Consider the following 72089-nt stretch of genomic DNA (forward strand, 5'->3'; position numbering starts at 1 on the left):
ATTATGTATTCTTTTGCTGCACTTATTTATATCTTTTCTCTGATAGGTGTTGTTTAATCGAATGGTTTCGTAACATTATGCACCAGCGATTATTTTCGATCTGCTGGTGACTGTAGGGCATGTTACTGATTTGTCTATACAATCGCTCATACAAACACAAACGAGATGCAGGGGGATAAAATTAACCTCCCACTAAATATCACCTCCCTAATGCAGGAGGAAGTGCAGAGCAGGCTAAAAGAAAAAGATTAAAATCGACAAATTGCTGGGCCCAGATGGAATACACCTGAGGGTCATAAGTGACGTGATAGATAGGCTGCCATTTCCAATATTTAGGGACTCTATTGAGACCGGGGTTGTACCATTGGATTGGTGCATTGTTACTGTGATTCCAATATACAAAAAGGGGTCTAAAAGAGAGCCTGGTAACTACAGGCCAGTAAGTCTCACTTCAATAATTGGAAAAATATTCCAGGGGTTTCTAAGAGATGCCATCCTGGAATACCTCAAAGAAAATGGCATAACTCCTCATCAGTATGAGTTCAGGAGAGGTCAATCATGTCAAACCGACTTCATCAGCTTCAAGTTCTAGGCTGGATCTGGGCGTCTATTGAGCTCGTATATCTGGATTTTTCTGGAGCATTTGACACTGTGCCGCATAATAGGCTGATATATAAAATGAAACAGCTCGGACTGGGTGAAATCGTGTGTATCTGGGTAAAGAACTGGCTCGGAGATAGAAAGCAAAGGGTAGTAATAAATGGTTCATACTCTGATTGGGCCACCATCGCTAGCGGGGCGCCACAGGGTTCAGCATTAGGCGCCATGCTGTTCAATATATTTATCAATGACCTGATAGAGGGGCTGCACAGCAAAATATCAATATTTGCAGATGATACAAAATTATACAAAACAATTAATACAACGGAGGACAATGTACGGATGCAAATGAACTTCGATAAGCTGGGGGCTTGGGCAGAAAAATGGCAAATGAAGTTCGAAATTGATAAATGTAAGGTTATGCACATGGGCAGGAGAAACGGATGTCACCAATATACACTAAATGGGGCTTGCTAGGGAAAAGTGATATGGAGAAAGACCTAAGGGTCCTAGTTGACTGTAGACTTAACTGGGGCAATCAATGCCAATCAGCTGCTGCAAAGGCAAATAAAGTCTTGGGGTGCATTAAGAAAGAGGTATAGGAGCGAGGGACGAGAACATTATCCTCCCACTATATAAGGCACTTGTCAGGCCCCACATGGAATACTGGACAGTTCTGGACAACGGTGCTCAGGAAAGATGTAGCAGTGCTGGAGGGGGTTCAAAGAAGGGCAACTAAATTAATAAATGAATGAGAGGACTGGAATACCCAGAGAATCAAAAATGGAGATTATTCACCCTAAAAAAAAAAAAAAAAAGACGGCTAAGGGGCGACCAAGTAACTATGTATAAATATATCAGGGATTTATAGAGAGATCTGTCCTATGATCAAACTACTAACGACCACATGTCTGTAAGTATGCAAGGGAGTCTGATAGCCCCGCCCCCTGGCGCTGTTATGGCAGATCCTAACAGACTGAAAATACAACTAAGCAGGTATTATGTCAGACACAACTCAGCGGTCCTGACAGAAGACACTGACCTACCGTCACCAGAGAGATCCAGTGGTCTAAAAGACCTGTGATGACGTCACTGCTGTGGGAGGAGCCATTCTAGAGTTTGGAAGTACTGGATAAGCCAACTGAAAATACCAGAACCTGTGATGATGTCACCGTCATGTGATCACGTGTGGGTGCAGTTAGGGATCACATGACCAGGGGCTCATCACTGTATCCAAGAGCTGTGTGTGTCATGTGTGCAGTCAGTATAAATGTAGCTGAGCTGCAAGTGGCTGTTTGTCTAATGTGCTGTGTGCGTGTAATGTGTATAGTCAGCATGGATGTATGTAGAGATGAGCGAGCGTACACGTTAAGGCAAATTACTCGAGTGAGCATCGCCATTTTCGAGTACATGCCTGCTCGTCCGAAAAGATTCGGGGGGCCGGCAGGGGTGAGCGTCGAGTTGAGGGAGTGAGCAGGGGGGAGAGATCTCACCCCCCCCCCCATCCCCTGAATCTTTTCGGCAAGCGAGCATGTACTCGAAAATGGCGATACTCGCTCAAGTAATTTGCCTAAGCGAGTACGCTCGCTCATCTCTAGATGTATGTCATGTAGCACAACTGTTTGTGACGCGCATTTCATGTAGGAGAGCAGTTTGCAATATGTGCATGTACTGTGGCACAGCTGTAGCTGTCACGCGCATATAATGTAGCAGAGCTGTGTTTGTACCATGCGCATGTCATGTCTGTCAGGCACATGTCATGTACCGAAGCGGTGTCTGTGATGGGCATGTCATGTAGCAGAGCTTTGTCTGTCGGCGCATGACATGTAGCACAGCTGTGTGTCTGTCACACACCCATGTAAAACAGCTTGGTGTGTGACATGCATGTAGCAAAGCTGTGTGGTGCATTGCGCCACCAGCAACACTGGTACTATAATTTCCTAATAATTACTAGTCAGTTTATACCCCGGACTGCAACTGTAACAATAGGGCATCCTCTACGTCTAGAGGAAAGGTTTCAGCACCAACATAGAAGGGGGTTCTTTACTGTAAGAGCAGTGAGACTGTGAAACTCTTTGCCTGAGAACATGGTGATGACAAAAAAAAAAATCAATAGAGGAGTTTAAGAGGCCTTTCTAGAGCGCTATGATATTACAGAATATAGACATTAAATAACCAGCGGGGTTGTGGATCCGAGTCTTGGAGTCAGGTAGGAATTTTCAAATGTTGATCAAGGGATTAATCTGACTGCCATTATGGAGCCGAGAAGGAATTTTTCCTCCAAATGGGCTAAATTGGCTTCTGCATCATTGGGTTTCTTTTTGCCATCCTCTGGATCAACAAAGGGGGTGGGGGTGGAAACAGGCTGAACTGGATGGACCTTGTCTTCTTTCAGCCATACGTTACTTATATGAATATTCTAATATCTTGTGCTCAGAAGAATTTCCTTGTTTTGTGAGCTCTATTGGCACGCACCTGTGACACACGATCGCAAACTTGTGTGATTCTTATTTCCTGCGCACTTAAAAAAGTCTGGGTGTGCATGATGAGATAGAGGTGTTTCTCATTATAATGTAAAGGTCCTTTTACACTCAACGATTATCGCTCAAAATTCGTCCAAATGGACAAAAAAGAACAATAATCGTTACATGTAAATGCGAGCATTGTGCAGTTTTCTTTGAATGATGCATTTCAGTTCATTTAAAAACCATTGTTCACACCTCTGAAAGACTGAGCAAATACATTCTATTTAAATGTACTTTGCTCAGACTTTCAATAGACTGCAGGATGTTCTCCCTGTGGCATGTTTATACGAGCTTGGAGAACAATGCAGCTCCTTACACAGGTGGGAGTGTATTTAAATGCACGCTGGGCTCTACAAACAGTTCCTGAAGGTCCTTTTACATGCAAATGAAGATGATAAAGTGTTAATGGCCATTAACACTTTATGCAAATAGATCACTAAAGGCCCATTACCACCAGCTGATAATCTCTAAAAGATCGCTCAAACGACAGTTTGAGCGATCATTTTGCATAAACTATTAAGTAGCTACTCAGCTACTTAATAGCAATTAACTGTGCAAATAAAGCCTTCACTGAATACAGTTAATAGCCCGAGGGCTATTATCTGCGCTCAGATCCTTTGTTCTCCACAGGGTAACAATGCTATCAGCACTCCCCGTGGAGAACTTCTGATAAGACTGAATGCCGATTTTTAGGTTGGACTGAATTTAACGAACACCTAGCAGTGCCTGAAAAGCGATGGGCGCACATTTAGACACTGCGATTATCGCTAAAACGATCGTCGATTAGCAATTTTTTAGCGATCATCTGCTGGTGTAAATGGGCCTTAAATCTTTCAGTCGTTTGAAAGGTTATCTCTATGTGTAAAAGGGCCTTAAATTTATTGGCTCACTACTCTGACAATAGCTTGTCTCTGATATTGCAGCTCAGTCCTACTCACCTGAGAGGTGTTGCACTGCAATACCATATAGAGAACTTGGATAGAACTTGCACCGGGTCTGAAAAAGGCATAAAAACACACAAGTGACCCAACAAGTGGATTTATGCAGATCCCTGAAACAGCCCACATACAAAAGGAAGGAGATGATCGCTTGTTTCCGTTTATGTGATTAAAATTCTCACTTTTATTCTTCACAGGGATTTTATACCTTTGTCTGGTTAAGGTAACAGTCACAGTCTTTCCATCAGCGTGATCGATCACAATTGTCCTAGAAAGGGGTTAATTATATACAGCTGGGGTAAAACAAAAAGGGGGTTAAAGAGGCAGGCAGATAAAATGACAGATGGGAGATCTGAAGCTGGTTTCGGTGGTGAAACACTCTATCCGGTGAACATCCCCTCGTCTTGTAGTCTCCATCAGAAAATGATGCGTCTGATATATTAGTACGTGTTGACAGCTGTAAACTCTCAGTGGACACATTGAATGACCAGTGAAAGTTGGAAAGCCGCAAAACCATGCCGAATTTCCCAAAAATGGATACTTAAAACACGGCTTTGAAATTTCATGGTGCGACAATCTGAACCCCATCTAAAAAACAAACAAACAAAAAAATCCCCAAACAGTCCAGCTCTTAAACCGCTCCTCCTCGGACTCAGTATTGGCTGTTTCATGAAGACACGGACACTCTATTAAATACACACGACAGACAGTGTACCATAGCAGCAAATAAGGTTAAAAAAAGAAAGAAAAACCTTGCATATTAATGCATGAGAAATGTACAAGGTCCTGAATTTGTGTGACGGGATCAGGGGCTCCACTTTTGGCAGATTACTAAGAAACATAACAAGATGGCGGCCACAGCGCCCCCGTCCTGCTGCTTCTTACTGTACAGAATTAAATCAAAGGTAACGGTGGTGGGAGGTCTAGAGCGTGATCTCTAGCGTGTGCTCCAGGCCGTGGGGCGCAGGGTCACTAAAGTCTGGCAATGGTCCGTTTCGATGGTGGCCATACTCAAATTTAATGCGCAGCTCTCCAATCTTAGACAGAGGCAGAATATCTGGGATCCACTCGATAGTGAATGGGGTCGGCTCCTTCTGGTCTGGGGAAGTGTTACCTGCAAAGAGTAGAAAATGTATATTAAAAAACATCACCCAGCCTGATTGGGCCATATAGATATCGTTTAAGTAATTTTAAAATATAATTAATAAAGAATTATCATTTTAGATTTGTCTAAACTGTGAAAGGGCTTTATTACTAATAATTTAGACGTTAATCTGCTTCTGTGACGGCGAATTTATTGTTATGGCAGGCTTTCTTTCAACCAATTTGAACACTAATGAATGGCTCTCAGAAGCAAGCTCTGTCTTCTCTGAGGACTCATATATCCCTTCCAATCCCCATCTTACTTTGAATTCTTGCTTTAAAAATCTTACTAAAGAGTATAAAGAGTATACTCGCTGTTGGTGGGAGGTCCAAGGCCTCCAGAGATATGTGGAACAGAAGATAGTACCCAGAGGACTGCGAAACCAAATATTGCCCTCTCCCCGCTTGAGAACACCAGAGTTTATGAAAAAGTGGGAAGAAACGTCAACCGAGTCATCTATAAAATTAATTCAACTCCTATTAGAAGAAGAGAGTAAAAATCTCACTAAAGACCAGAAAGCAGTAGAGGAAAGTATAGAACAGGCAAAAAGGTTCTCTGCTGACCCTGAATTTCCACAGAAAGAGAAAATATTACAGAGCCAAATCGAAAAATATACTCAGCACGTTAAGGAACGGAAGCATTCCCTCTTTACAAGGGACCTTCAGGACTTCAGGGATCAAAAAGCTTATTCTAACGCTATTCCATTATCAGAAACTGAAGCGAGTTCTTCAGATATAGAACCGTCAGACAACGAAACTGCAAGTAATAGGAGAACGTATCTCCCCCCTCGCCACAATAGAGGCCGTCGCCCCTACCGAGGTAGAGGTAGATCAAGAGAAACCTCTAGTAATTTTCTCGATCAGCCAATATCGAGATATTTTTTACGGGGGAGCAGGGACACATACACTCAGCGGTAAATACAGAGTTACGCAGTACAGGCCTGTCATCTGCTGATCGACCACAAAGCAACACTATGCAGATAATTAACGTGTCCAAACATAAACTTACCAGCATTGAGTGCTCTGTGTTGGAGAGGGGGTTGTCCTTCGTCCCGACGACCAAATACGATTCATTCGTCTGGACGAAGGACATCTCCCTCTTCACCAGAAAGTTAAGGTGGAGAAAATATTTCATTCAAAAAGACAAAATAAGAGCGCAAGAATTAGGTCTCGAACCAGGCGACATGCATGCTATAGATACCCTAGAGTCTCTAGAGAATGAGACCTTAGGCACTGGTCCATTCACAGACCTTAGATTGCCAAACAAGACTACACCTCCAGCGGTCCACTGTCCGGAATTGGACATGTTTGAAAGACTTGTCACCAGAGACCTAAAAACTCTGCGACCTAGGGCCCAAAAATTCCCAAATATGACCAAACAGGAATTCGAAGCACTCAATGCCTTGAAAGAGAACGACAGCATAATTATAAAACCCTCTGATAAGGGTGGCAATGTCGTTGTGATGGACACTGAACAATATGTTCAAATGTGTGGCCGACTGCTGAATGACAGGGACACATATACTAAATTAAGGTCTGACCCCACCCAGACATATTGGATTGAGCTAAAAAGAATACTATCGGAAGCAAAGGAAAGCCAACTGATTAACGAGTCAGAATATCGGTATATGCTCAATGACACCCCACGGATATCAAGCTTTTACTCCCTTCCCAAGGTGCATAAAGGGCTGGAACCCTTAAAAGGAAGACCAATCATATCTGGTGTCAATAATTTGACACAGAATCCAAGCCAATATGTAGACAGGATCCTGAGGCCATTTGTGTCTTCCCTTCCATCGTATGCAAGAGACACGATGGACCTCCTTAGACAATTACAACATCTTCATGTCGATCCTGGCACCTTGATTGCCACCCTGGATGTGGAAGCGCTGTATAGTTCGATTCCGCACCAGGGTGGCCTGAAGGCTATACAGCACTTCCTTTCGCAAAGGGGAGTATATATGTCCTCGCATACCGATTTTGTTCTCTCTTTACTCAACTTTATACTAACCCACAACTTTTTCATCTTTGATTCGAAGTACTTCCACCAGCTCAGGGGCACCGCGATGGGGACGCCTTGTGCCCCATCGTATGCCAACCTGTACCTGGGCTGGTGGGAGGAAAAGATTGTCTTCGTCGAGAATAATAACCATTGGTCCAAAAATGTTCTCTTTTGGACGAGATATATTGACGACATCCTTATCCTCTGGTCTGGCGAAGAGATGGAATTTAAGAACTTTGTTGACTCCTTAAACAGTAATGATCTCAATCTACACTTTACATCATCAATTAGCAAGAATAAAATCGAATTCCTAGATGTAACTATCGAGATTAAACAAGACGGGTCACTTTCTTCAAGTCTTTACCGTAAACCCACTGCTACAAATAATCTCCTGAGATGGGACAGTTTCCATCCCCATTCCCTTAAAAAGGGAATACCAAAAGGACAATTTCTCCGGGTAAGGAGAAACTGCTCGGAGACAGTGACTTTTGAAGATGAGAGTAAAAAACTGCATGAGAGATTCACACAAAGAAGATATCCCCCAGCACTCTTAATAGATTCATACAAACATGCTCTTGAAAAAAACAGAGATGAACTACTAAACCCACGTGAGAGGAAAGAAATCCCCACTGTGAGAGTGCTTGGTACCTTTGACACAGGACATCAACAAGTCAAGGAAGTACTAGATAGATACTGGGAAATACTGGTGCATGATAAGGACATCAAAGACATAATCCCAGAAAATCCCAGGATAACATACCGCAGGGGCAGAAATATTAAGGATCACCTTATTTATAGCCACTTTGATCAACCAAAACACAATGACAATTGGTTAACCAGAAATGTCCCAAACGGAACATTTCCGTGCTCGAGATGCGTTTCATGCAGCTATGTAGAGAGAAGCAATACTTTCTCCTCAACGGCCACTGGAAGAATCTATAAGACCCGTAATTTCTTTAACTGTACTACTCGAAATATGATCTATCTCGTAACGTGCAAATGTAGAAAACAGTATATTGGAAAGACAAGACAGGAATTTCGAAGAAGAATTCAAGGACATATCGGGAATATAAGAAGAAAAGAAAAGACCCCCATCTCGAACCACATCTGGGAAGAACATGAGGGAAATTCCGAATGTGTAAAATTTCAAGGAATTGAACTCATCAGGACAGATGTAAGGGGGGGAGATATCGACAAATTCCTCCTCCAGAAAGAAGCAAGATGGATCTTCAGAATGGATACTGTATACCCAAAAGGGTTAAATGAGCAATTAATTTTCAATTGCTTTATATGAGTCACAGAGAAGTACACAACTACTCCAGATGTCTGGTCAATCAGAGATCATACTTATAATCACTAAACATAGACCTAGTAGTTAATACACTGATATATAGTAACTAACCACCTAAAAAGTTAATCCATCTCCTCGTCATCTTTAGTACAGCGTATTTACAATACGTCTGTTTGACACTATGGACTGGTTATCATGGCATTACAATACCATAGCATTGTGGCATTCTGAATAATAATGCTACTGTTCCAAAAATTTAAGGGCAACTATATCCTTCTTATACTTACCAAGTCCTGTCTCGAGGTTGATTTACACCCTATATACTATTATACTAGGTCAGCTAGGGGAGCTGTCTAATAAATCCACTCTATTAGATTTTATAATACAACAATGTACACTACCTATGTTGAAGACACACTGTCATAGTGAATAACGGGTATATTAGTTATACCACGTGATCAAAAGACACTGTGTACTATTGTACTAATAGTAATCATAGCGCCGCCATGCCGATTCCATACATGTATAACTGGTGCATAGCCTCCTTCCACATAAAATACTGAGATTATATCAGCATTGCCAGTAAGCAATATGGCGGAGACTGTCATAGCGTCATCCGCGTCATTACGTCATGACGCGGCGACGCAGACAGCGCCGGCCCTCATCGCTTTTACAACTACATTCTAGCATGAGAGACCCTGACGTTGCGGCGTCATGACGTCACCACGTAGTGCGGCAGCCAGCGCCCCCCCACTAAACATATCAGCGGCATAAAACCTAATGTTGGAGGCTCCACAATACAAAGCAATGCAGCCAGGGCCCCCCTCTTTAACCAATCAGTGGTGTTGAACATAGAGGGGGAGGCTCTGCAGTGTACAGTCCGGTCTCTCTCCTTTATAACAACCTGGAGTGATCGGCTAACTATACGGGTAATCGGCAATCAGAGTAAACAACTCTGATAAAACATACAGGCGCTTATGATTTCAGATATTGACAGTCACTCCCCCAAAGCTACTATATCACTATAACAAGACAGACAACAAAGTCAAGATGATCTCCACCCACCCTGAGACCAGCTGATTGGTGGATTGAAACAGACACACACACCCTGGGAGGAGCTAAGTGTGCTTTATAAGGGCAGACACTTCTCTATAGCTCAGATAGCCCTGACCTACCACCAAGGCCAGAGGCGCTGCTCTATTCATGCTATACTCTATACCACTATATCTCAGATAGAGACCTATTTAGGGACATGGAGACTCTGCTACAGTGACCCCACTGTGCATATATCTAGCTACTAGATCAGACTCAGGTTTTGCCTATACCATCTTTATTGGAAAACCTGAGCCTTGCACTACTTGACAGGGGTCACTTTTATCTATTTGTTGGCATAAGAGGGCTTATTCTCTAATTTAAAAAGAGGCTTCCTCTAATATAACTGCCGCTATAGGCAGTATTTGCTCTATTTTGCCCGTTCACAGGCACAGTTAAAGAATTGCTACTGTGCACGCTTTATCCATGTTGGCATAAGAGGGCTTATTCTCTAAAGAGGGCTTATTCTCTAAAGAGGTCTCCTCTAATACAACTGCCGCTACAGACATTATCTGCTCTATATTGCCCGTTCTCAGGCACAGTCAAAGAGTTGCTACTGTGCATGCTGAGATACTGAATCAGACCTAGCTGTTATATAGACTATCTTGGACAACAGTCTCGGTCTGGTCAGGGGGCATCCTTTGGCAAAAAGGTCCTTCAAGACCCACTATTAGCCCACATCTCTAATGCCACTTTCATTCTAATACCTCAAAGAGTCTCCCTCTATATAAACACGAGATATTACCGTTACTTGGCAGTATATGCTTGATATTGGTTCGGAGTAAACTCGGAAATACATTATGAACAAGCACCAATGATTCGTGCTTTGTGTACTAATAAACATATAAAATTGATCCTTTAGTACTAAACTCATTGATCTCCTGATGACCCGCCATTATTAGCGGAGAAACGCGTTGAGAATAAATGGAAAGAGATTATACAGTACTGAGAGAGCTAACTATGAGTGCATCAATGCCGATATTAGTAATCTGAATGAATTAAGAATCCAGGACTACTAAACAGGCCCTGGAAGGAGAAGAAGTGTGCTCACTGACATTTATACTGGGCCCACAACTTGTCCTTATATCCTTTCTCTTTTGCTCGCATGAATTCAAGCATAAGAGGGTTTCTAGAGAGGCATATAGGTTTCTGAATAATGATATGAAGATCCGCACTACTGCATGATACATTTCAATCAACCTTTATTACAACACAGCTCTCTAGAAACTTATTTTCCCTCTGTTTAAAACTATACTATGCTTCATTGCTGAGTCTATCTAGTGATGGTAGCTGAGTTGTTCTGATAGTGAACCAAGAGCACAAGAGAGGGACACTAGTATAGAATTTGGTCCGAGTTCTTTTTAATTGTTCGTTGATTAAAGCCACTGTACGTTGCCAACTTCCCATAACATGCTCTTCCTCTCTGCTATGATTGTATACAGAGGGAAGCAGTATTAGGATGTGGCACCTAGGTCCTTGAATAGACTCTCATATCTCCATCAACCCAGTGGCTTCTGTGTTGTGCCCCGTGTTCGTTCAAGTAATTTTTAAATATAATTAATAAAGAATTATCATTTTAGATTTGTCTAAACTGTGAAAGGGCTTTATTACTAATAATTTAGACGTTAATCTGCTTCTGTGACGGCGATATAGATATCCCACAAAGCATGCAAGCTTTCGGTACAAGTTATCAATGGGTACCTAAAACTCATTAGCTGTTATTCATTGCTATTGGAAAGGGGGAGGAAGAAAAACTATTCCGACAACTTTTCATGGTTATATTTCTGCACTTTTTTTACAGTAAGGTATGAATTCTATTTTATTCTACAGCTTGTTTTGTTTTATTTACATCACTGCCAGATATTTTTAATATATTGGTTGTATTATTTTTGTACTATTTGCACCATAAAAGCATTTTTTCATTATTTTTTTTTTACAGTGGCAAATTCAGAAAGCCATAACTCTATCTCTTCAATGTAGCTGGTTTTTGTGGTCCGAGTAATATTTTTGTTTTACACGACTCATAGATTGGCTTATTATTAATTCTTTTTATAGGGTAGGGTAGTAAAGCAGTTGTCTCCGAACCGTGTTTTATCAGCTTTTCACATGCTAATTATCCAGCAGATTATAAACGAGTGTAATATAGGGGTCCAGCGTCCCCCTCTCCTCTGCACCGTGCCATCTGTAGTGAGGAGCAGCTTGATAGGGCGGTTGCAAAGCATGCTTGGTGCTATTCCATTCATTTCAATGGACTGCTGTCAGTCTTTGGCAGTCCCGTTGAATGGAGCGGCACAGCGCAGGGTTTGGCAACCACCCTATTCAAGCTCCTCCTCACTGAGGTGGCACGGTGCGGAGGAGAGGGGGCATGGGCAGCCGCTGTCAAGAGCGATGGAGCTCTCAGCAGTAAAATCTCCTCAAGTTAAGAGTTTTATCACCTATCCTGTTTTATCACCACCGCTTTAGCTGGAAAAAGCTGCCACTCCTTTTTGTGATCTTTTTTACAGTGGGAAGAAATAACATTTTAAAGAATACCTGCACTGTCAGTCTGCAGGACTTGTGCTCGGTCCGCTGTTTTCGGCTCCTCCAAGCAGCTGAAGGCAGCCCCATATAATGCTTATATAGCCCAAAACAGCAGACTGAGAACAAGCGCTGCAGACTAAAAGTTTAGTTACTCTAAGGCAGGGGTGTCAAACTCATTTTCACCGGGGGCCACATCAGGTTTTTGGTGAACTTCAAAGGGCCGATTGTAAGACAGTACAGTAAGGGCTCGTTCACACCAGCGTATTTGCGTACATAATATGCAGAGAACAGAAGCCATTGATGTCAATGATTTCATTCACATGATGTATATTCTCACACAGCATGACCTATATTGTTTCAAACTACGCACCCCGATAGGCCATTGAAGTGAATGGGCCGCGCAAATACGTGGTGAATGCGCAGGAAGCCTATGTATTCAATGCATATTTGCGCACCATCTCAGGGGCCAATCTGCGTTCTTTTCTGCGTGCCCAAATACGCAGGCATAAGCGATTTTCGATTGCGCAAATACGTAGCGTATTTGTGCGACCGAAATGCAATTACGCCCGTGTGAACGAGCCCTAATAGTGACCCCCATAGTGGTCGCAGTAGTAATAGTGACTCTGATAGTGGCCTCAGTAAAAATAGTGACCCCTATAGTGGTCGCAGTAATAATAGTGACTCTCATAGTTGCTCTAGTAAAAATATTGACCCCCACAGTAGACCAGTTAGTAATAGCGATCCCCACAGTGGCCCCAGTAGTAATAGCGACCCCTACAGTAATATTACCCCCTCCCAGCAGCAATATTACCCCCTCCCAGCAGCAATATTAACCCCCACCAGCAATATTACCACCCCACCCGACCCCCGCAGCAATATTAACCCCCTGCCAGCAACAATTTAATATTAACTCCCTCAGCCCCGGCAGCAATCAGCATTATTAACCTTCTCCCAGCAACAACAATATTAACCCTCACCCCCCAGCAGCAATATTAACTTCCCCCTTCCCCAGCCATATGCTTACCTCCTCCTTGCTGTCAGCACCGTTCCTCCTCGGATTGTGCTGAGCCCGGGTGGCATATGAACTTTTCCCACAAGACTTCTGCACTATTGAGCAATTCCAGCAACCTGATTGGTTGTTTGGTTCTCTGGGTTGGCTGATTCCCCAATCAGATTGCTGGAATTGCTGACAAGTGCAGAAGTCTTGTGGAAAAAGTTCATATGCGTCCGGGTGTGCACTGACATCAGTGAGCAGCACGGCACGCTTCCTCCCTGAGTCCTCTCCTGCGGAACTGAAGAGCAGGGGACTAAGGGGAGAAGGGATCAGCGCTGTCAGTGTGATTACCAGCGGGGAGCTGCGGCACCCCAGCTGGTAATCACTACAGTGGTGAGCGGCCGTCAGCATGCCGCGGGCCACATAACGCAAGGCAGCGGGCCGGATTCGGCCCGCGGGCCTTGTGTTTGACACATGTGCTCTAAGGCCTCATGTCCATGGGCGGATCGGATTCCGCATGCGGGAGCCCACAGCGGAATCGGACCCTGCAGGATTCTACTTACCTGTCCAGGTCTTCTGCAGGTCTTTTCTCCTCTTCACTGTGGAGGGGTGCGTGCCGCTGCACATGCGCAGTGGAGTTTTTTTTTTAATCTCCTGCTTTTCTGCGGATCAGACAGCTTCCATTGACTTCAACTAAAAGGTCCGCAAATCAAATCCGCATGCTTTATTTCACTTGCGGACGCCTAGGTATCCCTATGGGTGGCATTATTTCTGGATCTTCCGCAAATCAGATCCGCCTACGGACATTGCGCCTAACTTTATTATGTTGTGGTTACAAATGCAGAAATACCAAATACCTTTTAATTTTTGCTTAGATTTTTTATTATATCCTTGCTTTACATTGGGATTTTTAATGGGAAAAAAAGGCGATTTAAAAAGACAAAAAACACTTAAAGGGAATCTGTCACTATATTTTTGCAGCCCTCACTTAGAGCACCATACATTAGTGCCCGTCACCCTGATTCAATGATATGTCTGCTGTATGTATCTTTGCAGTAGTCTGACTTTGTATTTTATTATCCGACAGACACAGAACTAGTTCTGAATATTCATGAGCTGCTGGCTGGCCACACCCACCCTGCCCTCCAGCCAATGACTGGCAGCTCTCTGTCTATGCACAGACATAAGCCAATCAATGACTTGAGCGCAGGGTGGGTATGGCCAGCCTGCAGCTCATGAATATCCGGGAGCCCTTGGGTCGCTCTCACACAGCCCGCTTTTTACAGCATTTAGCATGGTGTCTCAAACGCTGTTAAATGCATCAATTGATTTCAAGGGGGCTCCTAAGACTAGCGTTCTAATGCCACGTTTTTCGAGTGCTGCCTGTTCTATTTTCCGGTGTTTAAGCATTTTTTAAAAATGATGCGTCGCCCATTGCAATCAACGGGGGAGCATTTTCAACACGGTCAAAAAAAATGTAGTAGAAAGCGTTTTTGAACGCAGTGCTCTATGCCACCGGGAGCGAAAGTGGTGAATCATAAGCTTGCTAAAAGTGCAGTATCAACGCAGGCAAATGCTCACACTGAACACTGTACAAAGCAGCCCGGCCCTTGTAATGACGCTGCATTTGGAAACACAGCGTTTTTACTAGCGCCTGTGAGAGTGGCCTTAAAGTAGTCCTCTATACATGTGCTGTCCACTGCTAAAATGCAAGTTTCTATAAAAGTACTGCACAGACCCACACAGCAGATGTGGCATATTGTCATTACCCTGTGCTACTCTCAGGAAGATGTAGACAGGAACGGTTAAAGAATCGAGGAATGTTTAGCTTGCAAAAAAAAAGGCTGAGAGGAGACTTAATAGCTTGGATACAAGATCTAAATAGCGAAAAGGTAGGGATTGGCATTAGCTTCGCTCCCAGCTGTTTATTAAACAGAGAATGAGCAATATGTTACATTTTAAACCCGCTTTGGATGGCAAGGGCACAACTGCTGAGCTGGCGACTTGTATTGTACGCTGAAGTTACTTAGTTACATCGCTTTGCCAGAAGGTGTTAATAACTGGCAAGAAAATGTCAGAGAACATTTGTGTCCTTACAGGTTTCATTTCCATCTCTAATAACCATCAACATAGATTTCCAGTTTTCCACTTATTTTCTTAAAATGTCAGCACACCAGAAACCTCACATCTTTATTCATTAAGCAAGAATTCCCACAACGTACCAACTTTCAGGAAGGTTTTCAGTTCAAGAGGCCGGATCGGCTGCTTCTCCAGTCTGCCGTAAGTTTCTGCAATGTTCTCCACTTCCACTTTTGGGCATTTAAATAGATCGAAGGTTCCATCTCTGTTCTGGACAAAACTTCGGGTAATTTCTAGTGGCATCTGGGAAGGTGATAAAACACACCAGTCATTCATACTCTGCGTTACTGTTACTGCAAATGTATGGCGATGTACACCCTTTTGGCATAGGTCTTGGTAATGAAAGTTGATGAGCATGTTGTCGGAGGTCAGCAGATTTACCAAGTGTTCACTAAAAATGTAAATCGAGTCTAACCTGTGAAGACACCAAGAGAATTCCGAAATTACTTAATATTAAAAAGTTAATAAAAAAGAGGACTTAATAAAGCCCTATAGTTGCAGACTGTAGTGTGAAATGCTATATAAAACGGTAATTGGCAGCTTCTACAGCATAATAAGGAAACCCTTTTCCTAAATGTCCAGAAATGTCTTCGGTCACTAAAAAGCTTATCTGTAGTAACACAGCAAATAGTGGCCAAGGAGGGTGGGGGATGCAGCTACAGTTACAATCAGTGTGTCTGTGAGGCTGCATGCTGTTAGGCTTCAAACGAGCGGATTTTGGCTGCGGAATCCATGGTGAGCGTCCGCAGCAAATCCCTTTCAAAGCATGCTATGTACTTTCGCTTTTGCCTTTATACTCGTGGAAACGAATTGCGGAGAAAATAAAAAAATTCTAAAAAATAATCGCAGCATGCTCTATTTTTCAGTCAATGGAAGCCGTCCGGCCCGCAGTCCATCAGCAATTGACATTGCAGATGACGCGGGTACCCGCAGCCTGTCTAGCAGCAGCACGGAAAAAACAAATATTTGTTTTTTTCTTGAGCAGGGGGTTGGACCCGATGACCCTGGAGGTCCTTTCCAACTGTACCATTCTAGGATTAAAAATCTGTACTTTGCATGACCAACGGCCAGTGTCTGCGGTCATCTGCAGTACACCAAAAGGAGGTACACAGGGTGGCCGGCCGAGGTCAGAGCTGGAATCCAGCAAGAAGCCACACAGCAGGTCTGTTTCAGCAACTCAAAAAGGAACAACTAAGCGACTTTTCGCCAAGTGCCCTATTGGGGGCAGTGTGTATGCGGGTCAACAGGTAGCTGTAAAGAGTGGTTATTTCTTACCTCTGGTGTGTCGAAGATCTGTTTAACATGTAAAATATTAGTGATGTGCCAGGTATACTTAGAGAAAGTCCCCAAAGGAAGAGCATCCTTTCTTACAAAGGCTGAAATACAGACATTCAATTGAAACCGTGTTAAGACAACAATTCTGCACCAGCCCAAATCATTCTTACAATAGCAAATGCTGCAAATTTACTCTTTATTAACCCTTTCACCGCCAGGGTATATAAGGCAATCTTCACACTTTTGACGTACACAAATAAAGCATGAAATTATATTATTTTTAAAAAATCATTTTATACCCCCATACCCATATATTTTTTGAACATAGACATCTGGTACATTATGGAAATGCCAGCCAGCACTTTGCACTCATAGTACCTTCATATCAAATTCATGTTGAGGCTAAAAGTCTACCCCAAGAAGAGCCTGAGATGTACAGTAGATCATAGTTAAGTGTAGAGTTTATATCCGCCATGTATGCCTATTTCAATATGCATATAGCTACACTAGGTCACTAAATAAGCATAAAAAGTAATTAGACACATCTTCTAAACTTTAGTAGAAAACGTATAAGACCCCCTACATTGAAAATCAGCACATATAATTTGGCAGGAGTGCGGCGATAAAGTGAAGAAAAGTTCCTGCGTGTCACCCAAGGGAGTTGTTGGAGGGTAGTCAAGGGGGCAGATGACAGTAACAGGCTGTGATCTTTCTTCCTCCTGTCACATACACCTCCATTACAAACACACTGAACCAATTACAACCACACTTGTAAGCTATAATGTGATTCCAGCACACCTGAGTGCTATCCCTTATATTCTAGTCCAGGAAATTTTTTGCATTGTGAGTGAAGTCAGCATGAATCTGTAATATTAAGCTGAATGATATAACCCTATGCACATATGGCTACATGCTGCCGCTGCTGTGTGATGGCTGCCCAGGTTGTTGTGGTACCTGTGGTACAGTTGGGAAGGCGCATCCTTGCATTACCCATGGACAGCCTCTGTGACAGAGCATCAAAAAAAGACTGGGGAATGTGAAATACCAATGGCTCCGGTTTACCTAGGAAAATAAAAAGCGAAGATGTTAGAGAGTGTACAAACAGAAATCCCCTTCACAAAACATATCTGGTTTCACACAGGCGAGAATCTCCGTGAGTTTTGTGTGTTGCAAGACGCACAAAACTGGCGTGGATATGAACTCAATTCTTTTGAACGGAGTCCTACACATGAGCGATGGTTTCCCTCACAGCAACGCTGCAAGGAAAAAAGAAAATAGCTGCATGTCCTACTTTTTCGTGTTCCTCGGAACGTATCACACATTGTTTTCAATGGGGCTTTAAATACATCGCACGGCTCAGCTCTCACATGCTGTGCGATATGCATGCAAGGCTTCCCATTGAAAGCAAGGGGAAACACTTCCGACCCTCTAATGCGCATAAAACTCGCACGAGAGGATCGGAATTCCACAGAAGCGATACATGAAGTTTTTACCTTGAGAGTTGCCCCGCGTGTAAAACGTACGTTGCTGAGTGCGACATCACGCCGTGTTTCTCAGGCGGAAATCACGCCGCCCCCCCCACCCGTGCACTTAGCAGTCTCTGGCTCGGTTAGCACTAGCGTCCTCAATTCTGTTGAACGTGATGGAAACCTGATGGGACCCACGTCAGAGGCTCGTATTGTATATGTGAACAGAGCCGTACACCATTTCACAGGTTTTTTTTTATATAAAACTATATACATAAGTGGAGTGACTCTAGATATAATTGCATTTTATATCCTGAACAGATCCTTAAAAGGGGTTTCCAACAGTCAGAAAAAAAAGTTGAAATGGGCTGAGGATGGCACAAAATAACAAACTTAGCATTACTCACTGGTCACATGTCTTCCCTGCCCAGCTCAGCCACTCTGATCCTCGCCATCCTGATCCAGGAAGTTGTAGTAGAGGTCATGTGCCATCCACCATTCACATAGCTGCTACAGTCAATCACTGGCCTAGGCAGTGAAGTGCCAGTAATTCACTGCAGTAGTCACATGAATAGTGAATGCAATGTAACCTCTGAAACAACTTTATGCTGTGTTGCACTAGGTGGGGTGGAAGAGGATAACATGAGGGGTGAGTAGTGCTTAATTATTTTGTTCCATCCCCAGACACTTTTTTATGATTTTTGGAAAAACGTTTAAAAGGGAATGTACAGGGATAAAAAAACATGGCTGCTTTCTTCGAGAAACAGCGCCCCACCCATCCATGGGTTGTCTGGCATTATAGCTCCACTGAAATGAATTGTTCCAAGTTGCAGTACCACACTCAACCTGTGGACCCGCATGGCACTGTTTTTGGAAGAAAACAGACATGTTTTTCTCTTCTTGTGCAACCCATTTCATTAGAGCCGCATACACAATTCTGCTGGCTTCCACTGGAAACATGTGACAGTTGAGCTTCTACAATGCAGTTTGCTTTTTCAGAGTACTGTACAGTATCTGGTATAAAGACTACACATAATGAAAGTCACCGACAAGCTCTGTGCAAACATTGAGCAAGTAAAGAAGGCTGGAAGATTTTCAAGTGCAGCTCTGGACTATAATAAAACTCTGTAAAGTGGCACCATGTAATGAAATTTATTTCCAAAGTTAGCCATCTTTTTATGGAGTTTATATCTGTATATAAACAAGAGACGTGGCTTAAAGCTTCTGGGCCCTAAAATTTGTGACAGTTCTGCCGTGTTTCCCCCAAAATAAGCCCTAGTTACAGTTAAAAAAAAAGTCAACAGAAATGCATTGGTGTGCGAAAAGGGCCATAAAAAACAATTGCTGCATTTTTACAGCGCTTTTCCGGGTCAGCCGAGTCACTAACCCAACAGGCTCGATCTAGGTCCTTCCCGCTGCTTTCCAGAGCCCCGACGCGGTTACCGGAGTCCTCGCCTGCCCACACAGGATCACTTCTGCGGCTCAGCCAATTCATAAATTCCGCCTCTACGACGGCTTTGATTGGTTCTTCGTGCACCATGGCTCAGCCAATCAATGCAGCGCTAGAAGGAATCAATCACAGCCATCACTTCGTGGAGGCAGGATTTAAGAATCCAGTAACCAGGAAGGGATCCTGTGTGGGTGGCTGAAGACTGTGGGAACTGCGTCGGGGCTCTGGAAAGCAGCGGGAAGGACCAGGCCTGCTGGGTAAGTAAAATACAACATTCCCCTAAAATAAGTCCCTTTTTAGGGCAAACATTTATATTTCGGGGAAACAGGATAGTAATTGAATCTTCTTAGGTGACAGAGGCTATGTTGGGCCCCCTCAGACACCAGTGCCCAGGTACAAATCCAACCTGTGGGACCGTTATGGTGATGCCCCCAATATAATCCGTAAAACAGTGTTCAAAAGTGACCATGTATGTTAATTATATACGGGTGGTACATTTCCACTCACATGTATACAGCTACTTACCATCAAACTGAAAATGCATGGTCTGATGGATCCTCTCAGTCACACTGGCCAACCAGTCCACAAAGGTCAAGGATACCTGACTCTCATTCATCAGCTGACTTGGCACTGAGAAAAGGACGTGAACAACCATTATAATCATGGGATGAGAGAAGACGACTAATATTAAGATTGGAACAAACAACACTGAGCTGGAAAGTACCTTAGGACAGGCTATCAATTGTTTTAGTCTAAGAAAACCTTACCAAAGGAAATACCATCAATACCAGACCATGCAAAACAATAGAGTCCAAAAGCAAACAAACCAGCTTTCAAATCAGCCAGTCGTATTTCCCAGTTATTTGTACAGTGACATAGTAAAGACGATGATCATCAGTTTTAAAAAAAACCTCTCCTAGGCGGTGTTAGACTGAAGATTAACCCTTTCCAATCCACTGTCTGACGTCTGAAGACATTCTGATTGAAGCCTGTGCAGCTCCAATGTCAGAAGACGTCCGGCAGGCTATTCTCACTGTATATTACTGGCCGCTCTGTTGTCAGAGACCTCTCCAGCAAGTCCCATACCGCAGTACTGGCTCTAGCCAGCAGATGGCGCCATTGTATAATGACGGAAAGAGAAAACCCCCTAGGAAACCCCGAATTCAAAATTGGATTGCAAAGGGTTAATGCTATTACTACTAGTACGCTGAGCTCTCTCACTGGCTACAGCGGCTGGTTTACGGGACATCACAGGCTAATTGTAGCCCGTCAACAATAAGTCACCAGGAAACCCTGGAGCTGCCAGCGAGGGACCTGCTGGGAGAGAGGAGAGTACGAGCCATTTGTTATGTTGTGGCTATGAGGGAGCTGCTTTTAGACAAAACTTTGAAAGTTGGGCTCACACAAGCGGGTCAGATTCCGCATACAGATATCCGCAGCGGATGACCCGCGAATGATCACGGAAACAAATCACGTATGGTCTTGTATGTGAGAGGTTTCCCACGTATTGTCCGCACGGAAGAAAAATCGCAAGCAGAAAATGACATCAGAAAGTTGCCCAACCCATTCTCTTGTGCTGTCGTGGCGAGAGCGGTTCTGAGAGCCTTCAGAATGGGATACTGCTCTCTAGGCTTGACTGGTTTATACTACTTATTTTGGAAGTAGTATAAACCATTTAAAGAAAAAAAAAACCCACTTATTCTTGTGGAGGAAGAGCCCAGCAGAATAAGCGAAGGTTGCAGACCATGTGTATGGGTGTGCTGCTCTCCCCAGACTCTGTCCTGCATTGTCTGCCCACAAGTTCCTGCTTTCTTTATGCCATTTGGTAACTGGTCTCCCAGCAGCATGTGTATGAATCCGCGTCCATACACAATGTTATTCAAACACATCCATAGAGATCAATGGAGCTCATACGCATGGAATCCACAGTAAAATAAAGCATGCTGAGATTTTTCTTCTGCTTGCGGAATCCGCAATTCAGATCCGCTCGTGTGAAACCCCCTTACTCAGATAACCCCTTTTCAAGGGGTTTCTTAGACTAAGCTATAAGACAGTCAAAGCTGCTTTGTAGTGTTTCGCTAACCGTTCTTCCACTATCCTCCCTGCTTATTATTTGTAGTCAGCGATGGAGGTCCACAGGTTGCCATGTCATCACAGCAGCCAATCCCTGCCATATAAAGGGCCATCAGCATAGACAGTACGTCAGAGTGGCAGGGCACAAGTGGATGCCCCGAACACAAGACAAGTCTGGATTGTTCCACGGTTTTAGCCACATCAAAATTTTGTTAAAGTCTTTGAAAAAAAATATATAGTTTTTTTAACTTCATTTCCAAGTTTGATACAATTAGAATACAGAATGTACCTGGTCTCTTTGTAGCAGAGTTGATCACTGGCTTTTTCGGGGTTGTTTTCTTCACAGTGGGAATTACAGCATCCTGGACTAAGGAGTTGGCGCCTGACACAGAAAGAAAGAGTCATACAAGTGCTAAAACTTCATTGCCCTAAGGGGTTCTGTCAAACAAAAAAATTCTATACTTACCTATCCCTCCCTAGGCAGACTCCTTACTAGATCTTCACCTCCCCGATCTTTTCCTGGCTCCTCGAGTCACCGGGTCACCTCACCTTCAGCCGGCCGGATCCTCTTCTTCCTGTGACATTACGTCTAGTCTCGGCATTCTGCTTCCTGCAGGTCCATATACCAGTAACGTAGCGTTCACTGCCTAGCAGGAAATGCAGAATCCTATGCCGGACTATTGCCGAGACTGTGCATGCGGGCTGTCTCGAGGAAATGGTATATGAACACTCACGGCGAGACAGTGCACATGCGCAGTCTCGGCAGTAGCCCGTCATTGGATTCAGCATTCCCAATAGGTAAGTATTGAATTTTTTCTTCTAATGACAAAACCCCTTTAAATCATGGAGAACTACTACCAGCTCTACATATTATGTGGCGTTTGGGATGGTCATACATTGGAGGTGGCAGGTTAAGGGCACTGCAAATTTTTGTTCCTACCGGATATCAACTTTCAACATGAGAACTGACCTGGCCGGTTGTTTAATTCTGTCCTTACTTCCGTTACTCTGCTCCACAAAGAGAACAGTGAAATGGAAATCGTTAATGGGGCTAACGCTGTGTGACACGAGCCCTAATATAGAAGTTTCTTTACTCCCCGTTATTTGATAAATTACATGGTTAAGACCCAAGACAGATTCCAATGCACCCCAATATGTGACCCGTGTGGTATTTTTACCTGGAGATTCCTCGCTTCTTGGTTTCTTGGGCTTCAGCATTGGGGAGGAGTCTTCATGAATCTGCACCACAGTCTCTACAGTATCCATCTTGCTGTCCGTCTCTAACACAGTAATCTCTTTAACGCCTGTAGATTTGCAAGCATGGAAAAGTAAACAGTAAAATTACATTTGTCTACCGCTACACTGCCGCTTTTTAGGAGACTTCCTAGTAATAGCTGCAGTTTCTAAGAATGCACCGAGTTGCATGCACCCAAAGTGGAGCCTTCCAACACCGCACCACAGGAGAAGTTCCCCCAGTGTGTACCATATGCTAATACCACTTAGGCATCGGGAGTACATGAAGCAATAGATACCTGTACTAGCACAACTTTAAACATTTTTTTCCAAAGTATCAGTTTTTGCCATGGATGTGCAGCATTTGTTTCGGTGGATCTGAACAAGGATTAGTTTCCTTCAATGGGGCTAACTGCTTATGACTGGTGTAGGAAATACTCCAAATTGTTTGCATGGGGAAATTTAGCAAATTTGATTAGAATTTCCGCAGAGTTCATAACTATGTGAACGGACGTTTAGGATTCCGCCAAGACTGAAATAATCTCAGGGAGCTTACGAGAAGGAGGGTCCTCACCGATCACGAGAATGAGGGTCCTCAACGATCACGAGAATGAGGGTCTTGAGTGACCCCAAATGAATGAAGCAGTGGTCACTTGTACGCATTACTATGAAACTGCCATAGATAGCTGAGTGCTTGTGACCGCCGCTCCATTCATTCGGAGACAATCGAGACTCCTGTTTTCGTGATCAGACACTTACAGGGGTTCTCTGGGTGTGAATGATTTTTTTTTTTCCTCAACACAAGAACATCATGTGACCATTGAGCCTCTAATTAGCTGCAGCAGTCAGTAAACAAAGATCAGGAGAACCGCAGGAGCCGTAGAACTTGATCGCCAGGGTATCAATCAGGTGAGTACAGCTGCTATTGTTTTAACACATTTTCACCCATGTTTAAAAAAAAAAAAAAAAAAAACACGCCCGGACAACCCCTTTAAGACTTATTCAATGGCTAAGTGAAAAAGTTAGCTTTGTGTGACAACCCCTTTAAATGCAGATGTAACAATCACACTCCTGTTCTTCTAGCACCTTGTACGGACTGTTATTTGCTCACCTTCCGACATGACAAAGAAATATTCAGTGAATTCCTCCGTAAGGCCATCATCGCTGGCAAAAGCCCCCAGGCAAGTATAGAAGTGCACACACCTCTCCTCGTTCTCACCCTTTGACGAAGTAGCTTTGGACGTTTTCTGGGCTTCGCAGGAACACTGAAAAAGGTGGTTGGATCCTTTTTGCATGCTGGCTTTTTGTGTAAAGTAGACATGGATGTAGCCCAGGCTGTTCTGTGCGCTAGGTTTGCACCGCACTACTAGGACAGATTTGTTCACCCTCTGAACCAACGGTCCCATGCACTCGCTAGCTAGTACCCAGATATCCTGCTTGATGTCTGTTGGGATCTGCATGGCATTCAGCACTGAGCTTTTAAGTGGCAGCGGCTCAGCTTCAATATGGGAGCTCATTGCCTGCTTAATGTGTTGGCATTGGTTTTCTACTACCCCTCGAACTGCTGCTTTAAGACAAGAAGGAGCGAAGCAGCGTCCGGAGCTAATCTGAGTGATGATTGTCCCTTCTGCAGTCTCTATGGTGGTCTCAGAAATGCCCAGGACGACGAGACATCTGTGATCTGGACCTCTGTCCCTCTGCCTCACTGAGAATATCTGCATATCGGATCCGGTAAGAAGCTTCACGGCATCTCGAGGTGGAGGCTTGTTGTTTCGACATCGGAACACGGTGCCACAGCTCTTGTTTTTGCAGCTCAGGCCGCGGGTTCCATTGTAAGTACCGCAGTGCGGGCATTTCCGAACACCTCGCAGGGTAGGTTTTCCCAAATTAGAGAGGAAATCAGGGACCTTTGGCTTCCCAGGAATTGGATCCATACTGATCTAAACCATAAAATGACAATTAAAAAAATCATAATTAGTGCAAAGAAGAATGAAGTGCATACCGAGAAAGGTACTAGACTTAGCAATTATTAAAAGGGTTTTTTGAGGAAAAAACATTAGCAACCAGAAATGATGAGCCATTAGTGTACATTACCCCCAAAAATCCTCTAATTTATAATATGTACAAAACTACACATATTTCTTCCAAGCACCAAGAATTAAAGAAGCTGTCCAGTTGTACACTACTGATGGCCTATCCCCAGGAAAGGCCCGTAAATTTTCGGGGGTCTGCTGCCAGGCATCGCCACCAATCATTTGTTTGCCGGGTTGGTGTGCTCCGGCACCGAGCTGATTTCTGCAGGAATCATAAAATAGCACAGTTGGAAGGGACCTCCAGGGTCATCAGGTCCAACGCCCTGCTCAGTGCAGGATTCACTTAAAAGGGTTGTCCCGCGAAAGCAAGTGGGGGTTATACACTTCTGTATGGCCATATTAATGCACTTTGTAATGTACATTGTGCATTAATTATGAGCCATACAGAAGTTATTCACTTACCTGTTCCGTTGCTAGCGTCCTCGTTTCCATGGTGCCGTCTAATTTCAGCGTCTAATCTCCCGATTAGACGCGCTTGCGCAGTCCGCTTTTCTCCCTTCTGAATGGGGCCGCTCGTGCCGGAGAGCTGGTCCTCGTAGCTCCGCCCCGTCACATGTGCCGATTCCAGCCAATCAGGAGGCTGGAATCGGCAATGGACCGCACAGAACCCACGGTGCACCATGGGAGAAGATCTGCGGTCCACCGTGGGTGAAGATCCCGGCGGCCATCTTAGCAAGGTAAGTAAGAAGTCACCGGAGCGCGGGGATTCGGGTAAATACTATCCGGTTATTTTTTTTTACCCCTGCATCAGGTTTGTCTCGCGCCGAATGGGGGGCCTATTGAAAAAAAAAAAAAACGTTTCGGCGCGGGACAACCCCTTTAAGGGCCATTTATATGAGACGATTATCGCTCAAAATCCGTTCACAAAAACAAATTTGAGAGATAATGGTTCAGTGAAAATACAAAAACATTGTTTACTATTCACTTACTATTGGTTATCGCTGACTTTCAGTCAGCATAAAAACCATCCCTGCATCGCAGGCTTCTCGTTCCGTGTAAACACTCCCTGCTGCACATAGAAGGTGAAGCGCTGAACAAGAAGCCCGTGATCCAGTGGTGAAGTCTGCCTGTGTAAACTCTATGCACGAGCGCTAACGACCTTAACGATGATGTAAGCGCTCGTGCTGTCATTTAGATGACTGTCGTCGCATCTAAACGGGACATTAATCATCCCAGACAGATATTTGTCCAGCCCGTTTGAAGACTTCCATTGAAGGAGAACTCACCACCTCCCGTGGTAACCTGTTCCACTCATTGATCACCCTTGCTGTCTAATATCTAATCTGTGTCTCCTCCCTTTCAGTTTCATCCCATTGCTTCTAGTCTTTCCTTGTACAAATGAGAATAGGGCTGATCCCTCTGCACTGTGACAACCCTTCAGATATTTGTAGACGGCTATTAAGTCTCCTCTCAGCCTTCTTTTTTGCTAGTTAAACATTCCCAGATCCTTTAACCGTTCCTTATAGGACATGATTTGCAGACCGCTCACCATCTTGGTGTACGCTTTTCTAAATTTGCTCCAGTTTGTCAAGGTCTTTTTTTTATTTGGGGTGCCCAGAACTGGACAGAGTATTCCAGAGGAGACCTGAACAAGGAACGGTAGAGGGGGATAATTACCTCACGTGATCTAGACTCTATGCTTCTCTTAATACATCTCAGAATGGTATTCCTTTTTTGTTGCTGCATCACACTGTTAACTCATGTTCAGTCTGTGATCTTTTTCACATGTGCTGCTTAGCCCAATTCCTCCTCCCATTCTGCATGTGCCTTTTCAATTTTTTTTGCCCAATTGTAGGATTTTGCATTTCTCCTTGTTAAATACCATTCAGTTAGCTGCCACTCACTGTTCAAGCTTGTCTAGATTTGTTTGAATCTCTCTCAGGAGATCAGGATAAGGGTTTGGACAACACTGGGCCCAGGACAGAGTCTTGTGGTACCTCACTTGAGACAATCTTCCAATTGGATGTGCAGTCATTTATGACCACTCTTTAAAGTACGATCACTCAGCCAGCTGTGAATCCACCTAACAGTTGCCTAGTCAATCCCATATTTGGTCATTTTTTCAATAAGGATGGTATGAGATACTTTATCAAATGCTTTACTAAAATCAAGATATAGTAATATCTACCGCATTTTCCTGATCAACCCAGCATGCGATTCTGTCATAGAAGGAAATTAGATTCGTCTGGCATGACTTGTTTGTTACAAACCCATGCTGGCTCTGGTTAATTACTCCATTCTCATCTAAGTACTTGCATACATGCTGTTTAATAATTTGTTCAAAAATCTTTCCCGGTATAGAAGTCAGGCTCACAGGCCTGTAGTTTCCTGGGTGTACCTTCTTCCCTTTTTTGAAGATAGGGACATTTGCCCTTTTCCAATATTTTGGGACTACTCCTGTTTTCGGGGAATTTTCAAAGATTATAGCGAGGGTATTGCGGCGGTTCTGGGATTGCTGCCATGCTGATAGTCTGGTGCAGGTTTTGGAGGTTGTTCTCCATCTTTTGGCTCTGGCGAGTGTGGTATTACGTGAGACATGCTTAGCAGCACCTGTGGGTAATTGTCAGGGTTATTTAGTCTGAGAGAAAACAGATACAAAATAGGAATGTCAAAGTTCGGCCTTCTCAACAATCATTTTGATCAATTCAATATTTTCATCCTGTAAGCATTGTTGACTCTTCTTTTGCTTTTGACATACCCCCAAATTCTTTTTTATTGCTTTTGGCCTCTCTTGTAAGCCTCAATTCATTATTATTTCTGACACTTGCCCTACAGTTACTGCAAACTGCATTAAAATCTTCTTTAGATTTCCATTTGCTAAACATATTTTTCTTCCTTTTTAACATGTTTGTACGTTCTCCGTTCATCCATCCTGGCTCCTTTAAATGCTTCCCATTCTTCCTTTTAGGGATTGTTAACGATTGAGCTTTGAAAATCTCATTTCGCAATATTTTCCAACCCTCTTGGACATTTCTGTCCTTAAGAACATTCAACCATTGGCTCCTTCCTACCCCCTTTCTGAGTCTATTAACCCCTTCCCACTTCAGGGCGTACATTTAAGTCTTGTAGTGTCGGGGTATGTATGAAGAGAGATGGCAGCGTGACCTCTCTTCATACAGCGTGGGCGTCAGCTGTTTATTACAGCTGACACCCGTGGGCAATAGCTGCAGGTCTTCCTACCTGTGTTATCCAAAAATTCAAGAACAGCATGATCGCTGCCTCCTAAGGTCCCAGCCACCCGTACTTCCTCAACCATTTCCTCCCTGTTGGTAAGGATTAGGTCCAAGACCTCAGACTCCCTTGCTTTCTCTTCTACCTTTTGAAAGATAAAGTTGTCAGCAAGAGCGGATAAGAATTTGTTGGATCCATTTCTTTTACCTGAGAGAGATTCCCAACAAATGTCTGGATAGTTATAATCTCCCATGATCACTATGTCATGCTTTTTTGACAGCTTGGCCATCCGATGTAGAAAGAGTTCATCTATATCTTCTGCTTGTCCAGGTGGCCTATAGTAAATGCCTACAATGGTGTCCTTTCTGTTGTTCTCTCCTTGTATTCTTACCCAGACAGTTTCTACAGAACTCCCATGCTCTGAAGCTTGAATCTCTGTGGAGATGAATGCTTTCCTAACATACAACACAATACTCCCTCCCCTTTTTTTAGGTCTGTTTCTTATAAATAAGTTGTATCCTTCAAGCCTTGTATTCCAATCATGTGTATAATTCCACCAAGTTTTCGTGATGCCTATGACATCATATTTCTCTTCCTTTGTTAGGAGCTCCAATTCCCCTTGTTTGCTTCCCATGCTCTGTGCATTTGTGTAGAAACATTTTAGTTTGTGATCGGTGTTTCTTGCTCCTCTACTTTCCTTCTGAACTTCTTCTCTTTGGGCTTTCTTTTCACATTTAATAGGAAGGTCCTGAAATGTATTAATTAGCTGTATATTTTTGCCTAGCCCTTCACTTTCTTCCCATATTGTTCTAGTTTAAAGCTCACCTGACAGCTCCATTCCCACTGCAGTGGCCAGACTTGGTATTACAGACCAAGTTGCCATTCATTTCAATGGGAAATTTGCTGGTCCACTGCAGTGGTAACTGAGCTTTCTGCCTCCTGCCGAAATCAGCTCTATGCATGAGGGTGCCAGCCAGGTGAACAGCTAATCAGTGTGGTTCCCGTGCAATGGACTCCCACCAATCTACTACTGATGATAGGCCATTATTTGTTTATAGATTAACCCTTTTCAATCCACTGTCTGACGTCTGAAGACATTCTGATTGAAGGCTGTACACAGCTCCAATGTTGAAAGACATCCGGTAGGGTATTCTTACTGTATATTACTGGCCGCTCTGTTGTAGGGGGCCTCTCCAGCATGTCCTATACCACAGTACTGGCTCTTGCCAGCAGATGGTGCCATTGTATAAATGGCAGAAAGGGAAAGCCTCCTAGGAAACCCTGAATCCAAAATTGGATTGCAAAGGGTTAACCCCTTTAACTCTATGTTTCCTTAACCAATCCGCCAAGGACATGGGCAGTAAATGTAAGCATGTAACAATATATGTAATAAGGTGATTAAAGGGGTATTCCCATCTCACAAAGCAATGGTATATCGCTAACATTTACCATCACTTTATAATCGGTTGGTGGAAACAGACCTCTGAGACCCCCACCGATACTAAGAATGAAGGGGCTTCAGCACCAGATTAAAGCAGTGTGCCCATCTAAGAACAGCAGCACTGCCCCATTACTTATATAGAGCTATGCTGTAGTTCTCTACACTGTCAGTGGAGACGCTGTGCTGTGAAGGAGCCACATTACTAAAGGAGCATCAAAGCATTTCATTCTCAGGAATAGTGGGGGTCACGGCAGTCAAAATCCCACTGACCACAAATTGATGGCATATTCCAGCAACATGCCATCGATTTGTGAGATGAGAATATCCCCTTATTAAACTGAAGAACCCCAATTTTGATGTCCTCTCTGGGTATTGTAGTCCGCCCATCCCATTTATTACTTTAGTTGCCTGACTTTAAACCTGATCAAGCTCTGATATGTCCTTCTTGAGTACAAGTGCCGAAGCTGTACAGAATATTCCATGTGTGGTCTGACCAGTGACTTGTAAAGTGGAAGAACAATGTTCTCACCATCTGCCCCTAGACCTCTTTTGATGCACTCTACGATCCTATTTGCCTTGGCAGCAGCTCCCTGACACTGGTTGCTCCAGTTAAGCTTGCAGTTAACCACAATCCCCAAGTCCTTTTCCATGTCAGTGCTACCCACACTGGCGTAAGCACATATACGCTCACAATAGCATGCCGTATATGCGCTATACAAAGCACGAGGTTGTGTGTTATTGCGCCCGTATCGGTAATTTTTGCTGTAGTTTTTTGCGCTGCCAGGATTCGCAGCACCCTGTATGAGTAGGAGGGGCAGCTGACTTAGTAGGCCTAGGTGTTCGGGTTTAACCCGGCGAAATCGTGTAGTTCAGTGCACAATTTCAGGCAGAAGGGGAGGCTTTGGTGCGCAATCAAGCACCAAGACAGAGCATGTTGTATTTTTTCCCCGCGCTCGAAAAGCGTGAGAAAAGAATCACGTGTGAAGTAACTCATTGGCATTGATAGGTTCTATTTGCCGTGCAATCAACTCACAGAATTTGCGGACGCAAATGCGCATGTGTGCGGCAGCCCTTAAGGTTGGTCTGCACTTCTTCCTGTGTTAGATTGGTGACATTTAGTGGAGAGTTTACTTTATAACTCTGCATTTCACCTGACATTTCATTTTCTGTGAATATACTGACGAAAAAAAACTATTTAATAGATGTGCTTTCTCCTCATCACCCTCTCCACTTTCTTCTATATTACTTATTAAAGGGCCAACACTTTCAGTATTAATCTTTTTACACTTTATACAGTTGAATAACAGTTTAGGGCTAGTTTTGCTATCTTTGGCAATGTCTCTCTGTATCCAACTTTGCTGCTTCATACATAATTTACTTTTTTCCTTATAAGTTCTTAGTGCTTCTTCATTGCCTTCTTGCTTTAGTAAATGCTCACTTTTTGTTGTAAGCGTTTACACTACTAAAAAACTCCCATCCCCTGTATATTACACTAGCATATAAGGTGAAGCCCTCTATGTATTACACTAGTATATACTGATAAGAGGCAGACCCTTGCATATTACTCTAGTGCATAAGGTGCAGCCAACCCTGTTTATATCAAACTAGTATGTACTGATACAGTGCACCCCTCCCTTCCCCTGTACATTGTGCTTGTATATACTGATAAGGTGCAGCTCCCTGTATATTACACAAGTTACAGCCCCTTCCATGATTATTACACTAGTATTTAGGAAGCAATCCCCTTCCCTCATGTATATTACACTAGTATATACTGTACAGCCCTCTCCCAGTAAATTACACTAGTATATAAAGGTGCACCCCGCCCCTTTAGATTGCACTAGTATATACTGATAATGTGCAGTTCACTGTATATTACTCTGTTATATAAGGTGCAGCCCCCTCCCTGTATATTACACTAGTATATAAGTGCAGACCCCTGTATATTACACTAATATATAAGGTGCACACACGCCCCTGTATATTGCACTAGTATATACTGATGAGGTGCAGCCCCCTGTATATAACACTAGAATATAAGATGCAGGGTCCTCCCCCGATCCCCATATATTATACTAGTGTCTATTGATAAGGTGCAGCCCCACTTCCCTCTGTACATTATACTAGTTTATAAGGTGCAGCCTCCCCCTGTATATTACATTAGTATATAAGGTCCAGCCCCCCTGTATATTACACTAGTATATACAATCAAAGATAGTCAATTTGCCACAGCACTCACACCACCTTAACTTGAAAGGAAGGATGATCTCAAATATAAGGTGCACGCTCAACACGATCCTGGACCCTGGATCAGATGTACATCAGCCAAACAGAATAGAGAAGAGCAGCACTCCAGGGAATTAAATTAAAGCGATGTCTTACACTAGTATATACGGTGCAGCCCCACTCCCTGTATATTACACTAGTATACAGTGATATGGTCAGCCCCCCTGTATATAACACTAGTATATACTGATACGGTCTGGTCACCATGAAGGTGATTACCAGTCGGAGTGGTGTGGCTCTCCGACTGGTAATCACTCAGTGGCACTGTTACAGGTGCACTTACTGACGTCAGTGTGTGCACCCGGGACCTTCCTTCTCTGAACTCTCCTCCTTTGTTCCGCAGGAGGAGGTGCCGGGGTGCACACACTTCAGTCCGCAGCAGCCCTGAGCAGAGGCGCTGGTAACTATATCTGTCTTAGGAGGGGTGCTATTACTACTGGGGCTACTTTGAGGGTCACTATTATTACTGGGGCAGATATAGGGGGCAGCATTAATAACAATGTCCCCACCATCAGCCCCAATAGTAACAGTATTACTACTGAGGCCACTATTGCTTCTAGGGCTGATATAGGGGTCACTATTACTACTGGGGACAATAAAGGGATCACTACTACTTCTGATGCCACTGTGGGGGGTCACTATTACTACTGGAGACAATATAGGGGACACTTACTTCTGAAGCCACTATTACTACTGGGGCCGATATAGGGGACATAGTTAATTCTGAGGCCACTGTGAAAGTCAATATTACTACTGGAGCAAATATACGGGACACTATTACTGCTGAGGCTCCTGGGGGGTGGGGGATGGGGTCACCATTACTACTTGGGCCGATATAGGCGACGCTATTACTACAAGGTCACTAATACTACTGGGGACAATATAGGGGTCACTATTAATACTGAGGCCACTGTGGAGGTCACTATTACTACTCAGGACAATATAGAGGACACTTACTTCTGAGACCACTGTGAGTGTAACTATTACTACTGGGGCTAAAATAGGGGACTCTATTACTACTGTGGTCGATATAGGGTGACAATATTACTACTGAGGTCACTGTGGGGGACACTATTACTACTGGGGCCACTCTGCACTTGGCAGCTTACCTTAATCACACATATACAATATAGGCAATGCTGCGTGCAGGTGCAACTGATTGACCTGGACTGGCCATTGAGCCTGAAAACAATTTTCTTACATCTAGCAGAGTTCTTTACCTGCGGTGTTAAGCATTGGCTATGGGACTTTTGACTAGACCACTCCTGACCTGATTGGGAAGGGTGCAAAAATGCGACTAATTCACAAGTTATACAAAATCGCTCCCTATACTCATATGATTTGTTATATATGAATAACAGTGATCCAGCCAATATTATATTGGATACTACGCTGTTTCACTGTCTATCTCACCCTCAGAGGGCTTCCTTTGAGAAGTGAGTGATTCCTTTTTGTTTTCTTTGTTAGTTTTTTTGTTTAAATCAATTTTAATTAGCTCAATAAAAGTTATTTTTTAGGGTGCCTTTCCTGTGACTATCTTGTTAAAAAATAAGAGATCCCTCTGCCCCTGTGAATACTTCAGTATGTACTAATAAGGAGCAGCCCTCTCCCTGTATATAACATTGTTAGGAACCGGTGGCTCCGATTGGTTGAGTGCTGCTTAGCCAATCAATGCAGCGCTCGATGAACCAATGCGATGGCTGCGATTGGTGCATCTAGTGCTGTATTGTTTGGCTGAGCAGCGCTTAATAAACAATCAGAGCCATTGCTTCCTGGAAGCGGGATTTATGAATCTTCAATATTCGATCTTCTGTTGGCAGCCAAGGACTGAAACAAGCAGGGAGAGATCAGCAGGAGGGGCCCAGACTGCTCCTGCTAGGTAAGTATTATAAGACATACCCTGTAAATAAGACCCAGTGCCTCTATGGGGCAAAAATATAAGACCAGGTCTTATTTTATAGTATATAAGGTGCAGCCTCCCCTGTATATTACACTAGTATATTAAAGGAGCCCTCCTCCCTATATATAACTAGTGGCCAAAGTTGTCGAAACATTTTTGAAAAAAAGTGTATTTTTGAGGTTTGATGGCTCATACCACCACTTTCTTCTGGAGTAATACCATAAAATGATATATGAATGGAAAGGTAATATAATCAGGAATGTAATACAATAACTTTTATGAAGGAGTTTTTATTAGGACAACAGTCATAAAGAAGAGAAGTGAAACACGTCAGTTAATACAGAGTTGGGTAACCTTTACTTTTACGCCTTCCCATGGAGCGAACCAAGTTTTCTAGTTCTGCAGCTGCTATAATGTGAATCCAGGATTCAGTTATTGCTTCTGTTAATTGGGTTTTATTACTGGGGTGCTTCTGAGTAACAAGTCGGCTCCATGGATTTGGGTTGAGATCTGGGCTATTCCCAGGCCAATCCAGCAGTGGAATAGGATTATCTTGAAATCACTTTTTGGACAGAGCAGCAACGTGGCATGGAGCTGAACCCTGGAGAAACATGAATGCTTCATTACCTTGGCACAGATCATGTGCGGAGGGCTTCCGTGGGGCTCCAATATGTTATTCATGTATTTTTGGGCATTCATATTCCCATCAATCATGCTAATCCTGCCCACACCTTTTGCTGCCATCAGAACAATAACTGGGTGTTTCACGGTAGGTGGAATGCAAGCAGGATGCAAATCTTCTCGGGTTCTTCTTACATAGTTTATGCCATCACTACCAAGCAGGGAGATTTTGGTCTCCGCACTCCAAAACAACATTGTTCCATTGTTCCACCGCCGAGATAAAAATAGCTTTTTTTTCATGGAATTCTAGCATTTGGACCAAATTCCTGCAGTCTACGGCGAACAGTCAGTGGCCTCACCTTCACATTGCGCCATTGCCTCTTGTATACTCCCTGGTGATGACCTTCTGTCCCCTAGGCACCGTCTCTGCATTGTTCTATCATCTCCGGCCTTTTACCAGTCTGGTTTTGTAGCGACTGAGTCTCCTTATACCTCTTCAAAAATGTAGACATGTCGCCTTTGGTTACGTTCCCACCAATGTCTCCATAACTGGGACCTTGCTCAACTCTTTGCACTATTAATTTCATTACGATTTACAAGCTCACTAACTGAAAGAACACAAAAAGCCCCGAGCACTTGGTGGCCGTCACCTAACACACTGACAGATGGGCTCCTCAGCTCCAATATATGACATCAATGGCGCAGATCTACTGTAACCTGATTGGCTCATTGCCAAAACAAGATGACACCTCATTGGCCCCATTCAAATGAAGGAAATCTACTTCATATCAGCCTGTTAGTGCTAATGCCGGCGGCGTTATCCCGCAGCTATTAGCTTCTATTGAACCTCATAGCTCAATGTTTGCACTGCGGAGTTCCGCAGCGTGAAAGAAATCCCGGCATGTTCTAATTGCCATGGGAAACCGCGTGGCCGGCTTCCATTGTAGTCGATGGAAGCGTCCGTCACGCGATACTTCTGCTGTGAGCACAGCATGGTGTGACGGCACGTCACAGCGTCATCGCCCCCTGCTGGTGCGGCATGTGCTGTACTGCACAGGCATGCCGGCTTGCCAGACGGGACTCACGCCATGGATCTGGAGAGGTGCGTATGGGGTCTTTGGGGGGCGTATTGGACTCCGCTGTGATACTCCCCTGGCGGCACGGCGCTGGGCATGAGGTGTTAGTTGTATTACATGCCTGATTACATGATAGTATTACTTCAGAACTAAGTGGGGTTATGGGGCGTCAAACCTGAAGAGGACACCTTATACAGAGGCTTTCCACAAGTCCTGCCACTAATAAATATATATAAGGTGCAGCCCCCTCTTCTCTGTATATTACACTAGTGCATATTAGGTGCAGCCCCCTCCTCCCTCTGTATTACACTAGTGTATATATAAGGTGCAGCCCCCTCCTCCCTGTATATTACACTAGTGCATATAAGGCTCAGCCCCCTCCTCTCTGTGTATTACACTAGTGCATATAAGGCTCAGCCCCCTCCTCTCTGTGTATTACACTAGTATATATAAGGTGCAGCCCCCTCTTCTCTGTATATTACACTAGTGTATATATAAGGCTCAGCCCCCTCCTCCCTGTATATTACACTAGTATATATAAGGTGCAGCCCCCACTTCTCTGTATATTACACTAGTGTATGTATAAGGTGCAGCCCCCTCTTCTCTGTATATTACACTAGTGTATATAAGGCTCAGCCCCCTCCTCCCTGTATATTACACTAGTATATATAAGGTGCAGCCCCCTCTTCTCTGTATATTACACTAGTGTATATATAAGGTGCAGCCCCCTCCTCCCTGTATATTACACTAGTGTATATAAGGCTCAGCCCCCTCCTCCCTGTATATTACACTAGTATATATAAGGTGCAGCCCCCTCTTCTCTGTATATTACACTAGTGTATATATATAAGGTGCAGCCCCCTCTTCTCTGTATATTACACTAGTGTATATATATAAGGTGCAGCCCCCTCTTCTCTGTATATTACACTAGTGTATATATAAGGTGCAGCCCCCTCCTCCCTGTGTATTACACTAGTGTATATATAAGGTGCAGCCCCCTCCTCCCTCTGTATTACACTAGTATATATAAGGTGCAGCCCCCTCCTCCCTGTGTATTACACTAGTGTATATATAAAGGTGCAGCCCGCTCCTCCCTGTGTATTACACTAGTGTATATATAAGGTGCAGCCCCCCTCCTCCCTGTATATTACACTAGTATATATAAGGTGCAGCCCCCTCCTCCCTGTGTATTACACTAGTATATATAAGGTGCAGCCCTCTCCTCCCTGTGTATTACACCAGTGTATATATAAGGTGCAGCCCCCTCCTCCCTGTGTATTACACCAGTGTATATATAAGGTGCAGCCCCCTCCTCCCTGTATATTACACTAGTGTATATATAAGGTGCAGCCCCCTCCTCCCTGTGTATTACACTAGTGTATATATATGGTGCAGCCCCCTCCTCCCTGTGTATTACACTAGTGTATATATAAGGTGCAGCCCCCTCCTTCCTCTGTATTACACCAGTGTATATATAAGGTGCAGCCCCCTCCTCCCTGTATATTACACTAGTATATATAAGGTGCAGCCCCCTCCTCCCTGTATATTACACTAGTATATATATAAGGTACAGCTCCCTCCTCCCTGTATATTACACTAGTATATATATAAGGTGCAGCTCCCTCCTCCCTCTGTATTACACTAGTGTATATATAAGGTGCAGCCCCCTCCTCCCTGTGTATTACACTAGTGTATATATAAGGTGCAGCCTCCTCCTCCCTGTATATTACACTAGTGTATATATAAGGTGCAGCCCCCTCCTCCCTGTATATTACACTAGTATATATAAGGTGCAGCCCCCTCCTCCCTGTGTATTACACTAGTGTATATATAAGGTGCAGCCCCCTCCTCCCTGTGTATTACACTAGTGTATATATAAGGTGCAGCCCCCTCCTCCCTGTGTATTACACTAGTATATATAAGGTGCAGCCCCCTCCTCCCTGTGTATTACACTAGTATATATAAGGTGCAGCCCCCTCCTCCCTGTGTATTACACTAGTATATATAAGGTGCAGCCCCCTCCTCCCTGTGTATTACACTAGTGTATATATAAGCTGCAGCCCCCTCCTCCCTGTGTATTACACTAGTGTATATATAAGCTGCAGCCCCCTCCTCCCTGTGTATTACACTAGTGTATATATAAGGTGCAGCCCCCTCCTCCCTGTGTATTACACTAGTATATATAAGGTGCAGCCCCCTCCTCCCTGTGTATTACACTAGTATATATAAGGTGCAGCCCCCTCCTCCCTGTGTATTACACTAGTATATATAAGGTGCAGCCCCCTCCTCCCTGTGTATTACACTAGTATATATAAGGTGCAGCCCCCTCCTCCCTGTGTATTACACTAGTGTATATATAAAGGTGCAGCCCCCTCCTCCCTGTGTATTACACTAGTGTATATATAAAGGTGCAGCCCCCTCCTCCCTGTGTATTACACTAGTGTATATATAAGGTGCAGCCCCCTCCTCCCTGTGTATTACACTAGTGTATATATAAGGTGCAGCCCCCTCCTCCCTGTGTATTACACTAGTGTATATATAAGGTGCAGCCCCCTCCTCCCTGTGTATTACACTAGTGTATATATAAGGTGCAGCCCCCCCCCCCCTCCCTGTGTATTACACTAGTGTATATATAAGGTGCAGCCCCCTCCTCCTTGTGTATTACACTAGTGTATATATAAGGTGCAGCCCCCTCCTCCCTGTGTATTACACTAGTGTATATATAAGGTGCAGCCCCCTCCTCCCTGTGTATTACACTAGTGTATATATAAGGTGCAGCCCCCTCCTCCCTGTGTATTACACTAGTGTATATATAAGCTGCAGCCCCCTCCTCCCTGTGTATTACACTAGTGTATATATAAGGTGCAGCCCCCTCCTCCCTGTGTATTACACTAGTGTATATATAAGGTGCAGCCCCCTCCTCCCTGTGTATTACACTAGTGTATATATAAGGTGCAGCCCCCTCCTCCCTGTGTATTACACTAGTGTATATATAAGGTGCAGCCCCCCCCTCCCTGTGTATTACACTAGTGTATATATAAGGTACAGCCCCCTCCTCCCTGTGTATTACACTAGTGTATATATAAGGTGCAGCCCCCTCCTCCCTGTGTATTACACTAGTGTGTATATAAGGTGCAGCCCCCTCCTCCCTGTGTATTACACTAGTGTATATATAAGGTGCAGCCCCCTCCTCCCTGTGTATTACACTAGTGTATATATAAGGTGCAGCCCCCTCCTCCCTGTATATTACACTAGTGTATATATAAGGTGCAGCCCCCTCCTCCCTGTGTATTACACTAGTGTATATATAAGGTGCAGCCCCCTCCTCCCTGTGTATTACACTAGTGTATATATAAGGTGCAGCCCCTTCCTCCCTGTGTATTACACTAGTGTATATATAAGGTGCAGCCCCCTCCTCCCTGTATATTACACTAGTGTATATATAAGGTGCAGCCCCCTCCTCCCTGTGTATTACACCAGTGTGTATATAAGGTGCAGCCCCCTCCTCCCTGTGTATTACACTAGTGTATATATAAGGTGCAGCCCCCTCCTCCCTGTGTATTACACTAGTGTATATATAAGGTGCAGCCCCCTCCTCCCTGTGTATTACACTAGTGTATATATAAGGTGCAGCCCCCTCCTCCCTGTATATTACACTAGTATATATAAGGTGCAGCCCCCTCCTCCCTGTGTATTACACTAGTATATATAAGGCTCAGCCCCCTCCTCCCTGTGTATTACACTAGTATATATAAGGTGCAGCCCCCTCCTCCCTGTGTATTACACTAGTGTATATATAAGGTGCAGCCCCCTCCTCCCTGTGTATTACACCAGTGTATATAAGGTGCAGCCCCCCCCCCTCCCTGTGTATTACACCAGTGTATATATAAGGTGCAGCCCCCTCCTCCCTGTGTATTACACTAGTGTATATATATGGTGCAGCCCCCTCCTCCCTGTATATTACACCAGTGTGTATATAAGGTGCAGCCCCCTCCTCCCTCTGTATTACACTAGTGTATATAAGGTGCAGCCCCCTCCTCCCTCTGTATTACACTAGTGTATATATAAGGTGCAGCCCCCTCCTCCCTGTGTATTACACTAGTGTATATATAAGGTGCAGCCCCCTCCTCCCTGTATATTACACTAGTATATATAAGGTGCAGCCCCCTCCTCCCTGTGTATTACACTAGTATATATAAGGCTCAGCCCCCTCCTCCCTGTGTATTACACTAGTATATATAAGGTGCAGCCCCCTCCTCCCTGTGTATTACACTAGTGTATATATAAGGTGCAGCCCCCTCCTCCCTGTGTATTACACCAGTGTATATAAGGTGCAGCCCCCCCCCCCCTCCCTGTGTATTACACCAGTGTATATATAAGGTGCAGCCCCCTCCTCCCTGTGTATTACACCAGTGTATATATAAGGTGCAGCCCCCTCCTCCCTGTGTATTACACTAGTGTATATATATGGTGCAGCCCCCTCCTCCCTGTATATTACACCAGTGTGTATATAAGGTGCAGCCCCCTCCTCCCTCTGTATTACACCAGTGTATATATAAGGTGCAGCCCCCTCCTCCCTGTGTATTACACTAGTGTATATATAAGGTGCAGCCCCCTCCTCCCTGTGTATTACACTAGTGTATATATAAGGTGCAGCCCCCTCCTCCCTGTGTATTACACTAGTGTATATATAAGGTGCAGCCCCCTCCTCCCTGTGTATTACACTAGTATATATAAGGTGCAGCCCCCTCCTCCCTGTGTATTACACTAGTGTATATATAAGGTGCAGCCCCCTCCTCCCTGTGTATTACACTAGTGTATATATAAGGTGCAGCCCCCTCCTCCCTGTGTATTACACCAGTGTATATATAAGGTGCAGCCCCCTCCTCCCTGTGTATTACATGGGCCGCTGTTCCGCCTCCCCCGGTATATAAGAGCACACAGCCCTCCACCACCCTGTCCGCAGAGCCGTACACCCAGCACCCCCTCCTCCATAGAGCAGCTCTGCGGCCGCCTGCTGACGTCACTTCCGCCTCCCGCCGCCGGTCCCTCACAGCCCCGTTATAAAGCAGCGGCCCCCGCGCCTCCCCCTCACTAGACCGCATTGTCCCCGCGCTCCTCCTCCCGCACTCACCTACAGCATGGACGCCGCCCGGGCCGCTCCGTTATCAGCGGGGCCCTCGCCTTCTCTCAGACCCTCCGCCGGAGCTCCTTACAAACCCAGCGAGCTCTGTAACAGAGGGAGCGATTGAGCGGCGCTGGTCACGTGGAAGGCCACGTCACTGGGGCATGATGGGAAATGTAGTCCCGTTCTACAGCGCTCGCCTGTGTAGGAGCTGCGGGGGAGGAACGGAAGGCGTCAAGGTGTCAGAGCTGTGTGCAACTACAAGGCCCAGCGAGATGAAACAGCCCCGCGTCATTATTCAGGGGGCTAAGCCTACACCGTGGAGCTGGCCCAAGAACCCCGATGAAGTCCACGTTACATGCAGAGTTTGGTGCAGGAGAAACGAAAAATGCAGTGAAAATCTGCGCAAATCGCAGTTGGGGCATGCGGCGGATCCGAATGTCCACAGCAATAAGGCCTCCTTCCCACGAACGGATTTACGTTGCCCGCAGCTGTTAGGTTCTATTGAACCTAATAGCACAATGCTCACGGTGCGGAATTCCACCGCGGAATTTCGCACCGTGAAATCTCCCGTCCTCACCCGCGGGTGTACGCGCTGACGGCTTCCATTGCAGTCAATGGAAGCCGTACGTTCATGCTATCTCCCGCTGTAACAGCGGAAGATAGCGTGAAAAAAACGCTTCCCCGCCTACCGCCGCGCGTCATATGACGCGGCCGACGTGACACGGCCGGCCGCGTCATGTGACGCGGTGGGCGTGTCACATGACGCGACGGCGGTGGGCGGGGAAGCGTCTTAGGCCGGCTTCACACGAGCGTGACGGGCTCCGCTGCGGAATATTCCGCAGTGAAGCCCGTCACGGCGCCCCCCAGAGACCCCATACTTACCAGCGGAAGATAGCGTGAAGACGCTTCCCCCCCCACCGCCGTCACGTCATGTGACACGCCCACTGCGTCACATGACGCGGCCGGCCGCGTCATATGACGCGGCGGCGGTAGGCGGGAAAACGTTTTTTTCACGCTATCTTCCGCTGGTTGCAGCGGGAGATAGCGTGAACGGACGGCTTCCATTGACTGCAATGGAAGCCGTCAGCGCGTACACCCGCGCCAAATAGAGCATGCCGCGGGTGAGGACGGGAGATTTCACGGTGCGGAATTCCGCTGTGGAATTCCGCACCGTGAGCATTGTGCTATTAGGTTCAATAGAACCTAATAGCAGCGGGCAACGCAGCGGATTTTTGCCGTGAACGGCGTAAATCCGTTCGTGGGAAGGAGGCCTAAATGGGGTTTATAACTGTTGCGGAATGTCTGCGCTCTCCGAAGTTTGTGTGTGATGCCCAAACCCATCCTTACGGCTCCGGAGCACCACGCGTAGCCGTGTTTTAGGGGGCTACACACTGGCGACCGCGATAGTGCTGCATTTTTTAACGAAAATGTCAATAGGACTTTCTAATGTAAAAAACGCATCGCACAAACCTGCGATTTTTGTGTGCGATGCATTTTTAACATTAGAAATTCCTATTGAAATTTGCGTTAAAAAACGCAGCGATATCGCGATCGGCAGTGAGCCCTTATCTGGAGGGTCATTTATGTGAATGGCTGCCATGTGATACTACATGGTCGCTGCAGGGGAAACATATGCACAAGCGCCAAACACCAGGAAGCCACATTGGAGGCAATAAACTGGTGGTAGTGCCAACTCATGCCCGGCGCACTTCTGCATTCTGGCATTCCTTCTCCATCATGGCAGCTGGAAAATAAGAGCAGATCTGCCCTACGACGTAGGGAAGGGCACTGTAATGGGGTCTGCGAGGCCTATATAATGTCACCCAGCATTCTCTTGGTCAAAATAGCGCAGCATGCTGTACTGGGGCTTCTGGGATTTGGGATCAGAACAGAACCGCCAATGTACATGAATACCGCCTTAATTTGTTAAAAAGGGGGTTCCCTTCAGGGGTAACTGTTCTAGGAGCACCATTAGTTTATGGGCTTCTCGGTCAGGTGACGCTGTGTGGAGGAGTATTCGTTATACTTACCCGGCTCTTTAGGGGTAACTGTTCTGGAACACCATAAACTAAGCTTATGGGCTACTAGGTCAGGTGACTCTGTGTGGAGGAGTACTCTTTATACTTACCTGGCTCCTCAGGGGTAACTGTTCTAGGAACACCATAAGCTTATGGGCTTCTAGGTCAGGTGACTCTGTATGGGATTTCAGCCGCAGCTCAGTAGCGCTGCTGATTAGAGCCACCTGATTGGCTCTTCGGCACCACGTGACTACACCGCGTGCACGCAGATTGCCTTCAGCAGCCGTGCACTACACACTACACTTAAGCAGCACGGGGTTAGGGTTAGGGTTAGGGTTGGGGTTTAGGGTAAGGTTTAGGTGCTGCTTAAGTGTAGTGTGTAGTGCACGGCTGCTGAAGGCAATCCGCGTGCACGCTGTGTAGTCACGTGGTGCCGAAGAGCCAATCAGGTGGCTCTAATCAGCAGCGCTGCTTAAAGGAGATGTCCCGCGCCGAAACGGGTTTTTTTTTTTTTAAACCCCCCCCCCCCGTTCGGCGCGAGACAACCCCGATGCAGGGGTTAAAAAAACCACCCGCACAGCGCTTACCTGAATCCCGGCGGTCCGGCGTCTTCATACTCACCTGCTGAAGATGGCCGCCGGGATCCTCTGTCTTCATGGACCGCAGGGCTTCTGTGCGGTCCATTGCCGATTCCAGCCTCCTGATTGGCTGGAATCGGCACGTGACGGGGCAGAGCTACACAGAGCCCCATAGAGAAGAGGAGAAGACCCGGACTGCGCAAGCGCGGCTAATTTGGCCATCGGAGGGCGAAAATTAGTCGGCACCATGGAGACGAGGACGCCAGCAACGGAGCAGGTAAGTATAAAACTTTTTATAACTTCTGTATGGCTCATAATTAATGCACAATGTACATTACAAAGTGCATTATTATGGCCATGCAGAAGTGTATAGACCCACTTGCTGCCTCGGGACATCTCCTTTAAGTGCGGCTGAAATACCAAATATGCGTGGAGGAGTACTCTTTATACTTACCTGGCTCCTCATTTGTTGCATTGAGAAGAACAGGAAGCCATTGATCTACAATTTTCTTAACAGTAAGTATAAAAATGACCCACCCCGAACTTAACGGTCCATAACTTAGCTTATGGCGCTCAAAGGGCATGAAAGGTTCTCTTTAAATTTACAGATTTTTCCGTTATACAGACAGTACTGTGCAAACTGCCTTCTATTACAGCCAAATATTTCACATTTTGACTTCTCAGTCCCGAGCCCCTGCTGCCATTTTTCTGCACTCCACTTCCTATATTTTTGTGCATAGGTAAGTCACTTGGCCTTATTTGAAGCTATGACGGTTTTGGCCACAATTCTTACCACTTCTGGCCTGACGTCCCTGAACAGTAGATGGGTGTATCTGGGTCCCACTGGTTTCTGACAGTTCTGAGCTGATGGTACCGCTGGACATCTTCCGATTTTGAAGGGAAGTAAGCATGATGTGCCTCATCTGCTGCACGGAGTTTTCTTGGCTGACCGCTGCATCTACAGTCCTCAGCATTGGACGTTTCTTTATGCATCTTCAAAAGAGCTTGAACAGCACATCTTGAAACCCCAGTCTGCTCTTAAATCCTTCCCTGGGAGAGACCTTGCTGATGCAGAATAACAACCTTGTGTCTTTCTGCTGTGCTCTGTCTTGTCATGGTGTATGACCTGTAACATGAAACTGTCTAATACCTTTTAATGGCTTTCAGGGATATCGAATCATCATTTTTTTTGCTTTAAAACCTAATAAAAATTCAGAACTTCAATTGTAATAATGTTGCCATCCACTAGGTGGTGCTGCATCTCCTTCCATGTGCAGGTTGAAGGAAAGATAAGACACATCATAAAACTGTCCTGAGCTCAGTGGACTGATTTACAATATACGTCTCAGCTCAGTTTGTCTGTTTGAAGTTTTGAGAGCAAAACAGTCTCAAATTTCTGTGTGTGGACATTTATTTAGATCAACAGGAGTGTTCCCCCCCCCCTCTGCATCTTATAATTATGTGCCATCCTAACTACGTAGTTTCATTCAGTAGCCTGACGAAGGGGACGATATCCCGGAAAGCTTGCTTTCTGTAACATCATGTATTTTGTTAGCCATTAAAAGGTATCACATCTACAAGATTACTTGGTTTCTCTCACTGAGAACAATCACACATTACTCTACTGGCTAACACTGTATCAAACCTTTTTTTTTCATGAAACTGTCTTCCACAGCCTCACCTTTGTAGCAGAGTTTGACTGTTCCTAAGCCAGTTTTAATCCTCCTACAATACAGTTTCTGTTTCAGTTAATGACTGTTTCAGCCTACATATGAAAATGATTCATTGTCACCTGTTTGGTATAATTGGTTAATCATACACCTGACTATAATCCTACAAAATCCCTGACTTTGAACAAGTGTACCTAGAAGAACTGATGCTGTTGTTAGTGAAATGAATATGACTCCATGTTCTATTCTATACATAGCCATTTTGTGTCAGGTAGCCATCCTGTATGCCTCTTTTAATTATATTCATTTGTCCTCTTTCTTGAAGATTTATACATATTAAATAGTTACTCAAAAAGCCTTGAGTGAATAACCGAGGCCAGAGCTGCAGGAGATAGCTATGTAGCATTTAGACTGGTTGGCGGGGTGAGATGACATGTTTATCGCTGTTCACATATGTTCCAAAACATTCACTCTAAACAACTTATTGTTTAGAATTACTGTACTTTTGTGTTCTGAGAAGCTAATCATGTACGATTTTTACTGCGCCTGCGCTGCATTGGGCTGGCATTTTAAATGTTAAATTCCTTATCTTGCATATTCATATTGTGTTTATGTTTTATCCACCAATGGTAATAAATAAATTATAATAAATTTGAATTATTGTAATCAAAGTATGTGCCTCTATAAAAACTGCTGCCTATCAATCAATAAGCAGATAACCTTAATCACATCCAGTCGTGTGTGGTTTGACAAGGTCTTTCTTGGGCTTGGCTATTCTCTAAGTAAATTTGGACCCTAGAAGCATATCGTAGTGCAAATAAATCTATTTGCTATATCACTTGATGCCCAGCGGGAGCATTGGATTTACTCCAGACTCCAGCAAAGAATTCGGTAACTTTAACTCCCCCGGGAAAACGCAGAGTGCGCTCTACAAAAGTAAGATTTCTTACAAAGTGTCTTGTTTTTGCCTGAGACTGTGATTGATCATTTGCGCTGGGGAACGGAGGGCACAACTTTGTCATGCTTTGATCCATGCAAAGAACCAGACACATCGGTATTCTTTTGGGTTAGTTTGGAATCTGTATGTAAATGCTGTCCGAACATTTGAGGCGAGTGCTATGAACATGCATGATTTTATTGCCCGGAGATGAGATTGTGAATGAATGCTACAGTAGCAAATTGAGTGAATCTGAAGGAAACAAGTTTGCTGTGTGATCAAAATAATTTGATGGCTTAATAAGTGCTGAAGGTATGTTATACGCTATGTCTTACATTGGTGTCTTTGGAATGCGTAGGTCTTGGTGACATTTCACTCCCCCCATCCCTCTTTTTCAACCTCTGACTGACATTCCTGCGAAGATGGTGGACTTCTAATGCGTAGTGACTGCGTTGTAAATTTAGGGACAATTGTTACGATTTAAGGGTGCATTCACACGAACGTATATCGGCTCGGTTTTCACGCCGAGCCGATATACGTCGTTCTCGTGTGCGGGGGGGGGGGGGGGAGGATGGAAGAGCCAGAAGCAGGAACTGAGCTCCCGCCCCCTCTCCGCCCCTCTGCACTATTTGCAATGGGGAGAGGCGGGGTGGGGCTAATTCGGCCCTTAGTCCCGCCCCACCTCCTCTCATTGCAAATAGTGCAGTGGGGCGGAGAGAAGGCAGAGAGGGGGCGGGAGCTCAGTTCCTGCTCCTGGCTCTTCCATCCTCCCCCCCTGCAGAGAGAGACATCGTATATCGGCTTGGCGTGAAAACCGAGCCGATATACGTTCATGTGAATTCACCCTAACACTGTAGAGGATAGCAATTGAATTTGGCACATAGATATAAATATATTGTATCTGACCAAAGAAAGGGTTTCTTCAGACCCTCTTGTTGTTGAGATAGACACAGAATGTCTTAATTTGGTATAATCTTTAAAGTGAAGTGTTGGGATTGGTTTTCCTCTGCTCTTCCAAGGGTGTGTCCTTCTGTATTGACTGAGATTGAAGCAGGACAATAGAAGTACTTAGCAATGTTGTTTGGGTATATCACCCAGGATAAGGCACCTTGTTGTTCTGCTACTACAGATAGTAATGACTAATATTTGAAGTGGTTTAAAGATTCTGTCTCTTCTCTAATATCTTTTGCAAGAGAGATAACAGAAAAAGTTCTTCCAAAGGTAGGGGCTACCATTTCTCAGACGTCTTTGAGGAGCTGTGTTCAAGGACAGAGACAGTAAGGGGAAGAGTACAAATGAGTCTTTACTGTGAAAACTAACCACTGCTTGCTTGGATAGAATGAAACACGGTGCAGTGTGTTGGGTGAATTGCAGGTTTTGAATTGATTGTGGGTTTGGAACTTAGCGGTGTTTTCGTTGTGTGCACAGTGATGGAGCTGACTGTTGCTTGATGTACACGGTGAGACTGTTATTTCCTTATAAAGGATCTAACTTAATGCAGTATCAGCATAGGGGGAGATATTGCAGTAGACAGGAGAAAAAGGCATGTTCTATGGGTGGATTGGGGAGGTGAGATGTTGGATAAAGAAATTAGGGGTAAAAAATGAATGCAGTAAATTAAATGGTTTCAGCAGGTATATGTGTGTGTCTTTAGCAACAGGGAAAAAGGAAGTTGAATGGGAAAAATATAAGAAGGTGATTTAAAAGGTGTCTGAAGGTATGATTTAGAAGGTCTGTGTGATGGTAATACTTTGGAATACATACAACTTTTTGATTGCTTTTTATTGGATTTTTTCCTTTTAGACAGGGTGACCAAAAAAGTGCATTTCTGGCATTATTTTTTTTCTGAAAACGTTCATCGTATGGAATTATTAATGACTTACTTTGATGGAGCGGACTTTTACAGACGGAGTGATACCAAATATGTATTTTTGTATTATTATTTAGATTCTTTTATTATAAATATCGCAAAAGTTTTTTTGTCATTTTTTTAATAATAAGTAGTAAAACCTCATTGATCTTATTTTTACTTTTTATTTTAGTCCCAAGGGAACAACGTACGATGCTTTGATCGCTCCTACAGTATGATGTAATGCCTTAGCACTACATCATACTGCGGACAGGCAGTCTATCAAGCCTCCCCATGGACATGGCTTGATAGGCATTCTGCTATGACAGCCCTGGGGCCTTTCAGAAGGCCCCCAGCTGCCATGACACCTGCATGGCTTCCTTTGATCTCATCGCAGAGGCCATACGGGACCCCTGAACAGCGTTCAGGGCATTTAAATGCCGCTGTCAGAACGGACAGCGCCATTTAAAGGGTAAACAGCTCCAATGAACCATGCAGCTTCCTTCATACATACCCCACAGCTGCAGGACATAAAAACACTACAGGCTGGTCCTAAGGGGTTAAATTCCTTATCTTGCATATTCATAATTTGAATTATTGTAATATAAGCATGCCCTATATAAAAACTGCAGCCTGTCAATCAATAAACAGATAACTTTGATCAGTAAGACAACCCCATTAAGGATCACATCCGGTCATGTGTGGTTTGACATCTTATTTCCAAGGCTCGGCTATTCTCTAACTAAATTTCGACCCCAAAAGCATATCCTATAGCAAATAGATTTATTTGCAATAACACTGTTTTGAAGGCAAAGAGTGGTCACACTAAATATTGATTTGATTTCTCTTTTGTACATTCACTTTGCATTTTATTAATTGATAAAAATAAACTATTAACACTTCTATTTTTGAAAACATTCTTAGGGCCCTTTTACGCAGTCCGATCCTCATTCAGATTCTTGCTGGATGTTGGGAATCTGAACGATAATGAGAGCAAATGCAATGAAAGATATTCATTCGCTTAGCATTCAGTTTCTGCATGCATAAAAACTGAACGACGATCGGTCTGTGAGAACAGGCAGTTGCTTATCTATAAACTGCCCGTTTACTGTGAATGGAGGTGGGCAGGCGGCCGGAAAGATATATGCCTCGTTCTGCCTCCATACACGGAGAAATCCTTGCTCCTGTGTGACAGCACAGGAACAATTATCGCTCGGATGACTGAGTTGCAGAATCGTTCTGGGTAAAAGGGTCCTAAGCAGTATTTCTATCTACACGTGCCTAAACCTTGTGCATAGTACAGTAATCTAACAAAGAACCGCAGCTTTCACATTGGTAAACCTTACAGTGGTTCTTCATGAGTAAGCAGCTCATTGGCTTTGGGATATGAGATCCAGAAACAACTCACATTGGAATGGGCAGTGAGAAAGGAGTGACATCAAGCCCAAGGGCATAATTAACAAAAGGACTTCACACGGGTACTGTAAATGAGGATTCAGGAGCATGTTATAGGTAGGTTCACAGGTCGGAGACCTATTGCTGAAATTTCTGCGACTGTTCCATACATCTGAATGGGGCATACAGAAATGCATGCACATGCTACAGGAAAACACATTTCCATTTATAGAATTAATTTTAGGTCGCAGAAATTCGGCATCAAAAATGACCTTTAGTTTTGATCACTTTTAATAGAAACATTTGATTGTATGGGCAAGGAAGGATTTTTGGAACTCTTAGCAAGACTGAAAAAGAAAAGTTATTTTTGTGTGCATTACATAAATACACAATTTAAATATCTACTCTAATGTAGCCGTAAGTTTCTAAAGGGTACAATATTCCCTAAGCTAATTAGTAACTTGAGGCCTCAGTTCTGCTAATGGGCTAAATGACTCTTGTTACTAAGGACTGCCCTCCTATAAGAAATTGCATGTGTAAGGCTGGGCCAAACTGGAGCTACTGGCTAGGGTGACTATATATGTACTATATATGCATCTCATTGCTTAGCAACTTATGTATCGCATCTAAAATTCCAGCGTAGTCAAGCCCACAACATTTTTTCCAAGTAATGCCACAATTGTAACTCATGATCAATCAAATGTTTCCATTCACTTTGTGTGTAATATATATATATATACACACACACATACATACACTGTATGTAATTTTTTTCTTCCATTCATAATGCACTATGTAATATGGCATACAAAAAAATAAAGTTATTAGCTGACCGGATAAACGTCGGCCATGTGCGTTTTCTATTAAATGGAACACTCTAAATAGTTTAGCACTGAACTGTAAACACCTTTCATGCTCCATAGAGAATGGTATGTCATATATTTATTGCTATATACCATGCGAAACTGGGAAGTCTTACTAAGGCTCAAACATGAAAGCAGCGGTACTTGGCATTCCAGTTTTATATTAGGACTCTGTTCACATCGGTGTTGTTGATTTTCATCATAGAAGCCGAATAACGAAGACCATGGAAGTGCAGGACCCAGCGCACCACAAACTACTCTTGACACACCCCATTGACTATAGTGGTTTTCATTGGGTTTCTCTTATATGGCTCTTTTATTGTGTTGTACTATTTTGTCGAGGATTTTGGACTGGAGGCCCCAGAGCCTAACTGGTTGCTTTATGTGCCTATGTGTCCATCTCCATATATAATATTAAAAATCTCAAACCCAACATTTAGGGCTCTTGTCCACGGCCATATGTTCAGAGCATTGGGTGCAGGCAGAGTATCATGCAAAGAGAAATAGAGCATGCTGCGATTTAGGTCTCCTGCTATGGATACCCGGTGTGCATTGAGCAATGAAAGTCCATTCACCGTGTATAATGCGTGCGTGATATGTGGTGAAACCACAGTCATATTTTACAGGCCATTTTAGCACATTTGTGAGATCTACTCTATAGCACGTTTTACATCTGGACAAGGACAACTATCACCATTACAGAGGCCTGTGTTGGCATTAAATTCAGTGGGAATTGCAGCTGTATTGTAGACAGAGCTGTCTGCACGGACAGTAAACAGCTGATTGATGGGAATCCCTGTCGCTAGGCCATCAATAGTTAAAGTGGTTGTCACTCTTCTGGCTGTTTTGCTGCAGGAAGCAGACAGCTCTATACATTGCGCAGTGGCCCAAATTGGTACAGCAGACTAAATGCTATTGAACTGAACGAGACTCAGGCTGCAGTACCAACTCTGCCCACTGTGCTGTAAAACACATAGCAGTGGGACAGGACAACCCCTTAAAGGATTGTTTAGATGGTGCAATAGGGCAAGAACGGTTTCCTGAATGTTCTTTCACCTGATCAGGCCATGTAAAAGTGCGAATGCTCAGCTATCAAATGCTTGCTCATATGATGGTTGGCTCATTTACCCAAACTGGTCATCTACACGAACCGGGAGATGGGCAGCGAACCAATAATAGCAATATGGGGATGAGCAATCGGTTATCTCTCAGACCTCGTTCAGACTAGGGCTGTTTTAGCGCAGTATGGGCATGTAAAAATATTGCGGCCATACAGGACTAAAGATCTCCTGAATGGGTGACTTCCAGCTATTAGCTGTGAAATTGCCTGTTCACACGATTCGAGGTGCGTGTTATCCAGCTCCCTTAGGAGTCTATGCAAAGCACGCACCAAAGATAGGTCAGGGTCCTATCCTTTCCCGCACCTTACATGCGAGTGTTGCAGTCGCCATGTGCTTTGTTAGGTGTGAGTATTTACCGCGCCCAAAATTCCTATCTGTGAACGCATTGTTTCTAATAGACGCAATCTTTTTACGCACCGCTAATGCGCTAAAACAGCACTCATCTGAATGAGGCCTCATATCGTAGATTGTCTGCCCATCTACACAAAACGAACCAATGCTGACCGGCTTGCTCATTATCAGTCAGTGCTTGTTAGCACAGGTTATCTGCCCATATAGGGCTTCATGTACACCGCTTGAAAGCGATACATCGGCATCAAAAGTATTGTCCAGCTCCATACTATGGAGTCATAGTCTTCAACGACACTGCCATCTTTAAACAGGAAAATAGTCCATGCCACCAAGCTTGGATTACTAGGGAGTGGTAATACAAAGAATTCTCCACCTAGCCTTGGCTCCCAAGTTCATTAGGCTGTAACCCAATCGAAGAGGAGGATATGATGGAAAGCGCTATGAGATGTGCTCCCACGTATCTGCAAAATATGTGCACCTACTGGCAGAGCTGGTGCAGCAGGCATGGGCGAAATTCACTAAAGAGGATGTTCGCCACGTCGGGGAAATCTATTCCTCAACGTCTGAAAGCCGGGATTGCCCAAAAAGGTGGGCCCACCCGTTAATGAGTAGGTGTTCCTAGTACAGCCATCGTTCAGTGTATATATTTCTATGGTTGCCTTATTAGAGCTCCACCCCAACCGGAAACACATGCATGAGAACTAATGATAGGACGTGTGAGGTCAACGCTTGAGGTGTAGCAATCAATATATACTGACATTACGTCAAGAGTTTAAGAAAGATACAGCATAAGCTCGTTCATTAAGAATTTCACTTTTTTTTCAAATCGTTTAATTACACAGGAATATAATACTTCCTGTCCGTTCCCAAATAACTTTTGTTTATCACAGAAGATAAAAATCCTTGAGAAATAATCCAGTGAGGACTTTTTCCTAGGCACCTTCTTTACAGAAAAATAAAAAAAATAAAAATTAAAAAAAAAAGGAAAAACACAAAAAAAATAAAAAATAAAGGAGAAAAACATGGAATTAGAACCATCAGAGATATTGGTTTTCACATACAGGCTCAGATCATGTCACATTTTTTTGTTTTCCTAATGAAAAAAGTTTTATACGTTCGATCCAAGAGTGGTCGAAGCCCTCGAGTCATTCAACAACTTTATAAGGCGAACAAAATGAAACAAAAAAACAAAAAAAAGGACTTTAAAAATGATATTCACATGAATGTAAACAAAAAAGGGGTAAAGAAGAAGTTTAGACAGTGTATACAATCCGAACAATATGAAAGCATGTTTTTTTTTGTTTTGTTTTTTTTTCTGGTTGAAGGCTTCATCTGAAGGGAAAAAAAAAAAAAAAAAAAAGAAACAAAACCCTCACAAACACAGCGTCACAAATTTTGTACAGTTAAATTTATAATACATCTCAAATCATACTAGGAATGCACTCTAAAACTGCACACTACTTCAGTGAAAGAAAAAGAAAATAGACTTTGTGCAATTTGCTGCCCAAAATGGCAGTGATCCCTGCATTGTATTTTTTTTTTATTATTTCAAAAGGATCTTAACCCTTTTACTGCCAAGAAGATCTGGCTAGCAAGGCTTGGCTGTTCTCTTCACGAGAGAGAGACACGAGAGAGAGACCGGGTTAAGTAACAGTTACATATAAAAAAAAATAAAATAAAAAAACAAAAACAAAAAAATTTTAAAATAATGAAAAAAAAAGGAAGGCAAAAATTGGCAAACATCCAGCATCTCTAGTATTTTTTTTTTTTGTAGTTTGTGTCTTAAATCGAGTGGATGATAATGTCATGATTAAAAAAATGTTACTTTCTGTTGTTTTAATAAATATTCTGTTTCTGACATCTGCACTGACATGATTATAGAATGGTATCAAAGTAAACAAATGGGCCAGCAGCGGAGCGCTGAGGGGTGCGTTTGGAGTCCTTCCTCTCATTGTGTTTGGTATCCAGCCATACGATAGCCTGTTTGGTTTGTGATCAAGGTTCCGTTCTGCCCCGGGGTAGGTTGCACACCATAGTTTGGTCCCATCCATGCTGTTGCAGATGATGGTGTTTGACTGTGAATATTAAGAGACATTTCACATGCTGTTAAGTTACGAGACATGCGCACCTTCAAAGAACAAAGCAACACGCAGATATACTGTTCATATGCCTAAATAGACCAGAGTCAAGCTTTTGTTTCTTTCAGAGCATGTTATTGAATTTTTATGCATGGGGTCCAAAGTACGTAACAATTTAAGGGGGTATTTTGGTGCCTTTACTATTGATGCCCTATCCACAGGATCTAGTTGATTGGTGGAGGTCTGTCACTTGGAATCCCCAAGCTGATCCTTTGGCTCTTGTCAGTGTAGCAGGGCTGGACATAGTCATAGGTGGTCAGAGTTATGGACCGCTTTGCTCCCATTGCCTCCTACTAGACTTGCAGCTCCAGAAGTGCTATAGGAAGCATCGCTCCCATTGATTTCAATGGGAATTAAACAACCTGTTAGGCTGGGTTCTCATTGGGTGGATTTGCCGCGGAAATTCCGTCCGGAATTTTGCCGCGGTAAATCCGCCTGCGGCCGCTAATCCCAGGATTAGCCGGCCATGTGGACAAGATTTCTCAGAAATCTCATCCGCACGGGACGGTGAATCCGCAGCGGCAAGCCGGCGCTGCGGCGCGGATTCGCTGGCCACAGCATGTTCATTTTTCTTCTTCTTCCGCTGCGGCCGTGCTCTTCTCTATGGGAGAGCCGGCCACAGCGGAACAGTGAGCGCTTCTCCAGGCGGAAATCTCGCAGTTTTTCGCTGCGGCCAAACTGCAAGATTTTCGCCGGGATTCTGGTGTGTGAGAACCCAGCCTTACACTTCTGGGCCTGACAAACAGGCTGGACAATCAGTAGATTGCCTGCAACAGAACCCCACCGATCAACTATTATTTACCCTGAGGATTGATCAATAGTAAAGGCTGTAATATACCCCTGTAACTATATCCAAACATCCAAAGGCCGTGTTCACATGCTGAAAATTGCATGGATGAAATCTGCGTCCCATTTAATTTGTTTAAGTATATGTGCCGAAGGTTATATGGCATGATCTTTTATAAGCTCAGATCTCAAAACCACATTGCGGGGGTGGAGAAAAAGTGACAAGTCAATTCTTGAGACAGATTCCATGCGGAATATAGTTTGCGTTATCCACAAGTGCCTAGCCGCACCAAATGGGACTTATACACGTGTGGCTCAGTGACAGCTGTCAATGCAAATCCGTGCAGCAATCAAGGCTTAGTCATGTATTTCTGTCATGGATTATGCAGCGATTTTGCATTGGATTTTTCCAACAAGGACAAGACTGTGTCATCATGGCCTTACATGATATGTCTTAGACTGTGTAAAGTTTGTTAAACAGAACGCAGGACATGCTCTAGTGTAGAAAGGCAGGCTCCTACAGATAAGAAATGGAATTATGCAATTTAAATAGGTATTAACAAGTCATAAAGTAATAGCATATCACCAGACCTGACTTCTGGGACCTCCACCAAGCCTGAGAACAAAGAGGTCAATGTGCTCATATAGCACTGGGTCTCCACTGACTGTACAGGAAACTGCAGAACCTCCCCATTCAAATGAATCTGGAGGCGTTGCAAATCTGTATAGCCACATATTTCGCTGCACAGGGAAAACTTGGAGACACAGCAGTATGTCAGCATTGCAGCCACTTCGTTCCTAGGATTCTCATAAAGTGATGGAATACTGTAACAATATCCCATCACTTTAGAAGATGAGAAAAAAAAATTAATCAGGCCAGGTGGTCAAGCTTTACTCCCTTTCTTCATGCATTGGGTGCCTGGGTACTTTCAACCAGTGCCGAAACAGAGCTGGGTGTTCACCAACGGCCTCAAGCTTCATCTCTCCTGACAGAAGAGATAGTAGATGGTTCTGGAAAGGCAGAATAAGCGCACAACAGCAGTATACACTTATTACATAATCAACACTTACCTAAATCCCTGCTGATTCCAGGCTTGGCCATATACTCCATAAGCAGGCACCTGCCAGCCATTGGGCATATACTGGCCTATTTGCTGTGCCCCTCCATACCACTGCCCCCACTGTCCATAGGGAGGAGGAAAGCTAATTTGGCTTTGCTGTGACAACAGAGAACGGAAACAAACAAACAAAACAAAAAAAGTAAGATACAGTAAATTAAATCCAGCACTTGATGCTCAGAAATATGAATAAACTGGCATAGAATAAAAATAGACTAATGCAAAATACAAATAATTCCCCTACAGTTGTGCAGCCCGCCCATTAACTATAGATATATTTTTCACAGATTATGTAAGACAGCAGTTAACACAAATATTCCAACCCACAAGGGTTCATAAAAATGGACATATGAGCAGCCGTTTGGTGAGGGTCTCACACTGGAGAGCTGCTTTACTGATGTACCTACCTCTCTGTGACCGTCATAGAAGGTTTTCTTTAAAAGGGGTTTTTCCCAGGGAGGGAAAATACTTACCTAACCAGTCCAGCAGCATAGCAGCCTCCACTTCTAGCTCATTTCAATAACTAAGCTAGCCCCATCAGCTACAGATAGGGAAGGGGGGCTAGCTGAGTTACTGAAAATGAGCCAAACAGCCCTTCCCTGTGATGACGTCACGGACAATGGAAGGGCCATACCACTGTGAGGGAACAAGACCAGAAGTAGAGGTTCCAACACTACTGGACCAGGTAATTATTTTCCTTCTCTGGGCAATTTCCAGAAGAACACAAGATACGTGTCTGATCAGTGGGGGTCCAACTACTGGGATCTTCATTAATCACAAGAATGTGGGTCAAAGTCCCCACTGTGAAAGAACAGCAGCTGAGCAATTAGGACTGTAAAAGATATAATACAGCACTTGTTTATCTAAAGAAGTCCCATAACGTTTGAACAGAGCGGCAGCGTACATGCTTGGCTGTCGCTCCATTTAAACCATCGACACGTCATGTCACGCGAGTCCCAGCAGTCGGACTCCCACCCATCAATTAACCTGTGGATGGGTGATACAAAGGGGTATCCTCAGAATGACAACTTAAGTGTTTTAAAAAACATTACCCTTAATTATAACCAAGCAGAGCTGCTACTGTGTTAGTAAAAACCAATGGGTAACACAGCATTGCCTTCGTCTCAGTCAGGCACAGCTGCACTGTGTGCGGACCACCGGTGATTAAACTTTTATTAACGAAGCGTTTCTCCCACGCTTACCTGTTGCACAGTATTAAGCATGTCCGGTGTCTCTTTGCCCCAGTAACACTTCACCACGTGACCTTCAATGGTAGTTCCATTCACACTGACTATGGCGTGAGCTGCACTTTCATGAGCACTAAACCTATAGACACAAAATTATCAAAATTACATCCAGATTTTGAACAAGAGAACCAACAATATCGCCCCGTATGAAATGTGAAGATGAACATCGTAAAAATTCTCGCTGCAAGAGCCTCAGTTTCCAGGTGAATAGATTGTGGAGACCATGGTGACCAATTGCTTTTTTTTTTTTTTTACACTTGTAGAGGCATTTAAAAAGCAAAGGCTTTTAGTGTACCAACAAAACATGAATAAAACTAAAGAAACATTTAAAATCCTGTCCTGATTAGTCACAGCCTGTGTTATCACCAAGAGCTGCATTCAGTATTCGGCAGGCTTTAGGGTACATGCATACAGACGGAAATAGCACCCATTCATTGGAATGGATGTATGCACACAGGCATTTCTTCTTCTTTCTCGGACTATTACAAAAATTAAAATAAACCACAGCATGTCCTACTTGTAGATGAGAATATCACATTTATGTGCGATCTTCAGCACATCGGACTTCACACGGACGGGATGTCCAAGTGCTGTCCGATGCAAGTTGCACCTGAGAATTTCAGGTGCAACTTTTAAATCACCCACATGCTTGTACCCCAAGAGCTGTAATCTCCAAGCACTGATTGTTGGTGCAGTGATTTATTAGACCTGCTCTGCTGATGTGCAGTCTAGGGCAGACATTATACATTGAAGGGAACCTGCCATAAACTAAGTTATGGTGCTCACCGTTTACGTGACGTGGGGGTGACCTCTGAAGAGCCTCTTTTCATACTCAACCCCCCTCCATTCCTGAGGCCTTCCCTGGCAAAGTTAGCATGCAAACATCAGGTTGACTCTTCAGAAGGCTGTGACCATGCATTCCCAGACATCTCTATGGCAGTATGAGCGCACTGCCTTCTAAAAAGTCAACCTTGCAGCGCTGGCTTCGCCGAGGGACACAGCAGGAATGGGGGACCAGGCGAGTAGGAAAAGAGGCTATCCGAACTTCACATCACCTAAACTATAAGCACCATAACTTCGTTTAAGTTGCAGCTATAGATTAAAAAATAGATCAATGGCATGTTGGTACAGTCACCATTTCTTGCCATTTTTCATACCAGGATACAGAAGTTCTGCTTATTGAAAAATTGGGGAAATAGGTGGCCATTATGACAGCTTATTTTAGCCTATAGAGAGGATAACTATGTGGCAAACGATCTGTGGGGATAGTGACAGCCTGTGTGCCCCCCAGCACTCTGCTCATTAGGTGAATGTGCATTGCTGTGCACTTTGTAAGTAAATCTAATAACTACAATAACTTAATCACCGACTTCTTTTTAAATGTGTTTAAATGCATTTTTTTTAATACAGTTTGGAGCCTTTTTACATGGACCAATACATCTTTCAGATTCCTGTACCCAGCGGGAATCTGAACAATTGTCATTCAGTCTAAATTGATGCCCCGATTGAACAACAAACGAGAATGATCGCCCCTAACTTGTCGTTCAGTTTATGCACGCATAAAACTGAATGACAGATATCGGCCCATTTACTGTCAATGGAGATGGGTGAGTCAGAAGGATCCCCAGCCCGCCCCTATTCACCGAGCGATGATTGTGCCCATGTACAAGCATCTGTTCCTGAAAGGTCGTCCCGTGTATAATAATAAAAAAAAAAAAAAAAAAAAAAAAAAAAAAAAAAAGCACACTTGGTTCTTTAAATAAATAATTTGTGAGATAACCTTATGAAGCAAACAAATAATTGGCTGAACTTACCGTACAAATGAGTACCCTTTATCTGGGAAGACACGGACTTCCATTATTTGGCCAAAAGGAGAGAAAGTCTGACGCATGAGTTGTTCTACGGCAGGGAGACAAGGTTAGATACATGGACATCTCACACAAATAAGAAAAAACAAGAATGAAAACAAGAAAGCACACCTGTTAACCCAGATGTAACGCCTCCACAGTATACAGTGCAGTTGCTGGGGCTGGACTGGTTCACCACTTCTTCATATGATAGCTGTTTCGTATTGGCTGAAAGGGAAACAGATGAAAGGGTTAAGGGGAATCCCACATCAGGTTCAAACCATTGGGAGCATGAACTCGGCACAGGTATGTCTACTGCCACATGTAGAACCATAGAATGGCAGAGTTGGAAAGGACGTCCAGGGTCATCGGGTCCAACCCCCTGCTCAGTGCAGGATTCACTAAATCATCCCAGACAGATATTTGTCCAGCCTTTGTTTGAACACTTCCATTGAAGGAGAACTCACCACTTCCCGTGGTAACCTGTTCCACTCATTGACCCCCCTCACTGTCTAATATCTAATTTGTGTCTCCTCCCTTTCAGTTTCATCCCATTGCTTCTAGTCTTTCCTTGTACAAATGAGAATAGGGCTGATCCCTCTGCAGTGTGACAGCCCTTCAGATAATGTAGCTATTATTCTAAAACATTGTGGAATTTCAGAAAAATTATACATGAGGCAGTAGGCATACCTGTCCTAGGTTAATGCTGCCATGAAGTGGGAGCAGAGGAGTAGTCAAGTGCGAGCCTTTCATGTGCTCTGCATTAAAATGAGTGCACAGAGGGATGGCACAACCCTTAAAGGGGCTGTCCAGGAATGGCATAAGAATACTGCCAGCAGTGCAGTCAGTAGAAACCCATCCTAGGATACGAGAATTCATGTGCAGTGGAGCCGGCGTGGAGCTTAAAACTACCTTGTTCTGAACAGAATAAATGGAGAAATGTCTGAGCATGTGCACAACTCTCTATGTACTTTTCTATAAGAGTTACCAGAACAGCTGAGCAAGTGCGACTCCCATACAAGTCATTTACATGCATGGCTACGTCTCCATTCATTCTTTATACTACATCCAGTCATTCACTTTTAAGCAGCTTAAAATCCATACATCGTTCGGTGTAAGCAGCAGCCGTTCAGTACTGTGCAGAGCGAGCATCACAGGGACGAGTGTCGGGCATCGTTTGCCCGACACTCATTACAGGTAAAAGGGCCCTAAGAGCACTACTTTGCGAGCTTACATTCATAGGTGCTCTTGGGAGCTGGCGGTTTTCTTGTGGCCCAATTAGTTCTGATCTGTCGACCTCCGAGCCACTGCCCTCCCATCTGTGCAATGGCGTTTTCTGCATCCTGCGGACAAAACATTAAATAGCGTAATCCCAATTCTTCGACATATGAAAAAAAACACATTAGATGCAACGAGGGAAATAAAAGCGCACCCATTTATTGAAGAAGGAGACAAATCCATAGCCTTTCGATTTTCCTGTTGTCATGTCCTTAACTACCCGCGCATCCCTGAAATAAAAAACATCTACCATTAACCTATAAAACCAAAAACCACACAAACGTGTACAGATAAAGGGAAGCAAAAATCACAACAGACCACACAGTGCCCCCCCCCAATTACTCTTCCATCTTTATTACAAAGCCAAAAGGAGGAAGCATCAGCAAATTAAAAATTGTAAAGCAGTCCTCTTAAAGTCTCTCTGTGGATGCTAAGACTAACGCTTCTACGTAAAGCGAGAGGAAAGGGGGATAAATGACACGGAATCAGGTGTACATGCAAATTAATCAGGTTTAAAAAACTGAAACACATTAACACATACTACAGCTGATCCCACTCACAACATGGCTACTTCCACATCAAGCATGGGCTAAAGCAAGCGGCTGAAAATCGGCTCTTTTATCCTATGCCTAGTCGTACACCTCTGGAGTCAATGACGTATTAGATTTTAACTCTTTCAGTGCAGAAGAGACCTGCAACAATGGTGCTCTGCAGACCACGCCAGCTGTGAAAAAGTTAAACCATGCAAATTTTCATCCTGTTCAACGCAAACACATTCTATAAATTACTTAAAATGGAAATAAAAATAAAACGGAAAATAGGAAAAATGATATATATATATGTAAAAAAAATAGGAATTAAAAAAAAGGGCATACGTGGCCTGTTAACTGAATTCTCAGGTCAATGCGTTAACCCCCTTTTTGGTCTGTGGCCAGCTGTAAATTTTGAGAAATTAAATATTAAAAGCCAGTTAACAGTAAGAAAATAAAAATGCAATAGTGAAAAGTATTGTAAGAGAGGTTTGGAGAGCGCAGTATGTAGCTATACGAGATTCAAGTTACACAGCAAAGGCTGAATAGTTTGTGTTTTGGGGTTTGTTTTTTTTGAAAAGTGGGGGGGTGTATTTTTATTATTTTTTTTTACTTACGATATTCTCCCAAAAGGTCCAAAGGCAGCTTTAATGTCATCGGTTGTTATCTCTGGGCTCAAATCACCAACAAAAACATGGAAATGATCTTGTTGGGAGAAGGAGATGGGAACAGGGTGAAAGGGGAAAACAACAGTTTCACATTTACAAGTTTGACAAATCACACGTCTATTCAGCTCATCTCTCATTAGCTGCATTAACAGTCAAGTATTAGATAAAAAAGGTGAAAATTTAATGGAAAAGCTCAGAGGAAAATTCACAATATCAAGATATTAGCCCCAAATCAGATAGCGGTTTTCTCACTCTTTACTAACCATAGCCCCAACGCAAGTTGTTACAAGGAGGAACGAGAGATGATAGGAAAGGGAAGGGCTAGTGAAGCCCCGCAGCTACAGGTTCGTGCTTGGTTACGAAAGAAAAAGATTTACGCAGCTGCGCCACGCTCCGCTAGATCATTCTCTAGAGCTAGCGGGCATTAGGGCATAGTGCAAGGGGCGGTATGTTCACAGATTGGCATCTAGACTAGAAGCAGCTAAAAAGCCATTTAAGAGTAATAGTGCTGTAAGTGCGGTCATGAAGGAGACCAGGTATAACGTTATGATGGCTGAACCTTGAAACAGAAGGAATGAACATGGTAACTGATTACTACTTAAAAGAAGTCTCACGCTTTACAATGTAAGGCTAAGGCTCTGTTCACATCACTTTTAGGAAAAGCTCCCAGTGTGTATGCCAAACCTATCCAAAATGGGTTAATTCCACTGATGGGTTTTTTTGGCCTCCACTGGGTGATATATCTTTTTTTTTTTAGTGGTATGGGAGAACTAAGCTATTCCATATACAAAGTATACAATAGAAAAAAAATTACTTTATCTTTCCTTTTTTTTTTTTAAATAGCGCAGAGTATACAGGTATTTTTTTTGTTCATTTTTGATCTTTTGCAATGGGAGGCTATTAAGTGACATATCCCACTGTATAGGCTTACACGGTGGTATATGTTGGGGCCTTCTGTCAGATATAGGTTAGGAGATCCTCCTGATGTATACTTACAAAGTATGGTTCTTAACTAGAGATGAGCGAACGTACTCGTTTCGAGTAATTACTCGATCGAGCACCGCGATTTTCAAGTACTTCAGTACTCGGGTGAAAAGATTCGGGGGGTAGCAGCGAGGAACAGGGGGGAGCCCTCTCTCTCTCCCCCCCCCCCACTCCCCGCTGCAACCCCCCACTCACCCACGGCGCCCCCCGAATCTTTTCGCCCGAGTACGGAAGTACTCGAAAATCGCGGTACTCGGGCGAAAAAGGGGCGTGGCCGAGTACGCTCGCTCATCTCTATCCTTAACATGATCTGAACAGAACCTCAACTGGGAGATTCCATCTGATTCCAATATTGTAGAGACTCCTGGCAGGTCTGTGTTTGGGACATGTATTTCAAGTAGTACCCCGAAATGTAACATTTACTCTAATCTCTCAAAACGAGGGATTCTTGTAATGGACAGCAGATTAGTATTACAATGCCTGCATTACGGAGAAATCAGAGATACATTGGCAGGTACTGCGACAGTCCCTCTGTTCAGGATAAGGGCATCAGGTAACTTGTTACCCATTAGATCTCCCCACGGCTTCACTATTAGGGTACGTTCAGACATAAGGGAAAATGGTGTGGATTTTCTGCAGAAAAAAGGCCACAGAAAAAAACAAACAAACAAAAAAAAAACCTGTCAAAATCCGCACCACTGCCGCAGATTTTGAAGCAGTCTTTGACACAGACGATTTCACTCTCTGAAGGGATAGAGTCTGATGTGAAAACTGAAGGGATAGAGTCTGCTGTGGATCCACATCAATGGTGCAGATGTTGCTGTGGATTTTCTAATGCACGAAATCCACTCCATTTCTGCTATGTGAATGACGGGACTCAATATCTCTCTTCTGCCCAGCACATAGTCCAATAGGTCTGCTTATCAGCTCGGATCTGTCCCGTGTTTCTGCTTCCAGTCTTCCCCAACCCATCCCCTTGCATCATGATCGTCGGCTACAGCTCTCTCCTGCTTGTGGCCATTCCAAAGCTGAAGGGAGCCCTTAACCCTTTCCAGTCCAATGTCGGGCCTGCCCCGACATCATCATTTTCCTCCACAGCTCCGATGTCGGGGCAGGCCCGACACTGCAGTGCAGGAGTGGATCTGCACCCGATCGTCAGGCACATCGGGTGCAGATGCACTCCTTTACTGGTCGTCATCGAGGACCCCCGAGGAGAAGGCAGAAAGGGTTTTTAACCCTTTCTGCCCACTCCTTTACACATTACATAGCGCTCAATTAGCGCTATGCAATGCATAGATTCCGGCCGGCGATCATGTGACCGCCGGTGTTACCTGACCCCCGGCGGTCACATGAACGCCGAGCCGGGAGCCTGCACCGTGCAAGGACCTGCTTACCTGACCGGCGTCTTGTGCATTCTCCTTCTGTCTCCCGACCCGGCGATCATGTGACCGCCAGGTGTCACCTGACCCCAGCGGTCACATGATCGCCGAGCCGGGAGGCAGAAGGAGAATGCACAAGACGCCGGTCAGGTAAGCAGGTCCCTCCCTGCACCCTCCTGAACTCTGTCAGATCAGGAGGGTGCAGGGAAAATGTATTTTTTCTCACCCATTCTCCCAGCTCCAATTTATTTGCAGCTGGGGAGAATAGGTGAGAAAAAATAAATGGATTGGAAAGGGTTAATCAGTAGGCAATGGGAGAGGTTGGAAAGGACTGAAAGCAGAAACACAGGACAGGTGCGAGCTGAGAACACGCATTGGACAGTCTGAATTGCATATGGTGCACAGGGCAGAAGACCTGAGGTTACTCCTAGATGGTACAACTGCTAATAGAAATAAAGGTATGCTGCCACAGCCTGTCTTAGCACCAATGTAATGGTGTGACTAGTTTGTAGGGGTAGCATTTGCTGAGAGACTTCAGAACTAAGTAATGGTGCTCATACGGCAGGTTCTGGAGACCAGGGATGTGTTTTGTATACTTACCTGGCTCCACGTTCCTGCGCCATCACCCATGGAGATCCATAGCAGTGCATGCACACAGCCTGCAGATTAGAGTCCACCGTACTGTTTGCGCAGAATTCTATGGGTGACAGTGCCAGAACAAAGAGCCTGGTAAGTATATAAAAAATACATCCTTAAGAGTTCACAGAACTTGTTCTATGAGCACCAGAACCTAGTTTAAGGTGCACTTAGGTGGTGAAAGGTCCCGTTTAAAACGGAGCTTCCCTTCAGGCAGATCCCCAGGACGCACCATTTGCTTCAGCGTTCATGTGTCAATTATTAGATCATTATCTTTTTTTCCCACTCATAGGTTGTTTGCTTGTACTCAATTATTCTATTCTCGTAACTAAAATCAGTTCTCCAAGTACTGACTTCCTGAAGAACTTCTGCTTACATACAGCAACCAATCTGAACAAACCATAAGAGAGGGACAGAGCATCAGTCGGAACCTCTAATGATACAGATTAACTCAAACAATGCAGAATCATTGATCACAGCTGTACGCTAAAAAACAAAAATTAATAGCAGGTAAGCGTCATCTGAATGTGCTAACAATTTTTAGGGCTAGAACTGTAAATCTGCTTTGGGATGATGGGTTGGGGAGTCGATAACAAAGGGGTACCGGGATCAATATATTGATGAACTCAGGAGAAGTCATCAATATCAGATTTGTGAGGTCCATCACTCAAAAACCCCACTGATCAGCTATCCAACATGGCCATGGCACTTTGATGACATAACTGCATTCCAAGCACATGGCTGTACATTTACACAGCACTGGTGCCTGGTATAGCAGCACAATCCCATTCACTTAATGGGACAGAGCTGCTCTTAGACCAATGTCACTAATGAACGTGACATTATGGGCCTTAGTAGAGGCCATGGCAATCATAGGAACGTCAGAGCCTCTTCAAACAGCCGACTGGTGGAACCTCAAGGATGCAATGTTGATTACCTATTCTGGCGATAGGTAATCAATATCTTACGCCCTGGAAAATGCCTTTAAAAATTACTGTTAATTAGTTGCCATGGGCAACATATCTGTTTCTCTCTAATCAGCATGTAAATCCCTTCTGCTTCAAGAAAATGCTTTTAATGAATTTGGAATAGCCCCTCTTTACTACAGAAGGACTTTTTGGTTCCTTACAGCACCCCATAGCCTTAATAGGTTACAAGTGTGTGTGAACACCTTCTTTCAACACAAGCTCCACAACTGCGTTGTACAATGGCACTACACGGAAATAGTTACTCCAGAGACACCGAGGTTACAATAGAATAAGAGGTTAGCTAGGGTTTAAAGACTTCAGAGTCCACTGGATTTACTCAATGATCCCGCTGCTGCCAAAGTAACCGAAAAGAAAGTAAAGCAGCTCGGGTGGGTGATGGCAGAAGAGAGGAGTGGGAAGGAAGAGCCTGACTTTTGCTGGTCACCCGAAAGAGATTTAATTTTTATCTGTAAGAAGACACAATTACCTTGAGAACGCAGTGTGCTGACAACGGAACTACCTGATGACAAAGATTAGATTTGTTCTTAAATATATTATAGGACAAACATAGCAAAACAAGTTATCTACAGCAGCGTTTCTCAACCCTCATTATTCTATCAAGCGCCTCCATAATCTGCTCCTTTAAACTTAATTACATGATGGAATGCACCAATTTGGAAAGTCGATACAATGGGGAATAACTAAAGAGGACTTCCGCTACGTATGGTAATCTACGGGTTGAGAATCGCTGGTCTAACGATTATGAAAGTTGTGAACTAATAAATGACAGTTCTTCAGTATTTACTTTTACTTGCTATGGTAATAATGTAGGTCAGGTAAGAGGTGGAGGGAAACTTACTGTTTGCGTCTTTCTTCTGGCTGCTAGGAGTGGTTGCCCAGTTGACCTTCACCTCCTACGAGAATGAGAAAAAGACAGAAAAAGTGGATCATCAGTAAGTAATTGTCGTTAGTGCCTTCTGTAGTACAAATAGGATCTCAGAGTGTACCTTGCCCATTATCTTGCGACCGTTCATAGCAGCTAGGGATGCAGCAGCATGGCGGTGTTCGAAGAACTCCACAAAACAGTATGGGTCGTTACCAGCAGTCTGTCCAAAAACAAGCAAGGTATTAAAAGCAGGCGCCTTATAGAAAGTGCTGGGGAAAATAGATCAGATAATAAGTGCTTACAGGAAACCTGCCAGCAGAAATAACCAACAGGCTCCCACATTACAGTAAACCATATCTTACTCTCCAATGCCGTTACGTTCCACATATTTTTTTTATTTTTTTTTTTAAAGAGCTGGACATGGAGAAAAATACCCAACGGGCCGCTCCCCTCCTGCTTCTCCCTGGCCCAATTATCAGGTCTCTCTGTACAAGCTTTTTTATATTAGATCATCAGTGTGATATGCTACTGGAGTGATACTAGTGAGCAATCGCATCAGACCCCCTAATTCTTGGCAGACACCCCCTGCATCACATGATCCTTTCAGATGGTTAGCGGCTGAGGACACCTCTGGGGCATTCTTTACTACTGAAATGCCTGTACTTTGGGCTGAAAAGCTTTTTTGCAATAGGGCTTTAATACTAAATTTTGCACAGTTTGGCTTCTGTAGCTTCTATTTATCCCAGCAAATACTGTAGCGAGTTGCAGAATGCCTTTCCCTAGTAGATCCATCATGGCTCGGTCTCCAGGCCCTCCCGCTTGTCTCCTGAAGCCATTTTATCACCCGATTTATGACCAATTCAAAGACGAACTTTGAAGATTGCTGAAGAAAGGAGAAGGGTTGGGGACGGAGCGCTCACTGTCAGATCGACGGGGCCATTCAAAAAGAACGGTGCAAAAGTGAAGCGGATTTCATCATACATGAATTGATACACAACAGCCATAACATGAAAAAATTAAAAGAACTCCAGTTTGTAATACACCTTATGCTTGATGCCTAGAGGACCTAAAACAATGCGGTGGAATTGATAACCGGATATGCCAAGACTGGACTACAGACTTTAAAGGTGGTTGGACTTAAATGTTTGCCGGTGTGTTATTTTACGGCATGGGTACATCATTTTACTGAAAAAAAAAAATATATAAATTTGACCACCTCTTTAATCCCTTAAGGGCACGGCACTCCTCACCCCCCACCCTGCCAGTTTTGTTTTTTCCTCCCCCCGTTTAAAAAATCCTAACTCCTTTATTTATCCATCAACGTAGCCACATGAGGGCTTGTTTTTTTGCAAAATTCCGTTATCTTTCGGTAAGTCTTGTTTCTAAGGCGCACAAACTAAGAAAAATGATATAACTATTCTATGGGTCAGTGTGATTACTACGATACCAAACTTATGTACCGGCAGTTTGGGGGGGGGGGGGGGCTGTACTATTTATTTTTTTCAAAGATATTAAATTTTCTTAAATTATTTGTCGACATAGTTGTGCACGGGCCCATTTTTTGCGGGATGTCCTGTAGTTTGCGTTGGTACCATTTTGGAATACATACAACTTTTTGATCGCCCTTTATTGCATTTTTTATTGGAGACAGGGTGACAAAAAAAACGCATTTCCGGCGTTCTTTATATTTTTTTCATCCTGCGGGGTAAATAATGTGTTACTTTGATAGATCGGACTTTTACAGACGCAGCGATACCAAATATGAATTTTTGTTTTATTAGATTCTTTTATAATAAATATGGCAAAAGAGGGCTTTTTTAAAACTTATTCCTTTTTTAATAATTAGTAAAACTTAAATTAATCTTACTTTTACTTTTTTTTTTAGTCCCCAGAGAGGACAACAACTTGCGATGCTGTGATCGCTCCTGCAGTATAATGTAATGCCACAGTATTACATCATACTGCGATCGGGCAGGCAGTCCATCAAGCCACCCCATGGGCATGGCTTGATAGGCATTTTGCCAAGAAGGACCCGGCTGCCATGACACCGGCACGGCTCCCTGCAATTCCATCAATCGGGGGATTTAGATGCCGTTGTCAGAATTGACAGTAGCATTCAAAGGGTTAACAGCTCCAATGAGCCACGTGATTTATTGGAGCTGTTGCCAGCAGGCTGTAAGAAAAAGCTGGCGCTCGCGTTGTATGAAGCATACCCTGACACTGCAGGACGCATATGTACGCCCTACAGCGTTAAGGGGTTAACATCACCACCGGCACCCACATCTGTAAACTGCATTAAAAATTTTAGTTCTATTTTTCACATCATTCTGGCTTCATGTATGAAGAAATCAGCTTTACTTTGGCTCCATACTTTCTAAGCCCCCCTGCACTAGTGAAAGACACTCTGCAGCTTGATATATACAGTGATACATAGAAGCTGCAGAAGTTAAAGAGTGCACATTTTTAATGCAACCCTATTGCAAAAATGATTTTTAGTCAAAAGTATATTTGTGTAAATGTAACCTCTAAAAGCTAACCATATAGCTCTGAAAAGGATCCAAGAATATGTTCTTGGATGGAGCCCCTGACCAGAACGATGAGACGCTGGGAAGATAGGACCACTACAGCTACAATTCCTGGCCATTCCCCTGGTGTTCCATTACTTTCATAGGCCACGGAGCAATGCTTTATGGAACGAGGTCAATTGTTGAGCACTGAATAATACACTAAATGTCACATTACTCAGCAATTTACTAAAATTTTGTGCCAGAGCCCAGATATTAAAGAGTGGCACTTTGTGGGCAGGTTGTGTACATTGTACATGTACTCCATTGTAGATTTGACTTGGTTAAAAATAATAAATTTTATTACGTTTTATTTAAAAAACACGATTGGGCACAACAAAGACACAACACAAATTCCAAGTTGTAAGGAAAAAACGTCAGCCCACCGATAGTCAATTGGAAATGTTCTGATACTCCGTATGTATTATTAATGTCGCTTATCAGTCAGCGATATAGACTATAGAGGAGCTGTTCATGGGTATCCCATAACCAAACCCCCGATAGAATATCTGTAGTTTTGAATGATATTCTTGTCAGAACCAATGGTTCCTGTAGCGACAGTTTGTTCAATAGAGAAAAAAAGATGTTTGTTTTTTTTGGTTTTTTTTTTATTGAACAACAAAAACCCTCAGGTTGCAGAGAAATGATGCTCAACCTGAAGAGATGGTTATCTCTGCCAAGACTTCCTGCCTGGTAAGCTGAGAAATTATTAACAGCTCCAGGAGGTAATGTGTCAGAGATTTTGTTATCAGTTTTAGTCAGTATTTTTACTCGTTTTGAACAGTAGGAGTAGGAGCACTGTTCAAAACGAGTAAAAATACTGACTAAAACTGATAACAAAATCTCTGACACATTACCTCCTGGAGCTGTTAATCATTTCTCAGCTTACCAGGCAGGAAGTCTTGGCAGAGATAACCATCTCTTCAGGTTGAGCATCATTTCTCTGCAACCTGAGGGTTTTTGTTGTTCAATAAAAAAAAAACCAAAAAAAACAAACATCTTTTTTTCTCTATTGAACAAACTGTCGCTACAGGAACCATTGGTTCTGACAAGAATATCATTCAAAACTACAGATATTCTATCGGGGGTTTGGTTATGGGATACCCATGAACAGCTCCTCTATAGTCTATATCGCTGACTGATAAGCGACATTAATAATACATACGGAGTATCAGAACATTTCCAATTGACTATCGGTGGGCTGACGTTTTTTCCTTACAACTTGGAATTCGTGTTGTGTCTGTTGTGCCCAATCGTGTTTTTTAAATAAAACTTAATAAAATTTATTATTTTAACCAAGTCACGTCTGTGAATAGGGCTTTTTCAAATTTTTAGTTTGACTTGTGCTGCCCCCTCTGTGAATTTATTTACTCCATTGTAGATGGCTCATCCATAGAGTATACAGAAAAAAAATAGATGAGTGCAATTTGCTTCAAGTAACGAGGCTCCATGCAATTAACTCCGAGTGATAATGTTGGAGGACTATTGTGGTAGCCGGCTTGGTATCGCTAATGAGGCAATGGTCACGTGGACATCAAAGATGCGGTATAAACGAAAACCCACTAAGGACACGGCGCAACCTAATGGTCTGTAATCCTAGAAACATAAGCATTACCAGTTGCGCTTGAAGCTTGTAACCATGAACGGCAAGCGGTACCAATAAGGCTGTTACGCCATGCCCCTAGTGGATTTGGTTTACATCACAGGCACAGAGGGAGTCAATTTTCCTACATTGATGGCCTCTGAGATGTTGACTTCAGCATCTACTTTAATACAATGAACGTTAACCCCTTAATACATACATTTCTCTGCTCCAAGCATAGCCAACACTACTGGCCCAGCATGTAAATGGTGATGAGGGGTTATCCCAAAATCTTACTTTATCCCAATCCACAGGAAAGTGGACAACTTTATGATCAATAGGAGTTCTACCACTGAGACCCCCACCAATCCCAAGAACAGGGGTCGTGTCCCCCCCTTCCTGTGAGATTGACGCATGCATGGTGCCACTCTTCAATGGGACTGCCAGATAGCCAAGTATAAGTGCTCAGCAATTTCCGTCAGCCCCTTTGAAATTGGAGCGTAAGCCGCATGTGTAGCCAGCGCTCCATTCAGTCTGACGTCATTGTTGGTGGGACCCTGCATTGACGAGAAGTGGGGGACACTTGAACCCTGCTCTCAATGGAAAGACCCCCACCAATCATGAAGTTATCCTCCATCCAGGATAGCTTGAGATTTTAGAAAAACCCCTTTAATTTGGTATAACTTTCATGTAAACCGATGTAATCATTATGTATTTTCTGTTTGGCGTTACTTAAAAAGGTATTGGTCCGTATAAATTACTTTATGGTCATTTCAACCCCATTGTCCCATCAGAAATGAAGTCCGGCAGCAACAGGTAGGACTGTGCTTTTATGGCCAGATTCTTTTTAGTTCTAGCGCCTCTCCATTGTCTCTAGGGCATGTGTGGAGACATTGACCCCCTTCTAGGATACGTATGCCAGATTTCTGTTCCTCGACTCCCAGCTAAAAGCAGGTCTATGAATAAAATCATTATTCCTGACAGATCCTGATGGAAAATGTTCTCTGCCAATTGCTACTTTACAAAGTCAAAAAAACTCACATCCATAATCATCTTGCAGCTTTTGCAAGGACCAATCTGGCTGAACACTTGAAGAATCAGCGCTTCTGTAACGTCCCTCGACAGGTTCCCCACGTAACTAGAAGAAGAAGAGAGGCACAAATCACACAATGCAGGAAACCGTCAGAGCGACAGTAAGGAAACAGTCTCTGAAAATAGGAATATTTATTATACATACACAAGCCAAGCAGCAGCCGGCCGGACATCAAGGATCCCTGCCACACAGTCACATCTTAGGACTATACTACATACAGAGGCCCTCCAGTATCCTAGGTGGTCGCACCCGTCTTGTTGAAGAGTCTGTGGCTGTGTGCACGAGTTTTACTGCCTTTAACGGTTTCGTACTCGCTCCTCATATTTTAAGTGCACATTTGCGCATCAAAGGCCCCATAGGAGACTATGGGATGTGCGCAAATGCACCCTCAATACCGGCAAAAAAACAAAACAAAACACACATCTGGAACTAATTAGGCTAAATAGCCATTGAAATCATGGCACGCCCGTGTCCTGCGGCCATGTGAGGAGGCCCCGGAGCACAAAAAGTACAGTAATATGTGCAAAGGTGCATCGTTCACGGTGCAGATCTGCTGCGCTACCGCGGGTGGTTTTGCACATATGCCCTTTGAGTCTCCTCATTCTCCAGCAAAAGTTAAAGTTAAAGCGCACCACAAGCTCTTCTTTAGTGAATAACTAAGGGTGGTTTCACATCTGCGGCAGGGATTCCTTTTCCTGTCCCGTTCGGGGAGCAAGGAAGGGGAATCCCTGTGGCCGAGCGGTTCCAACCTGGCCTTTTTTGATAATTGTGCCCAGATTCCAGGTAATTGGAGGATAGTGCTTAGGCTCCAAGGGGGATTGAACTGTAGCAGGCTTTTGGATATAATCAATGTCCTTCATCAGGTTCAGCCGATATACAGGGTTAGAAATGAAATGTCCCCAACTCAGAGGCCTCCGGAGAGCGTTCTGCCGCCCCAAATGAGACCAAATTCAGACAATGCGCTCCCCATTTATTAAAATTCTTTAGTGAAAAGGTCACCGATAGGTGGCGCTGTAGCTATGCAAATGACGCTACAAATGTTCAGCAAGTTCCCCCTTGCTATTGAACAACGCTCACCACTTGCTAAACCATATTGTCCACCGCTGAAAGCAGATCTGACACTAATGCCAGTCTGTCACGGTAGAT

The 72089-nt window shown here is 43.9% G+C and overlaps 2 protein-coding genes across 3 annotated transcripts in view; both read right to left on the reverse strand.

The window, feature by feature from the left end:
- Window positions 1-4223: 4223 nt before the first annotated feature.
- C2H2orf42 (chromosome 2 C2orf42 homolog) lies at window positions 4224-40596 on the reverse strand. Of its 2 annotated transcripts, none has more exons than XM_066593029.1 (9): window positions 40464-40596; window positions 23853-24681; window positions 22687-22812; window positions 21798-21890; window positions 19961-20065; window positions 17474-17581; window positions 16520-16620; window positions 15328-15487; window positions 4224-5177 (listed from the first exon to the last, which is right to left on the reverse strand). In XM_066593029.1, exons 2-9 carry the CDS (start codon window positions 24673-24675, stop codon window positions 4987-4989), a joined length of 1707 nt encoding a protein of 568 aa, XP_066449126.1. In that variant the 5' UTR covers window positions 24676-24681; window positions 40464-40596; the 3' UTR covers window positions 4224-4986. The 2 variants fall into 2 exon arrangements, with proteins under 2 accessions (XP_066449126.1, XP_066449127.1); XM_066593030.1 differs by having other exon boundaries at window positions 40468-40566.
- An 11444-nt stretch (window positions 40597-52040) lies between these two features.
- The window catches only part of TIA1 (TIA1 cytotoxic granule associated RNA binding protein), a 27721-nt gene continuing 7672 nt past the window's right edge, over window positions 52041-72089 (reverse strand). Inside the window, exons 2-13 of the mRNA XM_066593031.1 lie at window positions 70892-70988; window positions 65826-65924; window positions 65678-65732; window positions 65306-65338; window positions 60801-60888; window positions 59808-59883; window positions 59610-59718; window positions 58508-58603; window positions 58343-58427; window positions 56484-56607; window positions 55235-55380; window positions 52041-53314 (exon numbers count right to left, since the gene is read on the reverse strand). Coding sequence (XP_066449128.1) covers window positions 53188-53314; window positions 55235-55380; window positions 56484-56607; window positions 58343-58427; window positions 58508-58603; window positions 59610-59718; window positions 59808-59883; window positions 60801-60888; window positions 65306-65338; window positions 65678-65732; window positions 65826-65924; window positions 70892-70988 — 1135 coding nt within the window. The 3' untranslated portion in view covers window positions 52041-53187. The remainder of the gene's footprint in view (window positions 53315-55234; window positions 55381-56483; window positions 56608-58342; window positions 58428-58507; window positions 58604-59609; window positions 59719-59807; window positions 59884-60800; window positions 60889-65305; window positions 65339-65677; window positions 65733-65825; window positions 65925-70891; window positions 70989-72089) is intronic.

The sequence above is a fragment of the Eleutherodactylus coqui genome, chromosome 2 (assembly GCF_035609145.1).
Source record: "Eleutherodactylus coqui strain aEleCoq1 chromosome 2, aEleCoq1.hap1, whole genome shotgun sequence".
Taxonomy (NCBI): domain Eukaryota; kingdom Metazoa; phylum Chordata; class Amphibia; order Anura; family Eleutherodactylidae; genus Eleutherodactylus; species Eleutherodactylus coqui.

Excerpts from the sequence above, each read along its gene's own strand:
- C2H2orf42 (XM_066593029.1), bottom strand. The coding sequence starts at position 24,675 with ATGGATCCAATTCCTGGGAAGCCAAAGGTCCCTGATTTCCTCTCTAAT. Across the intron at positions 22,813-23,852 it reads TTTCTTTGTCATGTCGGAAG|GCGTTAAAGAGATTACTGTG; the intron begins GTGAGCAAATAA and ends GCAAATCTACAG. Across the intron at positions 21,891-22,686 it reads AAGAAGCGAGGAATCTCCAG|GCGCCAACTCCTTAGTCCAG; the intron begins GTAAAAATACCA and ends TTTCTGTGTCAG.